This window comes from Equus przewalskii, chromosome 19 (assembly GCF_037783145.1).
Source record: "Equus przewalskii isolate Varuska chromosome 19, EquPr2, whole genome shotgun sequence".
NCBI lineage: Eukaryota > Metazoa > Chordata > Mammalia > Perissodactyla > Equidae > Equus > Equus przewalskii.
In genome coordinates, this window is record NC_091849.1 from 36,480,368 (window position 1) to 36,542,042 (window position 61,675).

At 48.3% G+C, this 61,675-nt stretch overlaps 1 protein-coding gene across 7 annotated transcripts; it reads left to right on the plus strand.

Moving 5' to 3' along the window:
- Positions 1-767: 767 nt before the first annotated feature.
- On the plus strand, positions 768-34,097 carry BRPF3 (bromodomain and PHD finger containing 3). 7 transcript variants are annotated; one of them, XR_011529699.1, is made up of 13 exons: positions 768-907; positions 3,903-5,382; positions 8,288-8,444; positions 10,737-10,868; positions 12,912-13,040; positions 13,314-13,626; positions 14,330-14,632; positions 16,281-16,787; positions 19,652-19,745; positions 23,434-23,531; positions 26,374-26,467; positions 30,154-30,308; positions 31,687-34,097. XR_011529699.1 is itself a non-coding variant. In XM_070584459.1 (13 exons), the coding sequence occupies exons 2-13, from the start codon at positions 3,929-3,931 to the stop codon at positions 31,868-31,870; spliced, it is 3,624 nt and encodes a 1,207-aa protein (XP_070440560.1). In that variant the 5' UTR covers positions 768-907; positions 3,903-3,928; the 3' UTR covers positions 31,871-34,097. The 7 variants fall into 7 exon arrangements, 5 of the variants coding, with proteins under 5 accessions (XP_070440560.1, XP_070440563.1, XP_070440561.1 ...); XM_070584459.1 differs by having other exon boundaries at positions 26,370-26,467; XM_070584462.1 differs by having other exon boundaries at positions 770-907; positions 3,924-5,382; positions 26,370-26,467.
- Positions 34,098-61,675: the final 27,578 nt, after the last annotated feature.

Sequence of the window (61,675 nt, forward strand, 5' to 3'; positions counted from 1 at the left end):
ACAACAGAGGCAGGTCTTTCCCGGCTGTCCTCACTGGGGGAGGGGACGGGCATCGCTAGACCTTTGTCCTCCGGACCTGAGCACCGGGGGCGGAGAGGGGGCAGCTTTCTGGGGGTAGGGCAGGCACCTGCACCCCAAGAAACTACAGACTGGTTTTGACTTCAATGACTGCCTTGGCTTAACCTTTGGAGGGGTCCTCTAGCTCGGGGAGGGGGTTTGTTGCCCCAAACCGTAGCCACCTCCCCCGCAGCGACAGGGGGAGGAGACGACCGACCACCCTGAAGAGTTGGGGCCCCCGTCTCCCCCAACTAGACCCGAACGTCCCCAGCTCTCCTGCGGGGCTCGCCCGGGATGAGCAGGGGCCGCGGCGGGCGCAGACCCCGTCTCGGCTCCGCGCCCCAGCCGCGTCCGCACCGCCACCGTGAGGCCGAGCAGGGGACGGTGCCCCGTGGCGGCGGCGGCTCCGCGCTCCTCTCCGCGCCGCCCCGGCCGCCGGCGCGCCGGGCACAGGCGGGGGGATTTTTTTCCCGTTTCCCCCTCTTTCGCGCTCTTGCTTCTGTTCGGCGGGAGAGCCCGCGGAGCCAGGGAGGGAGCGAGGGAAGGGGTGGAGGTGGCGGGGGGAGGCCGGAGGGGCGGATCCTGCCTGGGGGCTGATCCCTCCCTCCCCTCGGCCGGGCTCCGTGGCGGCAGCGGCGGCGGCGGCGGCTCCATTCCCCCTCCTCCCCCGGGAGCGGCGGCGGCGGCCGGGCCGGGGCCCCAGCGCGGGCCGGGAGGGGGCACGGCGGTGGCCGCAGAGGCCAGCGCGGGAGGAGGCCGCGCTCCGCTCCCCGGGCCGCGCGGACCTGCTCGACGGCCGGCCCGCCCGCGCCCAGGGGCCCCGATCGGTGGGGCCGGGCCGGCGGCTGAGGTAATGGGGGCGGCAGCGGGGCCGGACAGGGCGGGGGCGGGGGCAGCGGGGCCTACGGGGACCAGGGACTGCGTGCGGGGGGAAGGGAAGCGGGGGCTCCCCGAGCGGGGTGGGGGCGGCGCGAAAGCTCTCTCCTGGAGCGAGGGCGGCGGCAGAGAAGGAGAAGGCGGGTGAGGGGGGGGAGCTGAAAAGCGAGGACCCCCTCCCGCAGCCGCCATCTTGTTTTCCTCCCCCCGGCCCTGGAAGCGGAGCCGCCGAGCCCCGCCCCCGCCACGCGTTCCAATTGGTCAGGCCCGAGGAGAGTTCCACCCCCTGGAGGTCCCTTGGTACCCCGGTTCCTCCTGACGGGCAGGTGAGGCAGCCAATGGGCGCTCGCCTCTCTGCCCCGCTCGTTCTCTGGCGCTAGCTTTCTCTGTCTGAGGGTCGGACTCCGCGTCAGGCTGTCTCTGGCGCGCTCGCCCCCTCCCTTGTGGGGAGGTGATGTTATTTCCCTCCTTTCTCCTTCTCCGAAGGGTCAAGATTCTTCTGGAAGAGGTGCCCCTTTAAAGGGGCAGGAACCAGGGCTGGGGTCCTCCCTTGTCTCCTGAGTATCTCGTCGGGGGGAGTATCTTGAGGAGGGGGGATACAGTCTAATTTCAGAAACTCCTTCTTCGGGGACCTGGGTGGGGTGGGTGAGTGGGTGAGTGGGTGCTCAGGACGTGCCGAGGAGACCTCTGGGGGGTGTTGGAGTTATTTGGAGGCGTGTGTGTGGGAAGGGCTGTGTGGGATGAGAAACTCCCGCCAAAAAACTAGACTGTAAGCTCCTTGTGGGCGAAACTCATTTCCTTTTCCGCCGCAGCAGCCCTTTCCCCTCTAGAGTTTGCGCCCAGCGTCTGGAGGCTTCAGGAGGTCTCCACAGATAACGTGCTGTTTGGTGGAGAGTCACCCGGGCTGTGAGGAGGTAGCGGGTAGGGAGGAAGGACACACAGTGGCTTTAACAAAGGAGGGGCCACACCCTCTCTCTCAACTATTTGAAGTTAGTAGGTACTGAGGTGGATTGTCACAGCTCTGCGAGGGTCTCCCTGCCCTGGAGGGGGTGGGGGCGACAAAGCAGGTCTCTTGGCCTGGGCTGCCCCCAGGGAGTTGGCTTTTGTCAGGCATGTAGTGGCCAAGAGGCTCTGGAACCTGGACAGGATTGCTGTGATGATTCTGTTTCCTTCGGTTCCAAATGGGGTGTGTGCCCGCCTGGCACTGTTCCTCAGCCAAGTTGTTTGTTTGTTTGTTTCAGTCACACTTTGGCATTGGAAGGCCTTTTAACTAAGGATGTTAATAATATCTTATTAACAAATAGCAACCCTTAAGAGGTGGCTTTTATTAATTTCATTTTACTGAGGGAGGATGGAGACACAGAGAGATTGTGACTTTCTCCGGATCACCTGGGGCCGAGATTAGAACCTGGATTGCCCCAGAGCCTCTTTTTATACTGGACCCTGGCATCTCTGTGGTGTTCTTACCTCCTAGTGAGATGAGTTGAGCAGATCAGAAGATCCGGGTTGAACTGTAGCTTTGGCACTGACTAGCTTTGGTTTGAGTGACACCTTTCTGAGCTTCTGTTTCTTCATCTGTAAAATGGGAATGATATCTATTCTACCTCTCAAGCTAGTTATGCGAAATATTAAAAGTAAAAGGGCTTTGTAGTTTGTAAAAGTGTGCCAAGTTATCATCATCATCTCTGCTTTGTAAAGATGGTAGATCCCACAACCAAGGTGACAAACTCTTTTTCTCCTTGAAATCCTGTCTCTGTTCATGCCCTTCCAAGTTCCTGCCCACACCGTGGGGCACCAGATCGCTAAAGGTCTTTCCTGGTAGTGATGGCCTCAGTAACTGCCTACCATAGCTCCTTATGAGCTTGTCAGGGTTCCTTCCATCCAGAGAATGATGTGGGAAACTTGAGGGCTTTCTCTGCTGCACAAAGGTAGACTAGGTATAAGTATTTTGGGAGAGGGGGACTTTTGAGGTAAGGATGCTTTGAGATTTTACCTGAGATATTGCCCCAGTCGCCTTGGCCTTAGGTCCAATGAGGATCCCAGATAGGCAACTTACAACTTCACTGCCACTTGGGGTCACTCCCAGAGCTTCCAGGGTTTCTGTTTAGTGGTGTATTAGCCAGTGCATCCTGAATGCTGCCCTTTGCAGAGAAAACCCTGCATGCTGTAGTTTGAAGTCCTTAGACTGAAGGTGATAGACATTTCAGGCGCCTTCACCCTTTCACCCCTGGGCAAGGTCAGGGGATAGGATTTCTAATCATGGTGAGATGGGTTGCGAGAGGGCTCTAGACCTGTGAATTTTTGATCCTCTGATCGGGCCACTGTTCACGTACAGAGCTTGAAAGTGGATGCTGTTCTTGTTTTCTTCATTTCCACCCCCTTTTCCATCGTTAGCTGTCCCACAGCCTTATGCACATCATTAGAACGTTAGATCTCTCCCTGTGTTGCATTGTAATGATCTGTTTATTTTTCTGTCCCTTTGGTCAGATAGAGCTCCTAGAGGGCAGGGATCATGCGTGTTTGATTTCTTTCATTCAGCTTTAGGAGCTAGGCACCATTCCAGGTGCTGGGGATACAGCAATGAACAAGACAGGCAAAATTCCTCCCCTCATGGAGCTTCCATTCTAGTGGAAGGAAGCGAACATACATGATAAATAGTAAATTACATAGCACAGTAAAAAATGGTGAGTGTTATAGTGAAAAATAAAGCAGGATGAAAGATTGCTGGTGGGGGAAAGGGATTCGCAGTTTTAGATAGAATTGTTGGAGAAGGTCTCACTGAGAAGCAGTGTTTGTGGGAAGAACTTGAAGGAGGTGAAGAAGCAAGCCCTGTGGCTGTCTGAGGCGCAGGATGTTTAGAAAGAGGGAATAGCCAGTCCTCCCGGTGGCCACTTGCTCAGCTGGAAGGGTGAGTGAATGCATGCATGCCTGATCATCCAGCTCACAGTCTCCTGGCCTTCTTTCCTTAGGCCTGTCCCCTTGGTTCCCAGGTGCCATGAGGAAGCCTCGCCGGAAGTCGTCACGGCAGAATGCCGAGGGCCGGCGCTCCCCATCCCCTTACAGTCTGAAGTGCTCACCCACCCGGGAGACCCTAACATACGCCCAGGCCCAGCGGATCGTTGAGGTGGACATTGATGGACGCCTGCATCGTATCAGCATCTATGATCCACTCAAGATCATCACAGAAGATGAGCTGACTGCCCAGGATATCACTGAATGCAATAGTAACAAGGAAAACAGTGAGCAGCCTCAGTTTCCTGGCAAGTCTAAGAAACCCTCATCCAAGGGCAAGAAGAAGGAGTCCTGTTCCAAGCATGCGTCCGGCGCTTCCTTCCACCTCCCACAGCCCAGCTTCCGCATGGTGGACTCAGGCAGCCAGCCAGAAGCTCCGCCGCTGCCTGCTGCCTACTACCGCTACATTGAGAAGCCACCTGAAGACCTGGATGCAGAGGTAGAGTATGACATGGACGAGGAGGACCTTGCCTGGCTGGACATGGTGAATGAGAGGCGGCGAGTAGATGGGCACAGTTCGGTGTCAGCAGACACCTTCGAGCTGCTGGTGGACCGGCTTGAGAAGGAGTCATACTTGGAGAGTCGCAGCAGCGGGGCCCAACAGTCACTCATTGATGAAGACGCCTTTTGCTGTGTGTGCCTGGATGACGAATGCCACAACAGCAACGTCATTCTCTTCTGTGACATCTGCAACCTGGCTGTACACCAGGAGTGCTATGGCGTTCCCTACATCCCCGAGGGTCAGTGGTTATGCCGCTGTTGCCTGCAGTCTCCCTCCCGGCCTGTGGATTGTGTCCTCTGCCCCAATAAGGGTGGCGCCTTCAAACAGACCAGCGATGGGCACTGGGCCCATGTGGTATGTGCCATATGGATCCCTGAAGTCTGCTTTGCTAACACCGTGTTCCTGGAGCCCATCGAGGGCATTGATAATATCCCACCTGCCCGCTGGAAACTAACCTGCTATATCTGCAAGCAGAAGGGGCTGGGTGCTGCCATCCAGTGCCACAAAGTGAACTGCTACACGGCTTTCCATGTGACGTGTGCACAGCGGGCTGGGCTCTTCATGAAGATCGAGCCCATGCGTGAAACCAGCCTCAATGGCACCATCTTCACAGTGCGCAAGACTGCTTACTGTGAGGCCCACTCACCACCAAGTGCTGCCGCTGCTAGGAGGAAGGGCGACTCCCCTGGAAGCCTCGGTGAGGCTGGGGACGAGGAAGGGCTGAAGGAGGGCTGTGGGGAGGAGGAAGAGAAGGAAGAGGTGAAAGAGGAGGAGGAAGATGAAGGCCAAGGCGGGGTAGGTGGCCAGCTCAAAGGAGTGCCCAAGAAGAACAAGATGACTTTGAAGCAAAAGATCAAGAAGGAGCCAGAGGAAGTGGGCCGAGACACGCCCTCCACTCTCCCCATGGTCACTGTCCCACAGATACCCTCTTACAGGTGAGCCTGCCAAGGAGGGCTCCCCAGGGACTCACGGTTTCTTCCTGGGCTGGTGTTGGCCCTGAGCCAGGCCTCCTTCCCCAAGCATGGTTGGTGAATATCTGTTCTCTTCTGTGCCTTCAAATTTAGACTTCTCCTTTGGACCCTGGGCTGGCCTGGTCTGGTTTGTGGTTTTGATTGTGTCCTCAGAGCAATGTATTTCCTTTGGTTCAAGGTGAGACAAACACTTAATTTACTTAGAAACCCAGGTGACGGGATGTCTAAGGGACTATTTTTCAACAGGGGCACAAGTGGCATTTTGGACAGGATGATTCTTCATTATTAGGACTGTCCCATACATTTCTCAATGTTTAGCATCCCTAGTCTTTGTAAACGCCATTTCCATCCCCTCCCTTATTGCCTGGTCTTTGTGACAACCTCAAATGCCTCCGCACATTTCCAAAAACTGCTGTGGGGATAGAACTACTTCCAGTGGAGAACCACTGTTTCAAGGGGTCGGTATGGGAACATGCTGTCCAGAAAGCTCTGTCCTGAGAATGATGGAGACTTTGTGTGAGAGGGTGGTGGTGTGGGGAGGACATGCTATTCCTCCTCTTGAGAAGCTTTTAGATTTAGGAGAAAGAGCATCACTCAGTTCAGCTGTGTAACTCAGCCACTTTGGCCCCACTGAGTCTGTAGAGAGACCAGCACCTGTTTTAAACCATCAGCGAGGTAAGGAGCTGTTCGAGGGATGGGAGCTTGGTAGAGAAGCAAGAGACAGGGGAGATGTTCCAGCAGACTCATCTCAAGGGTGATTTTCCTTAAAAAGTATGCAGTGTTAGAGCAGGAAGGAATCTTGGAGATTATTCATCTAATGTAGTCCTTGCACCTTCTCCCACCCCCAGATGAAGAAACTGCGGCCACGGGAGGTAAAGTTGTTCACTCCTTTATTCATTCAACGAGATGTTTATTGAGCACTTACTATATGCCAAGTCCTGTTCTGAGGGCTACAACCAGGTGGAAAGCGACAGACTCTGGACCACAAGCTGGGGCTCATGACGCCTTTAGGTTCTGTTCCTGCTGTCTGTCTCTCTAGATGGAAAGGATAGTGAGAAAGGAGTACTGGAGGGTAGTGGGGAATGAGTTGTGTGAGGGGAACAGGCAACCAGACTTGTCAGTCTGAGAAGACACGAGAGCAGAGAAGATCAGGAGGAAGAGGCCTTGTTGCGAGCCATGGCTGGAGTTAGAATTCAGGTGACTGGTAAGGTGTCTTCTAGTCATAGAGCAATCTAAGCTACCCTCTTCCCTGAGGTGAGTGCTTAGTCCATGCTTAGTGAGTGAGGGTCCATGCTTAGTCCTCATCCTGTCCTGGGGCTAGATCTTTTGGTTGTCATATCTGTTCTTGTAGATGTCTTTTGCCGGGCCCAGCATAGCAAGCTGGCTAAGAACCAGACAGAGCTGCTTCTATTACTAACTACCTGTGTGACCCTTGGCAAGTTACTTAACTTCTTTAAGCCTTAGTTTATTTACTTGTAAATGAACTGACCTCATAAGGTTGCTGTGAGAAATAAATGAGATGATATAAGTAGAGCACTTAGCACAGTGCCTGGCAAATAGTAAGCGCTCAATAAACGGTGGCTGCTGCTGCTGCTATTTTATTATTATTATTCTTTACCTGCACAAATGCTGTTGGGACCCTCCACGGCCAAGAGGTTGTAGAGGGAGGGGGCTGCCTGCATCTGGGCAGGTGTGCTTGGCATGGGCATTGGTTGGGGATCTGTTCTTTGGGGGAAAGGCCTCGGCCTTGATTTTGTAAGCTTGGCTTTGGGGCAGGAATGTCTGACCGTGGGAAGGCACAAGGCCTTGGTGAGCAATGTTCAGCCCAACATGCCCATCCTTCTTAGGTTTCACCTTCTAGTTTAGCCACGCTTATCTTCCTTTCAGTGGAGTGAGATGAAGAGGAAAAGTGGAGGAAACACCACAGGAACACTGAGGCCTTGCTTACCCTGTGGATAGCCAACTTTGGGACACAGCATGGTGTGACAAAGAGATTATGGATTCAAATCCCATTCAGCTCCACCATCTTATTAGCTACATTAGTGACTTTGACAATTTATTCAGCCTCTGTTCCTAAGCTGCCTTTCCATCTTTTGTAGCATGGGAATAATGTTACCCACCTTGCGTATGGGCATTAGGATTCAGATTGTCGGTTCTCATTAATTGCTTTTTACCCCATTCCCTTCCCCTCACTTGTTATTGGCTTAAACCCTGACCTTAAGACTTCTCTTTTGGGGTAGGTTAGCCAGCTAAGTTTTCAGATTCTTCATCCCCTTATACCTTTAGATCCAATTTTTTTTCATTTGGTTCAAAATTAGAGATTTTTGGGCTACTGAGGTTTTTAATGAAAAGTCAGAGGTCAGACAACTCCAAGTGGTTGCGTTTGGGCTCGGAAAGCGATAGCCTGCTGCACTGCTACTAGTTTTCCTTCCAGCTTGGCTGTGGACTACTCCCTGGTCTAGTGGGACCCTCAGCCACAGGGGGCAGGAAATAGTGATCACATTGCCCATTGCTTACTCAGGTTCCTGTTCTCTTTTGCTGCCTTTATCAAGAGAAGGGTAGGGGGTGTTGGGGGTACAGGCCTGTTTCTCAGGAGTCCAGGACCGCAGGAAACAGGGTTTCTGGGAGAGGGTATTTTGGAGGATCAGGACTGCAGGCAGGAGATGGAAAATCAAGCGAAATATCTTATGCTGAATCTGAGCTGCTTAACTTCGCTGTCCTTTTCAAGTCTTTCTCTGAGGTGAGACCTTTGGCCACTTTATTCTGTCTCGCTCTGTAAGGTTCAGAAATGAACCAGGGTCTGGATAGGAGGCTATAATCTGGGCTGCACACTGACCCTGTCTTTCACTTCCCTGTGCCTCTACTCAAGGTTGAACAAGATCTGTAGTGGTCTCTCCTTTCAGAGGAAAAACCAGTTCATGCAGCGGCTTCACAACTACTGGCTGTTGAAGCGGCAGGCACGGAATGGTGTCCCCCTCATCCGACGCCTGCACTCCCACCTGCAGTCTCAAAGAAATGCTGAGCAGGTAGGTGAAGTGGTGATGTGAGGGTACTGGAGGGAGGTGAGTGAAGGAGAAGGAGTGGTGGTTGGAGCAGCCCTCCCTCAGCCCTCTGCGGAGCCTTTGCCTATAGGCGATCGCCCCTTTAGGTGGTCTGTCCCAAGAACAAGCTGCAGCACTGTAGAGCTCTTCAGACCAGACAGCAGCTCCTTCTGGATGGGAGAAGCCTGACTTCGGAGAAAATTCTAGGAGAGAGCGGAGAGCAAGGCCAACTTTCCATATATGTGGGGAATACCCTTTAGATATGGCAGAAAGGAAGAGTGGGCTGACTGAGAGCCAGGTGGCCATGGAGCATGAGTTAAGAAAAGGCCCACTTTCCTCCAGATACTGTATGCCAAAAAGGTTTCATAGGAAATTCACAAATTTGCCATCTAAGTTATAGCGCACAGCCTGCCCAATCGTGGTGGCCTTTTAGCCATTGGCAACTTGAGTTGCAGCATGGTTAGTGTTTTCTGAGATGGTGGAGGCCTCCTGAGACACTTTAAAAAAAAAGTCTTTAGTTCTCTCTCCCTCATCCCTTGCTCCATTACTTCCACCTTTAAACATTCCTACACCACTACTCTAGAGAGGAAGCAAACGTTTATGTGACTGGTGCCTGCTGTGTTCTGTCTGATTTCACTTGTGCCTTTTGTAACTAAAGTCCTGAAGAGCAAGTCTATTTCTGGTCCCTTCTTGAAACGGTCCACCCCCACTCCTCTGAAGTCTTCCCTAGAGCATCAGCGACCTCCTCCCAGCCCAGTAAGTCTTTCCTCAGATTCTCACCTTATGGACCTTTGGGCTGCATTTGATACCACGGATCACCTTGTCTTAGAGCTTCCCTCTGACACCATTTCCCACCTCTTCCACCTCACTGATTGCACCCTGTGCTGGTCCCACTTACTACTCATTAATGGTAACATTTCCAGGGGCTCTGTGGTCTGCTCATTCACTTGGAGAGCTTGTTCACTCTCCTACTTGTAAATAACTGTGTGGCAGTTGCTGCAGTTTTCTCATCTTGTCCTCATCCCTTTTTTCCTGCCCTCAGTCCATCTAGAGCAGAGGAACTATAGATGTTGGAAACTGAATTCATTATTTTTCTTTCTCTCTGGAAACATATTTCCCCATTATTGTCATGGAACCTTCTCCCTCCTGACCTCAGATGTTCCCCACCTTGGAATTATTATTGACCCTTTCTTCCATAACGAGCTTGATCATCTCCTAAACTGTTTTGAAGGATCTACCAGTATATGGCCCTTTGTCTCCATTCTACAGCTATCCTGCTCACCCATGCCCCCTTAATTTCAGCAATAGCTTTCTAGGTGGTCACCAGCCTGTAATTCTTTCTTTGCTCTACAAGTGGTAATGTCTTATACACCACTTCCCATCCTGTCACTTCCTTTTCCAGAATTTATTCCACATCTCCAGGCAGGCCACATCCAGGCTCTTTTGCCTGGCGTTTGAGACTTCTTGCCAGCTGGATCCTGGGTCTTCCTCAGCTTTTGTGGTTCTCTAGCTTCCTTGCTCTGGCCTGCCTATATTTTTCACCAAGCAAAGAATCAGTAATGCTCCTTTCACACTTCTGCCTTGTGGTCCCTTCAGTTCCAAAAGAGGCCTTCTTCACTGCTTTGTTCATCCATGTGCATCACTACATGTGAAGCCCTAGTAAGATTGCTTTCCCCAGGAAGCCTGCCCTGACCTAAGCCCAGCCCACTCAGATCCTCTATTTTATATCCTTTCAGTATTTTATATTCAGTTTTCCTGATTAGTTTTTGTCTTTGTGCTCCTATGCCCTTCTGTGTCAAACCTTGGGCCTCTTTCTTCCCCTTCTAGGGCAGGAATCTTGTTTTTGGTGGTGGTGTTTTAAAGTATGTTCAACTCAGTTATTACAAGCTGGTAGTAAGAACTTCACTTTGTTTTCTAGCCAAGTCAAAGCTCTAGGGTGACATTCTTTCCACCCTGAGGTGTCTATTAGTTTCCTTCTGAAATTCTTTCCAGCCCTAGGGGCACAGCTGCTCTCTGGTATCCCCAGGGGTAGGGAGAAGCAGTCTCAGATCTCAGCAATGGTTATTGTGCTGTAGTGCAGAAACATTGTCAAAAGGCTGGGGAATCACAGGAGGAAGGTGTGAGGTGGCGAGGGAGTGGGAGGACTCTCAGGGACCGTGAGTCAAGGAAAGGGACGAGGCTGTTACCTACCAAAGCCCTGTGAGGCCTGAACAGGGAGAGGACTTTGGGCAGGAAGGAGGCCCCCAGCTCCTCCTTCCTTTCCCTTCCCTCTTGCAGCGAGAGCAGGATGAGAAGACGAGTGCAGTGAAAGAAGAGCTGAAATACTGGCAGAAGCTCCGACACGACTTGGAGCGGGCACGGCTGCTGATTGAGCTGATTCGGAAAAGAGAGAAGCTCAAACGGGAGCAGGTGAGGAGGACCCCAGCCCCAAGGCTCTTGTTCAGGGTCTTTTTCTCCCACTGTCAGTGTGGCATCAGGAGACCCGGGAGCCCCTGCCTGGTGTCAGCTTTCTGCCCTTCCTGTTCAGTACTATGGGTTCCGAGGCCCGCCTGCTCTGCATTGGGTGTGGTACTGCTCATAGCTTCTAACTTTGGGGGTTCAGCTTCTGGTGGCCTCAAGCATAAGCCTAATTTCAGATGCCTGGGCCCATCCCTGGAGTTTCTGACTTAGGAAATCTCAGGGGGAGCCTAGCCTCGAGTATTTTGAAAAGCTTCTCAGGCCTTTCTGATGGACATCACCTCTGGCCTGGCAGCTTCTGAGGCTTCCCACTTGGCCTTTAAACACTTATGGTCTTAAGTCATTTAAATTTTCTAACCTCTGTTCAAGGAGATTCTAAGCCTCTGAGCATGGGAAATGTTGAGATAGGTAGTATAGGCTAGGCGTTAGAATTAGGAGCTATGGCACCAGACTGCCTGGGCTTAAATCCTGGCTCTGCCACTCATGTGACATTGAGTAAGTTGCTTAATCTCCTTATACCTCAGATTCCTCGATTGTAAAGTGGGGGTAATGATAGAACCTACCTCATATGGTTGTTGTGTGGATTAGATGACTTAGTATATATAACGGCCTTAGAACAGTGCCTGGCATATAGTAGGGGCTGTAGAAGTGTCAGCTGCTGTCATCATCATTGATACTCTTGTCTCTCTGAAGTGACTACTGCAGTGCTCTGCACATGGCAGGGAGTGAATACTATTAATTGAATGGATGATGAGCCAAAACTGTTCTCTCTGGTCCAGGAATAGCAGCTGTTAACTCGCATGCTTCAGAGGCCTGGGTTAAAGATGTTTCTTTCTCTTTTTCTCCAGACTCCACTTGACTGTTTAGCCCCAGCACGAGCCCTTCTCTCACAGGCCAGTAGCCTGAGTTTCCATCTCTGAAACGAGGCAGCTCTTGCCATCCTTTGCATGGGTGAACATGGGGGGCATCTCAGGACCTACTCCATGGATTCAGACTGTCTGTGCTATCCCAGGCCTGGTCCCACAGCTGAGCCTTTCTCTTGCCTCTGATTCAGAGAAACGAAAGGGAAAAGGAGCAGACAGGCCTGTTTTAATGTAGCCAAGAGGCAGGAACTTTTCATATTCTAATCCATGGCTTCCTAACCTTTTCACATTAGGGCAGACATAGAAAATGCATAACACTGTAAATATGTGAGGCTGCTTGCTGCCTGAGGTGGTGAGCCTGGGGCCCCGGTCACCCCGGCTGACCCACACACCCCAAGGGGCAATAGGATCAATTTCTTAGCACACTAGGTGGGAATTCTGAACCAAGACACATTTTAGATCATCGGTGTGCTCCTTGGACTAAGTCAGACCTGGGTTCAAATCCTGTCTCTGTTGTTTTCTAGCTAAGTGACATTGGGTTAGTGACTTCTCCTCATACTCTTTCCAGACCTCAGATTCTGTATTTGTAAAATGGGAATGATAATAGTTTCTCCTTCAGGGTTATTGTGATTAACTGAGGTACTATAAGTAGAGAGGCAATGTGGCATAGTAGTCAAGAGCATACACTATGGAACCCGAGTATCTGGGACTGAGTCCCAACTTTGCCTCTTACTGGCTGCATGATCTTGAGCCAGTCAGGTATTTAGTCTCTCTGTGCCTCAGTTTCCTCTCTGTAAAATACCTCATCTGTACCTACCTCATGTATTCATTTGTTTTATGTAAAATGCTTAGAATGTTAATTGGCACTTACTAAGGACTATAAAAGTGTTAACTATTGTAATTATTATTACTGTAAGTTTTGGTATGGTGCCTGATGCATAGGAAACCTTCACAAAGTGGTAGCTATTGGTATTATTCTAGGTTGAGGGTTGGGTGATAGCTCCTCATATACTGGTCAGCTTAATACCCTGTGAAAATTTGTTGCACATGATTAGTGAAAGTCAAGTTATCAAGAAAAAGTTCAGTGCCTCTTCACAGGGAGTGTCCTGGTCTCTCCCCACCTCCCCCACAGGTCAAGGTCCAGCAGGCTGCCATGGAGCTGGAGCTGATGCCGTTCAATGTTCTACTGAGGACAACACTGGACTTGCTGCAGGAGAAGGATCCTGCACACATCTTCGCCGAACCTGTCAACCTGAGTGAGGCAAGTTCCATCCCCCCCCCACCCCACCCCCACTTCGGGAGCAGCGAGCCCCTCATGAACTGAAACAGGGTCTGAGTAAGCCAGGAGGGGGGTTGGGGCCCAGAGTGTACAAAACTTGCAGGTGTCTGGCAAGGCCAGTTGACTTGCCCGTGGTGAGGGGTCAGCAGACCAGGATGGCCAAACCAGAAAATGGGGAGGCAAGAGTGCTGGTGAAGGGTGCGCTTGTTTGGCTAGTAAATGGTTGTTGTAATTGTACAGGTTTTATATGTTTAGGTTCCAGATTACCTGGAATTCATATCCAAGCCAATGGATTTTTCTACTATGAGGCGGAAGCTGGAGTCCCACCTGTACCGCACCTTGGAGGAGTTTGAGGAGGACTTTAACCTTATAGTTACCAACTGCATGAAGTATAATGCTAAAGACACAATTTTCCACCGAGCAGCTGTCCGCCTCCGGGACCTAGGAGGGGCCGTCCTGCGGCATGCCCGGCGGCAGGCAGAGAACATCGGCTATGACCCCGAGAGGGGCACCCACCTGCCCGAGTCACCCAAATTGGAGGACTTTTACCGCTTTTCCTGGGAAGACGGTGAGAAGCCTGAGTGGGTGTGGAGGAGAAGGCACAGGGACAGAGCCCAGAGAGCCAGGGATCAGGGTGGGCCTTGGGGCTACAGGGTAGACTCCAGAAGCAAAGCTAGGGGCAGGCGCAGGCTGGGATGTACCTGCTTGTGGCTGGAATAATTCCAAGGGTTAACTGAGCACTTCTTGAATGATAGGAAAGGGGAATCATGTACTAGCTGTCTGTTAGAAAAGCCAGAGCTTCACCAGAGGTCTTCCTCTCCTGGACCTCCTCTGTGTGGCATCGGAGCATGGGGCAGGGCGAGTGCAATGCTGATGTATTCTGGCTCATTCAGAAGAGTGCAGGTAGAGGACCAGAAAATCGGAATTGCCTCTGAGCCCCGCACTCTGCCTGCCCCTGCTCTCTGCTTCTTGATGGCAGCAACCAAACAGTCACTCAGGCCGGGGATTGCCAGCTGCCTTGTGCCTGCTCCACAGAGCCTGTAATCGTGGCTGTGAACTGCTTCCTGCAGATGTTTCCCGATTCTGACCTTGTCCCTGTGGCTGCCATCTGGGCAGCGGTGTTGCCAGGGCCAAGGTCCCATAGTGACGCTGCTGGACGCCACTGGCCCAGGCATTCCAGAATATTTTGCATCCAAAGGATTTGGCTCCTTCCCCTTGCCCTGGGCTGGGTACGTCCTTCAGCGCCTTCTGTCCTCCCTTCTCCCTGGCAGTGGACAACATCCTCATCCCAGAGAACCGGGCCCATTTGTCCCCGGAGGTGCAGCTGAAGGAGCTGCTGGAAAAACTGGACCTGGTGAGTGCCATGCGGTCCAGCGGGGCCCGGACCCGCCGCGTCCGCCTGCTGCGCAGGGAGATCAATGCCCTTCGGCAGAAGCTGGCGCAGCCGCCGCCATCACAGCCACCATCACTGAACAAGACTGTGTCCAATGGGGAGCTGCCAGCAGGGCCCCGGGGGGACTCGGCTGTGCCGGAGCCAGCCCCCCAGGAGGAGCCAGAAGACGATGGGGACAGAGGTGAGAGGCAGTTAAGGGCAGGCAGGGGCTGGGGGCCAGGGTGAGAGAGTAAGGGTTAAGCTGAAAGCCTGTAGTGGAAGCATCCTTCCTCAAGTTTAGGCCTGAGCATTGTAGGCAAACAAAAGCCCTAGAGGGGGGTCACGCTTCCATGTGTACCCAAGGATGATACTAAAAATATTTAATAGTCAGTAGAGACCAGAATTCATCAGTCAGAGTACATGTTGGCTGTTGTTTTGGAGTGGGCTCCTGGGGGCCACTGATGTGGATATTTAGCTGCTGGATTGTGGGGAGGTTCAGGGAGTTTCAGATGCTGGGGCCCAGCGGCTATTTACTAACCAGTAAAGTATTTCAATATTTTGCGCATAATATGGCCATATTGCACATACCAGTTAAATGTTAGCCTATTTTATACCATCATGTAGAGAGGCTCTTAGAGCAGGCTAGGTTGTGGTATGGGGGGATAGAAAAGAAAGAAGGACCCTAAAGATAGTCGGCTCTTGAACTACCTCATGGCTTTGACCCCAGCTTGCCAAGTCTACGGGCCCATCCTAAGCAGAAAGGCCAGACTGCAAAAGACAGCTGGGGAATTGATTCTCAGAGACACAGGGGCCTTAAAGCTGAGCTGCTTTCCATCCTTCCCCTTCACTGGGGACAGAATTGTCTTCCTCATACCAGCCCTTGCATCTGAGCCTACAGCTTGGGCGGACCTCTCATCCACACAGTCCAGGAGATTGAAAGTTATCTCCAGAGCGTAAGGGGCCAAATTGCAGGGAATGGCCCATTTTATTTTAGATTGACAGAGAATGGGGACATAGCTGAGAGGTCACATTTGGCGTTAGAGGGCCTCGTGTTCATGGTGACTCTTCCCTAATCCCCATGCAGCAGTCAGCATGCCACTGTATCCCCACTCCTGGGCTGTGGCTGTGCAGAGTCATGCCCAGCGGACCCGCTGTAACACTTCTCCTGGAGGGTTTCAAAGCAAAATTCCCAGGCCTCACCTCACAGAGATTCCCTGACTAGGAAAGACGGCTGTGGCTTGAAAGTCTCAATTTTTAAAAGTTTCAAGGCGGTAGTGAACAGACATGTTTGGGAACCACTGGTTTTACTTACTTGCTCTCATTTTTCCACATCTTTAAACCTGTTTTTTCTGCTTGTCCTACTTGCTTCACTTGGGTGATATGAAACAAAATACGTTGACAGAGGGAAAACAATTGAGTCTAATGAGAGTTGTAGACCCCTAACCTGTGAAGCTGAGACTTACCTAATTATTGATGAAGCAGGAGGCTTTCGGCTTTCTCGGCTGTAGAGCAATGGTTTGTCACCCTTACTTCATCAGACTCACCTGGTAAGCTTTAAAAAGAAATACCCCATCTTTAGAGATTTGGTTTTAATTGATCTGGGATTGGACCTTGGCATTGGAATTTTTAAGAAACATCTTAGGTGATTCTAGCATATAGCCAGGGTTTAGAACTACTAGTATAGATAAAACTTAATCCTACGTTCTCTTCACCTCAAACGTGAGACCTGGGATGTGTCTCAAGTCTTATAATAGCCATGCTTTGGGGTCTTGGTTATCAGTGTCATTATCTGGCTTGTAGGGGCAGACTTTTTCTAAAATGTTCAAGCAGGTTCTTTTTTTATCTAACAGATGACTCCAAACTGCCTCCCCCACCAACCCTGGAGCCCACTGGGCCTGCACCTTCCTTGTCTGAGCAAGAATTCCCCCCGGATCCCCCCACTCTGAAACCCATCAATGAGAGCAAACCTCTGAGCCGGTACTTAAAGCCCAGAAAGGTGGAGGAAGATGAGCTCTTGGAAAAATCACCTCTGCAGCTAGGGAGCGAGCCCTTGCAACGCCTACTCAGTGACAATGGTATCAACAGGGTGTCCCTCATGGCCCCTGACACCCCCACCAGTGCCCCACTCAGTGGTGTGGGCCGCCGCACCTCAGTCCTCTTCAAGAAGGCCAAGAATGGGGTTAAACTACAGAGGAGCCCAGATGGGGCCCTGGAGAATGGTGAGGACCATGGAGCAGTGGGCTCTCCCGCCTCTCCCGCCAGCATCGAGGATGAGCGGCACTCCCGGAAGCGGCCAAGGAGCAGGAGCGGTAGTGAGAGCGAAGGGGAAAAGTCCCCCCAGCAGGAGGAGGAGACAGGTGACCCTGCCTGTGACTTCTCTCGCTACTTGTCATCTGCTTTCCTGCTTTGCCTTGCCAACCAGCACTTCCCCTAGTCAGCTACCTCCCTAATGGTACCTGTGGATGCTAGTAGTAGCATTGAGGCCTCCAGAGCTCACAGTGGTCTGGAGAAATAGGCTTTGAGCAAGTATTTTGAGAGGGACTGTCTCTGGCCCTGGGAGGGGTACAAAGCTATGTATGATAAAATGATTCCTGCCTTCACTGTAGTTCATTCATTCATCAGATATTTATGTCAGGTGTTATTATAGGTACTGGGCAAAAAAATCAATGAAGAAAACTGACAAATCTCCTTTGAAGGGGAGATAGACTAAAAGTAAGTGAGTAAACTATATCTTAGAAGCTATGGAGAAAAATTAAGCAGGAAAGGGGGATAGCAGATGTTGGGGTGCTGTTTAGAGAGAGTGGCCAGGGAAGGCCTTCTGAGGAGATGACATTTGAGTAAAGACCTGAAGGAGTTGAAGGCGTGAGCTATTGGGATATACAGGGGAAGAAGGTTCCAAAAGGATAGATCAGCAAGTAGACGGGCCCTGGAGGTGGAAACTGCATGTTTGAGGAACAGCGAGGGAACCACTGTGGCTGTAGCAGAGTGAGCCAGGGGATTGTAGGAGGTGGGGTCCTAGAGGTAGGGAAGAGGGGCTTGATCACTAGAGTTCCTACCACATGTCGAGCACAAGCTGGTCACTGGGGGGATAATAAAATAAGTCAGACTCAGTTCCAGCTCCAGAAACGTTCACAGTCCACTTGGGAGACCAGATGGTCTCCCGAGGTACAAAGATGTCACAGTGCTGGATGGTATGTGGTTATGTGTCAGGTGACAGAACTGCTAGAGGTGTTCAGGGAATAAGAGCTGGAGAAGGTGGGAAGGCTTCATGAGGAGACGGTGCCTAAGCCTGCCCTGGGGGATGAGGGCAGAACAGAAAGGAGTAGAGGGAGCAAAGGGCTCAGGCCCAGGTGTGAAAACAAGGACAGGGTCCCTGTGAGGGAGAGTTTGGAGAGGAGCTTCCCCAAGCATCAGGAGCCAAGGCTGGATGGGTGAGGTGGGCCTGGATGTGCAGGGCCTCCATTGCCAGAGTAGTTTAGTGTTGGTGGGATATGGAAGGCCAGCTTGCTTGGTGGCGAGGGGCCTGCTTTTGGCTTTGCTTCTCATGTCCCGCTCCTCATGTCCCTCTCGTGTCCTTTTCTGTGATGGCTTTGGGCTGTATGGCCGGCACATGCTTTTCTGTCTTCCTCCCTAACACTTTGTTTCCAGCAATAGCTTCCTCTCCTGTCTGGCCCAAGCTTCCCTGTATTCAGACAGGAGATTGGTATGTAGAGTCAAGAGCTTCAGGCCTGGAATTAGGCCGACCTGAGTTCAAGTCTCATCTTTGTACCAGCCCTGTATCCTGGGGCAAATTAATTAACCTCTCTGAGCCTGTTCCATATTTCTAATAAGGGGCTAGTGATGCCTACCTCGTGGGGCTCTAAGGATTGGAAATAGCCTGTATAAAGCACTTGGCACATAGCTGTAGTTGGTAGCAGTTATTGTGGTCAGTCTCTCAACTATATTAGACGCAGCCAAACAGCACTGAGAACACTGTGCATTACAAATGAAAAATCCTGCTATTGGGAAATAGGGCTGGACATCAGGGTCTTCCAACCTGAGAGGGCCCACTGCTTGGGGATACTGCTAGAATCTGTTCCTCCTCCACCGTCCCGCTGCCTGGTGCCCAGGGATATTTCTGCACAACCTTAGTGGAGACTCACAAGAACAGGTGTCGGTCCATTACAGATGAAGCACCTGAGGCACAGCTGGCTTCGGTAATTTAAATTGACATGCAGAGCCAGGTTAGAGTCCAGATACCACAGCTCAGACACCTAGTGTTACAGGTGTGACTTGCCTCACAGTTTTCTGGTCAAGATATCTGTGACTTAGAGCTCCTGGCTCCACTGTCAGACTTGTAGGACTCTGGATTGTGGTTAGGAATTGGATAGATAGAGAGGAGAGTTGAAGCCTTCACAGCAGATGAGAGTCATGTCCCTCGGATGACCAGACAGCCTTCACTGGCTTCCAAAAGGCTCCCTTCTGTAAATAGATCTTCTCTCCATCATATTTAATAGCATCTTCCATAAGTAAGAAGGTATTCTCTTCACTTCACAAAAGGAGAGGCCAAGGCTTAAAGAGGAAAAAGGACCTGTATTTCAGAGCCCAATCTAGAATCCAAGGAATTCTGATTCCCCATCCCAGGAAGGTCTGGTCTGCTTTAGTTCTGCTGAAAAGTTCCCCCATCCTCAACTCTGAGGAGCCCTGCTGGATATCTCAGGGTGTGGTTGACAACAACCCTTATCCTGCCCAACCTCCCCGACACCATCCCTAAAGAATGAAGCTAGCTGTTGCCAGCTGTGTGACGGATAGGGTTTGTGAGTGTTTATCTGAAGAGGCAAGGTGGGTGGGCTCCCCAAGAGACAGAGGAGACTCCCTGATAATCGAGGCTTGAAATTAGAAGCAGATCCAGGGACTTGCGGGCCAGCTGGAGTGGAGAAATCTTGGTATTTCCCTTTGTAGCCAAATGACAGTAAGTGGAATGAGCTGTGTGCTATGTTTTCCTTACAGTAAAACCAGAAGGATGGGAAGGAAAATGCAGTGTCTGGTCATTGCTCCAGCAAACATTTCCCCCAAACCTTTATCAGATTCTACCACCCAGACCCATTTCCCACGGGGAAGGAACAGCCATCCTTTCCACCCCTCTTCATCGAGCCCTTCCGAGGTGGCTGCCTCACACTGCAGCATGTGTCCCAAGAAGGGGGGTTTCTGCACCCAGGCTCACTCTGTGTGTTTTTGGCAGGCGTGACCAACGGCTTTGGAAAACACCCCGAAAGCGGGTCCGACTCAGAATGTAGTTTGGGTCTCAGTGGTGGACTGGCATTTGAAGCTTGCAGGTAAGAACACTTGTCCCGCAGTCATGTTGGCAGCTCCACCACCCCTCCCTCTATTCTCCATTCAGCTATAGATCGAAACTACTCCTGCTTATCTCAGTTTTTTCTGCACCCCCCACCCCCAACCCCTGCCATTTCCTGAGGCCTCTGGTCTGTAACTCCAGTAGCTCCTAGGAAACAGCATGACCCTTGACCCTCAGGCCTGATCCTCCTGGTGGGGGAGGAGTGGCGCTGATGCTTTACAGGGTTTGTGGAGTGAATTTGGCTCTGAGGGTGGGGACAGCTGAATCCCTATTGCTTAGCGAAGTTAATATTTGAGCCAGTCCCCCACCCATTCACTGGCCCACTTAGATAACCCAGCTCCTTACAGACATACTTCTGCCCTTTGTCTTTTGTGGCATCATAGCAGTGGCCCCTTTAGAGGTGTGGTCTGGGAATAAGAAATGAGCAGATAGGAAATTTGGAGTTGTGTTTTATTAGACAAAGGCCCAGCTCTTCTCCTGTCTGGAGCTGGGAAGAGATGGGTTTCTTTTCCCATTCTTTTATCTGAAGGGAGGATTTCTAAGACCAGAACCTTAAAATTTCTTCCAAGTCCAAGAGTTTATTGAATCCCTGCTCTCTGTGCTGTGCTCTGCAAGACACAAGGAAGTGTGAGACTCTTGGAAATGGGAGACTCTTAGTGTCACAAAGGAAAAATGACCTGTCCTGAAGGCTGACCTCTTGGTCCCTCCACATGGCTGCTGAGTGGATCCTGGGTTTGTTACCAATTTCACCTGACTCCGCTGGGACTCCCACCCACACTCGGAGGAGCTCCAAGCGGGGGCTCATGCGTGGGCCTTGTACCCACAATCCATCCCTTTCTTGGGGGGTTCTTTCCTGTTTGGTGTTGCGGATTTGAAACGAAACCGAAGCTGAGCCATCCAGGGTAGGGGAGGAAAGGTCCCAGGGCACCACCAAAAAACTACGTGTCTGTGTTTCAAGTGCCTCCAAGACAGGATGGGTGTGTGTTCTGTTAGGTACTCACTCTACCCTGGCTGCTGGGCTCCTGGCTGGGCTACAGAAGGCCCCCAGCTATCCCTTGGGCCAAGCTTTCAGTGGTTCTTTTGAGATTTCCTTCCCTACTAAGCCTCAAAATTGCCCTAGCTTTCTCTCTCCATGTTGCAGCCTCCCAAGATACAGGGGGAGTAGATGGGAAAAAACACAGTTACCAGGCATAGAGAAGAGGCAGGGATTTCCAAATCGTATAAGATGCTTCTAGCCTGGTCCCAGCTTGGAGTTCCTGACTCCCTTCAAAGATATGGTCCCTGGAAACCCAGTTCAGTGGGGGTGGGTAGGAGTAGGGTTTTCAAACTGTCCCCTCCTAGCCCATGACTAAAGGTGGAAGGTGTGTTGGGCTTTTCCCTCCGTGAAGGGCGCTCTTCCCAGCTATGAGCCACAAGAAGCAGGCCGGGCCAGGCTCTGGTTAGCCTGCTGATTCAGGCTGTGAGTTTGCCTTTCTGCACAGTTCCAGTCCACTGCCACTGATTTCTCTGGGATCCTGCTCAGAGTAGAAACAGTGCCCTTGGGAGGCATTTTCTCTTTAACTCAGTGGAATTTCAGAGTTTAAAACAGGAGATTCAGGGGCTCCAACTGCAGGGGGTTTTTTCTCTTTCTTTTTTCCCACACTGTGGTGATAAGTATGTAAAAGAGGATCTTACTTATTAATTAGACTGGAATCATATAATCCCAGAATTAGAAAGAACCTTGAAAGAACTTCTGGTCACTAATTCCCCCACTTGCCCCTTGGTCTGTCTGTTCTGATCATTTTCTGAGTAGGCTGGGGCTGCACCCTCTTTCTGCGGGTCACTCATTCAGTTACTAGAATTGAGCACCTACTGTGAGCCAGGCGCTGTTCTAAGCACTGATGGGGTATCTGTTTTCATGGAGCTTATCTTCCAGAGGAGAGAGACGAATGGTAAACCAGTAGACAAAATAATTATAGACTGAGTTGTCTGCTAAGGTCTAGGTAAATTGGAGAGAGTCTGAAGTGGAGGCCATGATTGAGTCACTTGTGCTTTTTTTCTCTGAAACAGGCACACACAGACCTAGTTCTCGTGTTGCATCCTATTTTATTGAGCTCATCCTTCTTAGAGCTTGTCAGTTGATGGTACAACATTAGTAGTTTGTAATATTTAAAGTGAGACATTAAAATTTGCTGCCCTTCATATAATAATATTTATTATATAACTGCCATTTATTGAGTCCTTGGTGTGTGCTGTACTGAGTACTTTCTGTGTATTAATCCACTGAATCCTCACAGCAGCACATGAGGGCACAAGCCTCAGAGAGGTTAAGTAACTTGCTCAAGGTCCCAGAGCCGGTAAGGAGAAGAGCCACGTACTGAACCCAGATAGTCTGGCTCCAGAGTTTATCTTTTCACCACTTTGCTATGCCCTCTTCTGTTTATTTGAAAATGTCTCCCCAGATCCATGATGTGAACTTTAAGAGGTTTCCTAATAAAACTATTAGTCCCTTACATTTTTATAAGGCCTCAGAGCCTCTAAGCCCAGGGACAGATTTCTGTAGGGTGAGTGGGAACCAAATCCTAAAGGTGAACTTGTTGTTATTTGTTTTTTCCCAAACAGGTCCTAATTTTGAGTAGCAGGACAAAAGCTCCCGGCCTACTGGTTATGGAAGGATTCTGATTCATTGGGTTCTGGTTGTGCAAGCTTTTCTGTATAAGACTGTGATAAAGTCAGTTATGATTCAGTCAAACAGGAATACCCTGCTCTCCAACCAGTCCTTATCCCACCAGGGGTTTCTTAAGCATTTCTGCTGTCTGCAGATTGTTGACCTGTCTTTCACGCATTTTTTTTAGTTGAAAAAATTATATAGCAGTAATAGTTTTGAAAGCTTGAGTGAGAAAAAGCCCTAGCCACATCATGCCTACCCGGGGCCTCCCAACTGTAGTTGTACATTAGAATTGCACTGGGAGCTCTTGAAAAGTACTGATGCCTAGGTGGGTTCCAGTCATTCTATTACTGTGGTATTACGATTCTCATATTTTTTATTAGCTTCAAGTCTTTGTCTAATATATGTTTTTACCTCCTTGCAGTAGCATATAAAAAAAAATCGGTCTGCTTGTTAGTTAAAAATAAATCTATCTCTGTCTAAGAAAAACTTCACACACAGAAAGTGGAAGTGAGAAGTGGATTTTTTTCCAATTTAAAAATGTCTTTTCTAATTAAAGAAGTAAGACATGTTCTTTATAGAAAATTTGGGAAAGAGGCACATTTTTGTACCTCAAAAAGAAATTGGTTTCTAAAGAAGAAGCAGTGTGAACCACAGAGTAAAGAATTAGGGCAGATGTGAGGCGGGCCCTCCTCACAGCCGGGCTGCTCAGACTCTGGAAGGATTGACAGCTGCCTGGGGTGACCTTTCCTCTGGATGAAGTCCAGGGTCCCTGAGCAGAGAAGTGGGCATCTTTCCAGGTTGAGTCCTTCCATGTGGATGAAATGGTTCTTGAAGCTTTGGGGGAACTTTTTGGTCAGAAATGTATCATGGGTTCTTGTGAGTTTTTAGGCAAGATGAGAAACCATTGTTGAAGAGTTTTCGCAGCTCCAGTCCTATCAGAGATGAGAGAGCAGGAGTGGGTGTGTGAGTCATTGAAATTGCTCATTTCACCCCCTCTCCCTCCCTGCTCTGTGTGCAGTGGTCTGACGCCCCCCAAACGTAGCCGTGGGAAGCCAGCCCTGTCCCGAGTGCCCTTCTTGGAAGGTGTGAACGGAGACTCCGACTACAGTGGCTCAGGTGAGGAGCAGTATACAGGTGGATCCGGGGGGCCAGGCCTTCCAAAGAACCAGCTCTGTGGGCTGCAGCCAGACCCTGAGCTCCTCCAAATCCTCAGGCTCTGTGCAGGAAGATGGCCCTCCCTCCCAGGTCTTTCCTATTCTTTTTTTTTTTTTTAATTTCTCTTAAATTTGAATAGGTAATATATGCCCATAGTAATAAAAATCAAAAAGGTACAAAAGGGCTCATAATGAAAAGCCAGCATTCTCCTCCCTCGAACATCCACTGTTTGCAGTTTCTTTTGTGTCTTTTCAGATATAGTCCATACATATACAAGCCAGAACTCATGTGTGTATTTAAGAGAGTGAGTAGAGAAGCCTAATGTACACCTGTTCGTCTAAACCATGCCTTTTTTCAGTTAGTAATATATCTTGAAGATTCTATTGTTCTTTTTACTGGCTGCCTGATGCCCCATTATATAAGAGTGCCATCATTTATTTAGCCCTCTGCAGGTGGATGTTTAGATTATTTTCACTTGTTTGTTATAATCGGTGTTGCAGTGAGTAACCCTGTACGTAGATCGTTTTGTATCCCTGGGGAGTACATCTGTAGAAGTGGAGTTGCTGTATTGAAGGAAGTGTGCATTTGTGGTTTCGATAGATATTGCCAGTCTGCCCTCACTGGAGTAGGCAGTGACAGCCTGGATCACTGAGTCTCACACGTAACCCTGTAATTGCATGTGATCCAACACTTCCAGCCCTCTCCTTGTGAGGCATTCTACTCCAGCTGGTCTACACAGTAAGATACATGGGTCTTGTCTCCTTGGACCAAGGGAATAAAGGACAGGCCAGCGCCAAACGAGAGGGCTGGGTGGCACTCACGTGGAGCGGGTGCCAGGCGGGCTGTTCTCTGAGCGCCCCTCACCCAGCTCTCCCGTGGGAGTGTGCACTCTGGATGCCCTCACCTTGAAGCTTCCATCCAACACCCAGGCTTCGGGGCTTCTCTCCTCCTTTCCTTTTCCCAACTGCTTTATTTTCCCTTAGCATCCATTTCTTTCTCACACGTGTGTTGATGAATGCATGCCTGCGTGTATCATTACTGTCTGACTGTCAGTGCCCAGAAGGCAGGGCTCCTGTCTAGATGAATTTGTACAGTATCTAGTGCAAAACTGGGAGCAGATTGGCACATACTTTGTGCTTCTGGTAGTGACATTTTATTCTTATTTTAAAAACTACATACTTATTAAACTGATGCCAAAGGAAATTGACCTCCCACCGTTCCATCACCTTAACACTGTTGTCTTCATTTCTCTGTGTTGCCTTCTGTTTATTTCAGGCTCATTTTTAACAAAATGCTAACCCAAAATACATACTCTTTTATATTCTGCTTTTTTCAATATTATCTCATACTTTTTTCATCTTAACATAATCTTTATATATCTCATATTATGGGAACAATGTATCTTCCAGTCAATGCATTATAATCTACTTAACACTGCTACTGTTAGACATTTGGTTATTTCCAGCTCCTTACATTATATGTAATATAGTGAATGTTTTTGTTCAAAATCCTCGTATTTGTTTTAAAAGTTATTTTTCTTAGAATAAATTCCCAGGGAAGGAATTTACTGGAGCAGATGGTTCATACATTTTTTTTATGGCTCTTGAGACCTACCACCAAATTACATTCCAAAAGGATTGGACTGGTCTGCGATTGCCTCAGCAGCATACGATTGCACCAGTTTCCTCGCAGCTTGCCTCTCCAGTATTGGATTTTATCTTTTTGTTGTTACTGCTCTTGACTCAATAGGTAGAAAACAGTACGTCATTATTAGTGGAATATTTTTAAAAATTATAAATGTTCCTTAGAAACATAATTTCTACTCTGTGGGATTTGGGCCTTTTTGTTTGGTCGAATGTGGTCACCTCCCTCTTCCCAGTTTATAGAGGTGGGGAGGGGAAGGGAGATTCTTCTGTGTGTTCAGAAGCATTCTGAAGTCCCCGTTCATGTGTGCTAGTGCACTGGGTACAGAACAAAGTAAGCTGAAGAGATGCGGTACCTGCCGCAGGCGGGACACCCAGTGTAAGGTTCTGACAAAAGCAGGCATGTGAGGGACCTGCAGACCTGCTTGGCTCTGCTGAGGGCTGTGCGTCCGGGTGATCTGTCAGAAAAGAACCCATGTAGCAAGTGGTTTTACTGGGATGTTCATCCCAGGCATCTTTTTCCATGAAGCCTCCATCGTGAGGACTCTTCACTCAGGGAGGCCCAGAGAGCAGTCTGTGGCTTTGCCCAAGCCAGGTTATGGTCCTTCCCCTGGGGCCCTGTGATGAAGCAGTCATATTTTCCTAAGGAACACCGTCCCAGGGTTCTAGTCCAGAGGTCGGCAAACTCTAGCCTATTGTCTGTTTGGAGGACCCATGAGCTAAGAATGGTTTTTACATTTTCAAATCATTGAAAAGAAAATCAAAAGAAGAATGATATTTTGTAACACATGAAAATTACATGAAATTCAGATGTTAGCGTCCAAAAATAAAATTTTGTGGGGACACAGCCATGCTCATTCATTTACAGATTATCTCTGGCTGCTTTATGCTGCGATAGCAAAGTTGAATAATTGCAACAAAGACCGTGTGACCCAGAAAACCTAAAATATTTACTATTTGGCCCTTTATGGAACAAGTTTGCCAACCCCTGATCTAGTCTAAGAACTTTTAAGGAAAGGGCAGGGAAAAGGAAGGGTGGAGGGGATGTTGGACTTATTCCTGGGCTGCCCCAGTCAACTGGAGGCCACAGGCAGGCCTCCTGGGCACCATTCCAAGTCCCCTTTGGGCACTGTCTCCTCCCCTCCCGCACCCCCAGGCAGAAGCCTCCTGATGCCCTTTGAAGACCGTGGAGACCTGGAGCCCCTGGAGCTGGTGTGGGCCAAGTGCCGAGGCTATCCCTCCTACCCCGCCTTGGTGAGTCTGCCCCAGAGGCCACCCTCCTCCCTCCCCTGGGCGGTTCTGGCCCCTGCCTTGCCTTGGGGGCTTATCTGATTGGATCAAGCCAGCAGAGTGTGGAGTATGGTGGGAGTCAGGGTGCCTTTAGCTGCAGAAGGGAGGGAGGTGTTACCCCGGCCTGGGTGGGTCAGACCAGCAAGGCTCCCAGCTTGGGCACTCACAGTAGGCTGCAAGTGTGCAGACAGAGACCAGGGATCTCAGGGATCTAATAGCATTTGTTTGTTTGCTTCTGCATAAAGGTAACGTGTGCTCATTGCAGAGAATTTTAAAAGTTGCTAATAATGCTTAGATGTTTTATTAAACATCTGTGATGCTAAGTTCTTGAAATACTGAGGAAGGTATGGTTATTCTCATTTTGTAGGGAAAAAACTGAGGATCTATTCGTTACCCAGAGTTGCAGTTTGAGCCCAGGGCTCAAAACGTATGATGTCAAAGCCTGGGTTATGAGCCACCAAGTTCTAGATCACCCACAGTCTCGTCTATTCAGATGTTACCTCTTGGTGTATATCTACTCAGCCCCTTTTTGTTTAATGCATCAATATTCATATATATGAGACCATACTCTGTTTAACCTTCCTTTTACTTAGCAGCAGACCATGAACATGTGTGTCTTAAGCCATTAAACATTCTCCATCAACATCACTTTAATGATTGTCTTCAGTTGTATGCATGTTCCTTATTTTAATCATTCCTTAGTTGGTCATTTAAATTGTTTTGAATTTTTCACTATGATAAATAGCCATCAGTAAACATCATTGTAGCTTTACCTTTGTGCACATCCATGATTATTTCTTTACAGTGAGTTCTTAGGGGTGCTTTCTTGGGGCAGTCTGTGCAGAGTTCTGATACAAATTGCTAAGTTGCCCTTTAGAAAGTTAGTTCTGGTTTATACTCCAACAGCAGTAGCTAAAATTTCCATTTTTTCCATAGTAGCAGAGCTAAAAATTCCCTTTTACCACTTTGATTGTTATTTCTTAGAGCTCTTTCTCTTTTGGGGAGGTAACATCCACCTGGCCCTGGAAGATACTGATTCTAACCTTGAGGCATGTCAGAATCATCCGGGGGAATTCTTTAAACAATGTGGATACTGAGGCCCCATCTCAGAACTACCAAATTAGACTCTCTGAGACCAGACACAGGCATTAATATTTTTCAGAAAGCTTCTCAGATGATCTGTAGTGGGGTTGAGAACCACCGCACCAACCTCGTGCATGGGCACAGAGCTCTGGGCTTCTCCCAGCTCTTTCATGTCTGTGACTCTTTCAAATCTAACAGCAGTCTCTTAAGGTAAAGAGGGCAGGAGCTCTGATCCTTTTGGGACAAAAGGTGACTCCAAGAGGTGATACAGCTTGCTAGAGCCATGTTGGAACTCGTGTTACCTGCCTCACCCCGTCCTTAGTAGTGGCAGGTGGGGGGATCCACGCTGTGATCCAGCCACTGAGGAGCTTGGGCCTGGGGCTGCCTTCACAGGGCTCTGTGCCCTGTGTCAGTGAGACCTCAGCTTCGTCCTTGAAGAAGTGACTAAGGCTGTGCGGGTTTTGGTTTTGGTTTTTTAAAATCTCACAATGCAAAAAAGCCAGTCTAAAACTTGTCTTTTTCCCCTTTTTAATTATCTTCTTAATAATACATTTTCTTTCTTGATTAAAGAATTCAACCACCACCTGAAAACCCAACCACCTGAACAGACCTGTGTTTTTATTTTGGTTTGTGCTCTCCCAGTCGTTTTCCTGTGCATACTTAAATATGTACTTGCGTCCAGAGTGAATATAGTTTTTAATCTTTTTGGGGGCTCTTGTTTTTTAAAAAAAAATTTTTTGTTTTTCTGTAAAATTGATCAAACTGCATTATAGAAGTTTTGGAAAAATAGAGAAAAGCAACACAAAGCCTTCTAATATGTCAACTATAAGCATTTTGTATTGTTCCTTCTATTTATTGTTTGTGTATTATAGCTGTAATAATAGTGTATGTATACATTTATTGTATATGTTAAAGTTTATCACAAGCTTTATTTTCATGTTGTTTTTCATCTGCATAACATTTGAGTGAATGGACCATTATTTATTATTTTGGGACACGTTTGCCTCTGTCTTCTTTAAAAAGAGAGCATAGCTCTCCTTGAGTGGCAGACTTACCCACCTTGCTTCTGTCCTTGGAGGGGTGCGACATTTTTCACAGTCCGACCTACGTTCCAAGGCAGGAACCAGCAAGGCTTAGTCAAGAGGAAACATATCAGAGCAGCCCTACTGTCTTGTCCGATAATTGAGGGAGCTCAGGAGGGCTCGTATGGTGGTTCTCATTGGGATCCTTAGCTGCAGTCCCAGGAGCGACAGACAAGCTGGGAGATAGAGTTTTGACCAAATCACACAGCTGGGGGCAGGAGTGGTTCTTCCTTAGAGTAAAACTCTTAACCAGCACACCTGCTTTCAGCTGCTTATCTTGAGAAGGATGTAGGGAATTTGGCAGACACCCAAAGGTAAATAGTGAGAGCAGTTTATTATGAGAAGAGGCCCCCTAGGACAGGATATAGGAATTAAGATTGTTCCATCTCTGGAGAAAGCTGTTGCCTCAGTAAGTTTCCAAGTCTCTCTGGCTTTAGCACACAGAGATTATCAGCCAGCTGCTCTGGAAGCAGGGGTGTGTATGAGGTAGCGAGCCGCAGAGGCCCAAGCCTTGTCCAGGTGTCTGGTTTTAGTCCCAGCCGTGGCCTCAACAAGCAACATCCTCCTTCTGTGCTTGACGTTTTCCTAGTCAGCTAATACCTGTCAGCAGACTTCTCAGGATCAGCAAGAGGGTGAAATAAGATGGTGGTGTGTGAATCATTAGGAGCTTTGGTAACTTAGTGCTCCATAAAGCACTAAAGAATTATTGTGTTGATGCCACCAGGCATTTTGCTAAGCAGCTGCCCATGTGGAGCATGCAGCCCCAAAGATTAATTCCTCCAGTGGCCCCTGTTGCCAGCCACATCATTTTCCCCTCTCCAGTGACCCTCCAAGCTTAGTCTTCTAGCTTCTCTCTGATCTTAGCATGGCGTTGCCGCATATGTGTCTGGTGCATGGACCAGGGAGGATTATAGGCAGACAGGAGAGTGGTAGGTAACCAGGGGCTCTGTTAGGTAGAACTGAAGGGATGGACCTTCCTGCTGATGCAGAACCTTCTTCATAGCCATGGTGTCTGGAAAGGCCCCTGAGCGTTTGAATTGAATTGCAAAGGTTCCAAAGGGAAATTGACAGGGAAAAAAATGGCCTCCACTCCCCTTCCCCAAGGGACATTCGGAGGAAAGAGTTTGCCTGTCTGGCCTGACTTCAGAGAGACTCACTCAGTCCTGACACCCTCCGTGCTGGCTTCCTATTAATTCTGTTTCACTTCTGAGGCTTCACTGTTCATGGAGCAAGCTCCCTCATTGGAAGGACTGGTTGAGCAGGGCTGGAGGATTGGGACGATGAACTGGGGAAACAAGAGTTAAGATTTCCGTTTTGGGGTACTGAGGGTCATGGAAGAGGTCAGCCCCTCCAGCACTAGGTTGTGGGCAGGGCCAGGTGCCTGCATAGCTTTGGTGTGGGGTGGTTCAGCAATTAGTCCTGGGCAGGACACCCTGCTCACCCTGTTCACCCCCAGCTGAGTGCAATCTCCTTTCCTGCCTCCAGATCATCGATCCCAAGATGCCCCGGGAGGGCCTCCTGCACAATGGCGTCCCCATCCCTGTCCCCCCACTGGATGTGCTGAAGCTAGGAGAGCAGAGACAGGCCGAGGCTGGAGAGAAGCTCTTTCTTGTCCTCTTCTTTGACAATAAGCGCACATGGTGAGTGGGCGCTGCTGCCGGGGAGGGCCCATGCCAGGGTGCAGGCTGAGGGGCCCAACCGGGAGGCTGTGCACATGCTGATGTGCTAAAGAGGCACACAGCGGGGCTGTGGGCTCAGTCACCCTGCCTCCACCCAGGTGAGGGTGAGGCATTACCTGCCCGCAGCTGGCCTGTACGTGGCATGTTAATAGTAACTTAGTGTTACTACTAACACTGATGAGTAGTGTTCATCGTTAACTGAGAGGTGTTGCAGGTCAGATTCCCTGGGAAACACGCTGAGAGGGAGATTTGTATCAGGAGGCTTCTTGGGGAGAGCAGTGGGGGTGAGGGACGCAGCACTGGGCAGAGGAGGAAGTTGAACGGTAGCGCTTGCTACCGAGGCCTCAGTTGATCCACCTCATTAGAAATGTTAGGAATCGGGGCCTTGCCTTTGCACCCCCACGTCAACTAGTCCTTTAATGCCATCTGCCCCTGGAAGGAGGCGGCCTTGGGCCAGGCAGCCCCCATAGTGGAGAGTGAGTCCTGAAGAGGGACTCAGGTGAGAGCTGTAAGCTGCCAGCACTCCTCGTGGCTGCAGGAATGCGCATCTCAGTCCAGGGCAGGTGGTCTGGGCAGGGCAGGGTGCACTACGAGGGGCCTGCTGCTCCCTGTGTATGAACACCTTCATACGGGTTTCTCTTCACACCAGCAGGAGAGTTCTTTCTCCTCTGCTTCTGCAGAGTGAGGAGGAAGGACTAGCTCGTAAAAATAATGATGATAATAGCTGCGATTTATTGAGTGTTGACTCCATGTCCTTATGCAAATTGCTTTACATACATGATCTCATTTAATCCTCATTGAAATCTTCACTAATCCCCTCCCAATCCATTTTGCAGATGAGGAAGCTGAGGCTCAGAAAGCAAGACCCCATAGCCAGAACTGGGATACAAACTAAGATCTGGCTCTAAAGGTTGGGCTCTTAGCCACATGTTAGATCCACCCGGGGATCAGTAAAAAACAAACAAAAACAAAACCCAAAAAACGCCAGGTACAGGCCCCACTAGAGATCAGTTCATGGATTCCTGGCATCAGCCCCCACTTCCTAGCTATAGCTCACTGATTCCTCAAGGCAGGAAAAGGCTCAGCCTTCCGGATGGCTCAGCCAGTGTCAGAGGGCGCCCCATGGGCCTCTCTCTGTTCCTGAGACCTGACAACCCTCTAAGCAGAGTGAGCACCCTGGGGCCCAAGGAAGGGCCTGACTGCAAAACAGGTCTTGCCTGGGGTGTCCCAGTCTACCTCCCTCCACCTTGTCCCCTCCCTGTGGTTTTGCTGGTCCTGAGCAAGTGGGCCCAGAGGAGACCCATTGCAGCCCAGACCTCTTACTGTGCTTGTGTTTTAGGCAGTGGCTTCCGAGGGACAAAGTCCTGCCCCTGGGTGTGGAAGACACCGTGGACAAGCTCAAGATGCTGGAAGGCCGCAAGACCAGCATCCGCAAGTCAGTGCAGGTGGCCTATGACCGCGCAATGATCCACCTGAGCCGAGTCCGGGGACCCCACTCCTTTGTCACCTCCAGCTACCTGTAAGGGTGGGGCCTGGCCTGCTCTGCTTCCGTCCCATGGGGCGCAGAAAAACCTCTTACTGCCCCAGCCAGACGTATGGCCGGCAGCTTCCCCACTTCATGGCAGGCCAGGGACTGGGCTGTGTCCTCCCCAAGGGCAAGGCCCCAGTTTTGACCAACTGCGTGGTTCCCTTGGCAGGCCTGCCGTGTGCCAAAAACTCCCACCTGAGCTCCCTCAGGGGCTGGTCCACTGAAGAACCAATTAGAAGTAGAAACAGCTGTGAGGCTTGGGCCCAGCCAAGGAGGTGGGCCTGGCCCCGGAAGGCAAGAGGTCCCGGGCTCTTTCTCAAGGGTGTGCCTGGCCCCTCCACCCCACTCCCAGCTAACCACACCTCAGGGCGAGCGAGGCTCTGTCGGTGACCCCAGAGGTGCTGTGGCTACACTAGGGTCCCTGGTGGAATCTCACTGAGCTCACCCTCTCTCCTCTCCGTCACCCATTCTTACACCTCTTCCCTGTCCTGTCTTCTGCACCTCTGCCCGGCTCTGTTATTCCCATGTTCCTTTCCCTACTTTCTCTTGTGCCAAACTGACAGAAACCATCACCAAACTGGTTTTTTTTTTTTCTTTTTTATATCTCGTTCCCTTTGAGGTCAGCTGCTATGTTAGGTGGGTATCTCCGCCTGGTCCTCAAGGCCCAGGACAGAGGCCAGCCTACCACTCAGGTGACCCTCCCACCAGCACACATACCACCTATGCCCCCCACCCCCCCGACTCTCACTGCTGCGACACACAGCTGAGGCCAGGCTGTGATAGCTTGCCCACTTGGATTGAGGGGGTGCCCTTCCTGCCCTTTCCTTGTCTTGCCAAGAGGTGGGCTGAGGCTGGGCGGGCTCCTGTCAGCAGACCTGGCTGGTTGTGAGAGAGTCTGTCTGTCCACTGGGGTGTTGAGGGTTGTTGGGGTGGAGCTGTGCCCTTCGGCTAGGTCTGCCCCTCACCCATCCTGCTCCCTCTCTGTGGGCTTTTCCTTCTGTGCCACTGCAGCCTCTAGCCTCACTCTCCATCACCCTAGATGGCGTGGTACCCATAGTCCAGCATCTTCCTGTCCTTTGCTCTGCCCTGTCCAGCCTCTGCTGCTCCCGCTTCCGAACTCCAGGGAACGCAGTGCTTCTATTTCAAACCTTCTGTCCCCTTCCCTCTTTTCCTTCAACCCCCTCCCTCCTTCACCTTCTCAAAAACGGAAGGGAAAAAAAACTGTGAAAAGGGGAATGCTGACTGACAAACCAACACAACTTTCAGAGGCTTCGATGTCTGTTCTCTGGATGTTTCTTTTCACCTCTTAAGCACCAAAGTCGCAGGGCCAGGTTGCAGGCCACTGATCGCCATGTTGATTTTTAACCTGACGTTCTTTTTAATTGTTTTAAATTTTTCATAGGGGAGTTTTGGACAAAACGAAGTCACTGGGGAGATCACTGCCATTTTTACACACTCGACTTTTTAAAAATACAACCAGTCAACCACCACAACTTCTTATACATTTGGGACACGAGCCAGAGTTTAAAAGGGAACCAACAAAACTCTCTATAACATAAAGGATGGGGTTTTGGCTTTTGTACAATAATAAAAATACAATACAGCATATGGCTAGGGAAGGACATGGTGTATATAATTGTAAAATACTGTTCTAAATTATTCAGGCCTATAGTTTCATTACTGGAGTCCTCCATTGTGTGGCTGAGTATTTTAAATGCACACAGTGTGGTTTATTTAAGGAGCCAATGTGTCCCCCTCTCCCCAGGTAGTTGGTCGGCTGTGGACTCTGTGACCTTCGTCTCAACCTGTGTTGTAAGATCTCGGGGCTTTCTCTTTCTCTCTCAATTTCTGTGTCTATCTATTTCTTCCCCCCAAGACATTCTCTTTCTTAGTCTCTTTTTTTCGATCTCTGAACCTTTCAGTCTCTCTCTGAGTCTCATTTTTAAAACTGCTCTTTTAGAACAGGAAACGGCTCAGATCCTGCTGTGGCATGGGGCCTATGTGTCTCAGTCGCGTCTGCTGTGAAGCACACGATGCTCTATTTATTGTAGAAAGTGACTTTATTTGCTTTCTAGAATTGTTTATAACAGATGGTATAAGAGAGGTAATAAACAGAGAAAAATCTATGCTTGTAAAGAATACAAAAGTTAATTTTACCTACTATAATATGACTGTCTGAAACTTATTTTCTCTCTGAGAAATAAATGTTCTAATGGGCAGCAGTTGCTGTGCTGTGTTTGGTGTCATGAGTGGGGGCCTGCCCCTCTCTTTCTAATTTCTCCAGCCCACCCCCTCCTCCAAAGGCCCCGGGCCATTAGGAATGGGGTTGTCTAGCTGCTACAGGCTGCCATTTGGAGAGGGCTCTGTCTCTGCCTGCCTGTCTCTTGGACCCCTGGGAGGGGTGGGAAGATGGATTTGGACATTGTTTCCCTCCCAGACAGCACTGCCTTCTGGGAGCTGTGGGAAGTCCAGCCTACCTCCCATGCCTCTGCTTCCCCGTGGCTCTGTTCCTTTAGGAGCGTCTGCTCCTCCTTTAGTGGGAGGAGTGGCCTTTGGACATCTCCGGCGCCTGTTTACCAAGCTTGCGGAAATCAGAGCTCTGGGATGCTCAGGCCTCCTTTGTCATTGTTGCTGTCCCCATTCTGTAGGTAGGTAGCTGGGACACACCAAAAGGCGTAACATGTGCCTAACCCCTTTGAGAGCTGGAAGGGATCCTTGAGGCTACCTGGTTTCATTTTGCAGACAAGGAAACAGAAGCAGATTAGCAAGATTAAAAGACTTGTCCAAGGTCAGCCAGCCAAGAAGTGGTGGCAGAATCCTGGGACAAGTCTCCGGTCAAGGCTTTCTTGTGGGCTCCACAGCATTTCAAGGCTGTGCTGGCCTGTTCTGTACCTTCCTTCCCTCTCTCAGTGGCTGTGGCTTCAACATTTCTGAAAAGGGATATTGTAAAGAGCAGAGGCAGAGGAAGAGTTCCCAGGGACAAATTGCTTGGTGGTTGGGCCTAGGATAGCTCTTCCCTGTCCCGTTCTTCCTGGTCCTGCCTGGCTCCTGGGCTTGGCTGGGAGTTACGTGTCTCCGCAGTGTGGCTGGAGGACAAGGGACTCTCCTGATCCCCTCCTCCACAGGGCCTTTGAAATTTTTATGGAAGTCACTTAAGTGTAAAAGTTCTCAATTTGGTATAACATGGACGAAGTGCCTCCACGGTGCTGATGCGTGTTGGGGGTGCGAAGCTGCACAGCCCTGGACACTTACAGCCTGATTTATAAGACACGTCGCAGACAACTTTGAAGGAGGCAGGGGTGAGGCTCCAGAGGGGAAGAGATAGAGAGACATCGTGTTTGGGGGAATAACGAAAGCTTTCAGAAAAATGAGGTAACTAATTCAAGCCTTGAAAAATGGGGTTAAAAATCCCTATTAATGAATTTATATTTTGAATTACAAAGGCAATTTAGAGCGAAATTACAAGCTCACCCTATAAAACATTTTGAAAATGAAGTAAAGGAAAAATGACCAGATGAGTAGGATATTAGCAGGCAAGGATAAGGAGAGAATGCTTCATAAATAGATGAAGCAGCTTAAGCAAAGGCAGGGCTCAGGCGGTGTGGCGTGTATTCCAACTCCTGTGACTAACTGCCACCCCATTTGACTGGAAGCCATTGAGGTGGCAAAGCCGTGCGTCAGGATCAAGAGCCCTACAGCTCGCTCGTGTGACCTCGAGCGTAGTACTGGACCTCTCTGAGCTGCTCTGAGACTGACTTAATAGGGAATCCCAAAGTGGTAGGTGGCACCTATGGTGACAGCATCCATTGAAGGATTTGAATAGGGAAGAGCCTTGTTTGGAACTTGGCAACCAATTAGACATCAGAGTCAAAAAGCAGGGATATCAGTGCAGGGTCGCTGTGTGGCTGGAGGCGTCAGCAGTGGGTTTGAGGGAAAGGAGGAAGAATTTAGTTTGTGATGAGTTTGTGTTGCCTACACGATATCTGAGAAAAACCCTCAGCAAGTAGACGGGGCTGGGCCTGGAGTTCAAGAGGAAGGTAGGAGCAGATGTCAGAAATGGGGCACCGATGCCCACCAGGGCAGTTAGGAGAATAGCCAAGGAGAGTGGGCAGGACAGCCCCTTATATCTAGAGGCTGGGTTGGGAGAGAAATGATGGAGCCAGCGTCTTCAGAGAGGTCTGGTCCCCCGGGAGGGCCTCACACAGAGAGGGTCAAGCCCTAAGGATCGTCTGGGCCCACCAACTCATCTCACCAAGAGGCAGGTCAGATGTGCTCAGCATCACAGAGCGGGAAAAGGCAGTACTGGACCAGAACCCAGAACCTAGCACTTTCGACTCTGCAGGTGCACGTGTTCAGAGCCCTCAAGGTGAGTGGAACTGTCCTTAATGAATTTTATCAATGTTGTGATTAAAATTTATGGACTCAAGTCTAAAATGGTATTACAAAACTGGAGCATGTGAGGGCACTCTGACTAGGAATAGAAAAATCTCATTTTCCTAACAAGTTTAAAAATATCATTAAAAGCATTTGCCAAAGCTCTGGTCGCCTTGGCCACTTCCGTTAATGTGTAAGTCGCTGTGAACACTTGAGTGTGAATTTGCTTTTCAGACGGGCTCTCCAGACCTGGCTCGGCTGTGAGCTTTGACTCTGAGAGAAGAGGGGGTGAGTGGTAATACTGCCAGGCCGGGACGGGTGCTGAAGAGAGATAGAATGTGGGGCCCTGTCCACGCCTGGTCCGCAGGCCCTCCCACAGTCTCTGCAGGGCAACGCGTGTGAACGTCTGGTCCTGCCAGCTGCAGCCAGTCTGGCCTTTCCCGGAGCTGGGGTGTGGGAAGGAAGTCTTCACAGGAGGGAAACCGTTTTTCCGAAAGATGGTGGGGAAGAGGAGCTGGGGAGGTGTGTGTCTGCTGGGCCGGAGTGGAGGAGGGCTCTGCCTGGACCTTGGCACCCTTCTGCTTGCCCTTTCCCTTCCAGGGTGGCAGAGGGCACTAGGGGTGGAAAGAAAGGAAATATATATATATATTTTTTTATATATTGATATATGTATTCTATAGTATATTCTACATATTCTGTAGTATGTTAATATACATATATTAGTATTCTCTACAATTTTAATATTCTTGAGAGCCAGGACTCACAGGTTAAATGGAGTAGAAGAAGCTAATTGTCCCCAAATTTCAGAAGTGTGGTTGTGTTGTATTTCAAAGGACATGTGTGTCCTTTACTTGGCACCTGTAAGACTGGCTGGAAGTGATGGGTTTCAGTCCCCTCACTTCTGAAGTAGTGTCTGAGCGCCTTCCTTTTCCTTTCTGCTCTGTGTTGGCCCCTTTAGGGGGTCATAGAGGCAGTACTGAGGATGCAACGTTGATGGTTCCTGATGGGCAAGGTGCAGGATGCACGGGGGCCCCGGGGAGGGCCTCTTCCACCAGCTTCACAGTCCAGACGGACTCCCAGAGGATTTTATCTGAGCTAGTCATGAAAGATTATAAAATTTTGTCTTTGCTATCTAATTTGAGAATTATTTTTTAAGTGCAAAGGAGAAAGTAAGGCTATTCTAATCACCCAGAAATAACCATTTCCACCACTTTAATGTAATTTCCATAACCTCTTGTTTTTTCTAGGTAGAGCATGTATCTTAGTTTCTTGTACTGGGCAGCTGAGAAGTCAGCTGGTCTGAGAGGCTGTTAGCTGTTTGACATCACCGCAGAAGTTCTTGGCATGAGTGGACACAAGACCCAACACCTTCTCTCCCCAAATTTGGCTTTTCTTCACTTGCCGTGTATCGTGATTTGGCTTAAGCCAAGCATTGCCTGTTATTGTTTTTGGGTTTTTTCCCCTCATTTGTTTTGCTAAGATACTGGGAATCTCCAGCAGTTGAGGTTGAATGGGAGCTATATGTCTCTATCCCGAGAACTTCGCTATTAGGGGTACATTTCTGTAGGAGTAAGTCCTAGGCCAAATTCTGCCCCATATTCAAACATCTATGAGGAGGAGGCCCCCAAGGCCATATTTCTTCTCCAGCTTGAGAAGTTCCTGCTCTCTGCCCCCTGGTACAGCCACCAGCACCTGGCATGAAAGGTCATTCCAAGGTGGACACAGCGTTTCTGAGGGCTGAGTAGTCGGGTCAGGTGGCAGGAGCAATGGAGCTTTAGACCTGGAGTATTTTTGTTGTTTTTGATGTAACTTTACATACAGTAACTAAGGTACAAAAACTTCACGTTTAATCGCCATGAATTTTTTTTTTTTTTTTTAAAGATTTTATTTTTTCCTTTTTCTCCCCAAAGCCCCCCGGTACATAGTTGTATATTCTTCGTTGTGGGTCCTTCTAGTTGTGGCATGTGGGATGCTACCTCAGCGTGGTCTGATGAGCAGTGCCATGTCCGCGCCCAGGATTCGAACTAACGAAACACTGGGCCACCTGCAGCGGAGCGCGCGAACTTAACCACTCGGCCACGGGGCCAGCCCCCGCCATGAATTTTTACATGTGTATCCATCCATCCATGAATCCACCACCCAGATCAAAATACAGAACATTTCCAGTGCTCCAGAAACATGAAGTTCTCATGTTTCTTCCCAGTCAGTATCCCCCATCCAAGGGTAACTACAGTCCCGTCTTCTGTGGCCATAGATTGGTGTTGCCTGTTCTTGAACTTCATATAAATGGGATCAGACAGTATGCGCTCTTTTGTCTGGCTTATTTCGTTCAACACTACTTCTGAGCCCTGTCCCTGTTTTGCAGGTGGCTATAGTGTGTTTGGGGTCGTATTCCATTGTGCAAATACACCACAGTGTGTTTATCCTTTCTCCTGCTGGTGGGCACTGGGTTGTTTCCATCTGGAAGCTGTCATGAATAACACACTATGAACATTCTCGTACATGTCATTGGGTGCACACGAGTGCTCCCTTCTCTTCAGTAGATCCCCAGGAGTGGAATTGCTAGATCACAGGACATGTGCGTTTAGCTTTAGAAGGGTCTACCAGTTTTCCATTGTTTTCAAAACTTACCCTCCCACAGCAGTGTGTGAGAGTCTGGCCTCCGCATCCTCACCAGCATGGTACTGTCAGCCCATGGCTGGAGACCCTCTTGTTGAATGGCTTCCCCGATGCTCCATCATACAGCAAGGCTTCTCTCTTCCTTTACAACACCACCTTGCTCCCGAGGGAGAGTGATGGACTGCCAAGGTGCTTTTCACCTGGGGAGTCCCCCATTGAGGGGCTGGGTGAGGTGGGAGAGCTGAGCCTGTCCGGCTGTGCAGCACAGCCTTCTCTTAGCACCCACCTCCGTACCAGAGGCCACCTGGCTCCCTGCATCGGCTCTTTGGGGAATAAGGTGCTTCTTGGTTCAGAGTAACACAACCCTCCCTGGCCCCTCCTCCTCATCCCTGGCCACTGGGCTCTGGGGAACTGAGCCCAGCCGCAGGGGCCCCGCTCATACAAACCCAAGCTGCCAACTCTTGAGTCCTCAGACATCCTGGGTACAAGCAGGGCAGAAGGCACCCCCCGCACATTGTGTCCAAATCCTTCCTTCAGGCTGGTGCCTGAAATTCCATTCGCTCCCCGTGCCTTTACCTCTCAAAGCCATGATCCTTGGGACATACCGTGACCCTATTTTCTTTGAGTTATTTCTATGCCAGTGTGAATAAATAATGTGCGAGCAGGTTTTGATGAGGCAGGATAGCAAAGGACACTGGGTCCTTGAGGGGAGGATTAAAAAGGAGATGAAAAGGGCCTATTTACAGTTGGCTGACGTTGGGGACACAGATGCATATTTCAGAGTTATCGAGGATGACGCTCAGAAGACTCTGAAGCAACTTCAAAGGAATTGCTCAGAATACCGGCGGCGGGGTGAAGGTCTGAGATAAGAAGGCAGGGGCAAGGACAGAGATGGAGGGAGCCTTGTTGGGAAACAAAGCCCTGGAAACCAAAGATGGCAGAGCCAGAGTCCACCTGGGCAACCGTTTGAAGCCAGCCCTGTCCTGAGGCGCAGAGCCTGATCCGGGTCCAGGCCGAGCTGTGGGATGAGGACACAGGCTTCCCTGGGCTGGCCGGCGGGGCTTCTGCCCCCACTGGTGATTCTGGGCACACCCAGAAGGCTTTGGCGGCCGGAGCCGGGCCAGTCCTCCTCCCCTTGCCCGCTGTCCCTCCCCCTCCCGCCTTCTCACCCTCCCTTCTCTTTCTCCTTACCCTCTCTGTCTCCCTCGCTCAGTCTCTCTCTCCTCATATGTATATATTTTTTTAAGATTTTATTTTTTTCCTTTTTCTCCCCAAAGCCCCCCGGTACATAGTTGTATATTCTTGGCTGTGGGTCCTTCTAGTCGTGGCATGTGGGACGCTGCCTCAGCGTGGTTTGATGAGCAGTGCCATGTCCGCACCCAGGATTCGAACCAACGAAACACTGGGCCGCCTGCAGCGGAGCGCGCAAACCTAACCACTCAGCCACGGGGCCAGCCCCTCATATATATTTTTTTAATTTCAATTGATTTATGTGATCAAAAATTTTAAAAATTCAGGAAACTCTCCATCCTTGTCCCCAGCCTCCCAGTTCCCCTCCCAGAGGCAACCGGTTTTACCAGTGGCACGTGTACCTTTCCAAGGGGTGTGTGTGTGTGTGTGTGTGTGTGTCCATTATACATGGTAGCACACTATTCACATTGGTCTAGCCTTCATTTTTAAAAATTGTTTTTATTAAATATTGAATAAATACAAAATTAGTAGTTACACAATGTATATAAAATTTTTAAAGACCCACAATACAATAAGCCACCTGGTACCCACCACCTGCCCTAGACAAAGAAGCAGGGCTTTTAAAATCCTGTATGCAGCCACTCCCAACCCCACCTCCTAAATACTATCCTGAATGTTATACTTATAACACAACATTTTTTCTTATAGTCCTGCCACACGTTTATATCGCCATACAGTAAATATTGTGTAGTGTCTCATCTTTTTGGGTTTCAGGAGAAGGAAGTATATTGCATGCCGTCTTCTCCAACCTGCTGTTATCCCACCCACCATTATGGTCCTGAGATTCAGTCGTGCTGACATGTGTGGGTGTCTGTGATTGGTTCGTTCTCACCCTGGTACGCAATCCCATTGCATGAAGATACTGTGATTAATTTTTCATTGTACTATTTAAGGACATTTGGGTTCTTCTAATTTTTTGCTTTTAGGACAGCGCTGGTGTGAAGGCTTTTAATCGTTTCTCCTGGTGTGTGTGGAGGGGGCAGGGGCCACTTGGGTAAGAATGTCCCCAGGGCATTTGCAGCGTCCTAGGGAACGCACACTGTCAACTTCAGTGGATAATGCCAAGCTGTTTTCCGGAGTGGTCGTGTCCATCTGCACACCTACCAACGTGTTTGAGAGTTCCCCTTGCTCCACTTCCTCGCCAATACTTGGAATGATCAGTTTTTAAAAGGTTCCAGACTGCGATGTGTGAAATCATAACTCACCGTGGTTTTCATTTTCATTTCCCTGATTACACACATTGCAGTTTTTACTCAAAGTATATCTTGGTAATTGTTCCATCTCAGAGCGGTGAGGACTTCCTCCTCCTTTCTTGGGCTGGAGAATGTTCCGTTATAGGAAATTCGGATGGATTTCACCAGTTCCTTATTGACAGACGCTGAGTGAGCTCCAGTTTTTACGGCCAGTTCTGTGATGAGCAGCTTTGTAGATGGATGGTGAAGCTTGCCTGCACACAGGGGCATCTCTATGTCGATTTCTTGCAAGGGAACTTCTCGAGATGTGTAGGTGAAAACAGGAGACCGTTTTTGCTCCTCTTTGTCCCGTGCCTGCCTGTTTCCAGCAAATTCCCTGATTGCCCGAGTTCCCCAAGGTGGGAAGCGTATCTGCCCCGTCTTGTCTCACCATCTTTTCTCTCAGAGGATGATGTTCATCTTCTGCCCCATTCCCTGTGAACCAACCTGTTGGCCCATACATTGCCACTCCTGCCTCCACACGGATTCCTCAGGGATGGTCCCTACCCCGGCATCTCCTTCTTAAGACCATCCGGGGAAGGAAAAGAAACTGACCTCCACCCTTAGCGAGTGTACAGTCTCTACCTATACCAAAAACCACCAGGAAGACTAGATAGATCCCAGCCCAGCACCTGTTAGCTGTGCTGCCCCAGGTGAACCCCCACGTCCCTGACTCTCCCTTCTTTGTGAAATGGGGATAGTAACACTTCTCTGGGGATTGGGGCCGAGTGGGGCCGATGTTCATAAAGCACCTCACGTTCATGCGCTTGCAAGTCATAGCTTTCCTTGTTATTGAGGATACTTGTAATTCAAGAAAGTGATGATAGTGCTATGACAGATGCAAAATCAGGGTCTGAGGGCACCCGGAGGAAGGGGAAGGAAGCCCAGATTGGAGTGGCTTCCCAGGAGGAGACGGATGAGCTGTGCCTGCCAAGGCAGGCATCATTTAGGCAAGCAGAGAAATCGCTCTTGAGGGAGAGATCCTTGAAATCTGAAGCATGGAGGGTGAAGGTGGAAAGGGGTGGATGAGCTTGAGGACCAGTGAGTAATTTGGGGAGAGAGTAAAGGGCATGGGACCAAGCACGGGAGATGTGGCTAGAGTTCCATCTTGGAGGGCTGAGTGGGCCAAGTGAGGTTTTTCCCCCAGGAATCTGATTTGCACCAGAAGTTCAGATGCACGCTCGCTTGTGTTTGAGGATTGCTGTTTTTAGCAGAGTAAGGAGGTGCAGCCCGGGGCGAAGGGATGTGGGAGCTGGATCCAGTTACCAGAGAGCCCAGCAGCTAGCACACAGGGTTTTTCCTCTGGGAGGAAGCATTGCATTGCATTTGCTCGACACCTCTTTGTCCCCCCCACCAGCACACACTCTGCTTTGACTTGGTACCCTAAAGGCGGAGGGACTCCCATGGGCTGGGTGCCTGGGGCATTGCCTGTGAAAGGAAAAGGTGAACTCCATGTGCCCTGCAGGAAGGTCGGAAGCTGATCTGGAGAGTGGGAGGCCCTGGCTGGTTAAACAGCTACAGCAACTGTTTTCCATCGAAATGCTTTAAATGCTTCAGTCTCAATTTCCCAAAAGTCCAGGTGGGTTGGAGGGATTATCATAGTCCTACCCCTTTCACCCAGAAACTGAGCCTCAGAGAGCTTGAGCAACCTGTGCGAGGTCACGCACCTGGGAAGTGGTGGAGCTGGAATTCATGCCTATCTATCTGATTCTAGAGCCCACACACAGCGTTCTCTCTCCCTCTCCCCTTTCTTTCTCCCTCGCAGCCCCCACAGACATTGTATTTGCACGGTCTCAAAATTAAAAAGTTCACACAGGTATACAGTGATAGTCCTGTCCCTAGCCCTGAGTCCCAGGTTCTCTCCCAACGAGACGAGTTTCTTCTAACCAGTCTTAGAATATTCTATGCACATATAAACACATGTAGATATTTTCACTTGCTTTTTTAGACACAAAATGGTAGCATCCTATAGCACTGTTTCGCACCCAGTTTTTTTTTCTTCACTTCGTATTTCTTGGCAGTCGTTCAGTGTCAGTTCACAAAGAGCTTTAGAGCCCATCTCAATTTGGTGGGTGTTTAGGGGGCTCCCGAACTCATGCAGCTGTGAACCATTCTCCAGGGAACAGACTTGATGTCAGGTCATCTTGCAGGAACAGGAACGCCCGCTGGACGGTGCTCCAGGAGGGGCACTGCTGAGCACACTCGGCACCCTCCATGACCTTCTCCCCAAATCTGCTCATAGACGTAACTATAAAAATACATCTTCCTTCTATGATGGGAACTCCCCTAGGACGTTCTCCCCTAGACTTTGGCTATCTGGGTACATAGCCTGTCTTGTGAATACTTCTCTTGGGGAGGAGGCAGGCCAAATTTGGAACCTCTGTGCCCAGCACACAGTAGGTGGGCACTCAACACAGGTGAGCTGCACACACCTTTCCAGTGAATTACCCCCACCGTCATGGGCCATTTCCTCATCTGGTCCTCAAAACAACCCTGTGTGGGCCTGACAGAAACAATCATCCCCACTTCACAGGTGGGCCAGCCGAGGCTAGAGACACTCTGCCTTGTGCTTGGCCGGACTTGGCCTCAGCCTCCTAGGCTGAGGAGGAACAGAAACCCGGGCTTCTGGCTTGCACACAGTCTTCCTCCCCCCAGCCGAGCGGCCTCCCTGCCGCTGTTGAAACGCAGTTAGCGCAGGAAGAACTGTTGTCCCCACTTTACTCTGGCTGTCACTCCACACACAGAAAGACTAAGGCACGGGGCCTTCAAAGCCTGTTCTTATTTGCTTGTTTTTTTTTTCCAATAAAGATTAGAAAAATTAGCACGTCCAGTCAACACGGTTTGAGTCCTCACACACCCCAGGCGACTGTCTCTGCGCAAATTAGCTCATTTACTTCTCAGAGACCGAAGGGGCAGGTGCTACGATTGTCCTGTTGTCCAGAGGAGGTGAAATGAGCGGTAAGGAGCAGAGCCCTGGGTCTGAGCTCCTCCACACGCCGCCTCTCAATGACTCTCGCTAGAAGATACTAACAATGATCTTTATACTACTGCTCCAAGCCTCTGTTGGAAGGGGGGCCATCTCCTTGGTATTTCAGGGATGTTAGGAAAGTTCTTTACCCATAAAAAACAAAATCCCTTCCCACCAGCTTAGGGCTGCTCACGATTGCACAAGTCAAGCTGCGTGCCTGCGGCTGGCAGCTTTGATCCTCAATGAAACAAGATACGCCAGGTATTTCCCAACCTTTTGATGCTCAGGCCTGCTTTCCTTACCCCCTTTCTGTAGTTCTTATAAAAACAAAAGAGGTTTCCCTGAAATATGACATTAACTTGCACTATTAAGGCGTCTTTCCAAACTCTGCCGCTCACCTCTATCACTGTTTTATGAGTTCCCTGAGGGTCTTGGCTCCCACCTCACTGTCGTCTCTCCAGCTGGTCCTGCCATGATGTTCTGTGCTTTCACCACCCACTGGGCCACCCACTGGCCCTATCCGCCGACGTACTGGCCTTCCGGTTCCTTGACCTCCTCTCCTCCGATGATCTCGTTTTCCCTGACTCAGCTGCTCAGTCCCACGGTCGAGCCCAAGCCTCAACAAAGATCCCACATTCAAATCTCTTTCTTGCTTGTTCCTTCAAGGCTTCACCCCCAAGGGACCCCACAGTCCACTGACCTCCCCACCTTTTCACTGCCGCCTTCAAATCCCTCCTCCCCTCCTTTCCCACCCTCAACTCCATGATTATTGCAACTCCTTTCTTGTCTACACCCTTCCCTCCCACACCTTAAGCTTGCCAGATTGTACCCACTTAGCAAGATCCCAACCCAATTAAATGCAACTCTCCACCAGCACCATGTGACCCGCTATATATCCCATTTGTTTATTTTTCTTGCTTCTGTTGGCCCCTGATAGGAAGTCAGTCCCACGAGGCGGGGCCTGTGTCTCTACCCACTGCTCTATCCCAGCACTGGAAGAGTGTCTGGTGCACAGTGGGTACACATTTGGTGAATGTGTGTGTCTGTTGAAGGAATTTCAGAGCGTGGAGAAGGATCTGAGAATTCACTGACAGTCATATCTGGGGGTAAAGGGTGGAGGATGGAAGTCACATTGTGTCCAAGAGGGGATAGAGTAGGGTGGGGAGGCTGGGGTGAGGAGGACAAGCCCAGGGACTCCTCAAGTTTGCCCAAGGAGAAGGCCCCTCTTCCTTCCTAAGTGGCTCTTCTCGGTCTGGGAGGAGAACTTGAAAGAGTTCTTCATTCTTGAACCCAAATTACAGGGTCCTGATCCTTTACTAAACTGTTGCTTCCTGCCATTTTGGTTGCTTAAGGCTTCCAAGAAGACGTTTGGATGGCCATGATTAGCACGATGTCTAAGGCCAAAAACGACATGACCCCCAATTTTACAAGCACAGAGCTGAAGCCCAGAGAAGGAAGGACACGTGGGCGCTGGCGGCAGAGCCAGAACTCAAACCCAGGTCCCCCGCCCTGAGGTCCTGGGCTCTCTGCTACTGCCTGCAATGCCACCTCACTCTGCTGTCACATGAGGTCATTTTCCCTATGGTCCTTACCCTCAAAATAATCAGAGAAAATGTTCTGTCTAACCCACACGAAACACACAGATGGAAAACGCTGTGGACGAGATTGAAAGATCAGACAAGGCTCCAGCGAACCCACTCGATGGGTTTACTGTGTGACACATAGTCATAAGCTCTCTGGATGCATTCCCGCATCTAATCCCCACAACAGCTCCCTGGGGTAGGTACCATTATTACCCCCATTGATTCAGAAGGAAACTGAGACATAAGGAGGTCACATAACTACACACATGGTCAGGAAGTGATGGAGCCTAAATGCAAACCTTTGTGTGATTCAAGAGCCTGCGCTTGTAACCTTTGCTCTCGAAGGTCATAAAAGCCACACCAAAACGACTTTTCAATTTAAGCAAACTTATTCCCCTGTGGACAAAAGGAAGTCAACCCTCCTGAAACAGGACACAGTGTGGGCAAGGTAGGCACTGCTCCTTCAATTGGAGGCTGGCTGCATTTCAGCCCTACGTCTGGAGGGGAAGCGGCTGAGGACCGGAGAGGGAGCTGACACTTGCCGAGTCCCACTTTGTGCCAGGTGCTTTCCGAATATTAGCCCTGCTTTCTTCTCCCCACGGGCTAGGTCATGGATTCCCACAGCTGGTCGTTGGTAGAAATGGGATAGAACCACACACATTCTGCTCTATCAAAAGGCTTCCCAAGGCTGTGTTATACAGGACGGATTGACACCACAAATAAGGCATTTCTGGGTCATGAGCTTGGAGCTTGAAGTAATCTTGCTCGGTAAGTCCCTGCTGAGGCTTGACCATTACATTCTTTCCTTCCCCTTATCTCTTGAGAACCGAAAAGTATTGCACAGACCAGAGGTTCCATTGAGATGGGTGAAAGACTCTGAGCCAATAATCACCGAGTTTTGACTCCAAAAAAGGAAACAACTTGTTCTAATTTGCCAAGGCTTAAGTCAAATACATTTTTAACTGAATTGTCCACGAGATCCCAAGTTTGGCATTTTGTCATCTTAAAGATCAGTGAACTATGGGGGCTGGCCCCGTAGCCAAGTGGTTAAGTTTGTGCGCTCGGCTTCGGCAGCCCAGGGTTTCGCTGGTTCGGATCATGGCGCCACTCACTGGGCCACGCTGAGGCGGCATCTCACATGCCACAACTAGAAGGACCAACAACTAAAAAAATATACACCTATGTACCGGGGGGCTTTGGGGAGAAAAAGGAAAAATAAAATCTTAAAAAAAAAAATCGGTGAACTAATGTAAGATTCTAAATAGAGGCAGCCCAGTGTGAGAGAAAAAACCATGGCCTGGGAGTCAGGACTTCTGGTTCCTGGGCCTGGCTCTGACTTGGGCTTGCTGTGTGACCTAGAGCAATTTACCTCCCATCTCTGGACCTCAGCACTGTGAAAATAAAGGGCTTGGTTCTGACAAGCTCTCTGCCCCTTTCTGGACTTGAAGTTCTAGGATGGGAACACGGGCTCTGGACTCAGACACTGGAGTTTAGGCCACTGTTTCATCATTCACCAGCTGCCACGTGAACAAGTTGGGCAAGTTGCTTAACTACCCTGGGATTCAATCTCTTCATATGTAAAACAGTGATTGATAATACCTCTGTCATAGGATTGGGAAGAGTGAATGAGAAAATTCATATAACTTGCTTGGCATAGTGCCCAGCACCAACAGAAGATGTGCCCAACATTGGCTAGTTGCAACAATGATGAGGGTTCTGTTAAAAATCTATAAAGAACCAGATTATAAAAATCTGAACTTTCACCAATAAATATTTATTGAACATATACTCTTCATTTGTAGTGAACCCTTCCAGCTGGCTACCCAAACCATTCCCAGCCCCTTCTTTGGCATCTCCCAGCACAGAGACTGGAAATCCAGATATTCTCTTCCCCAGCCTCGCTCAAAGCTTGGGGTGGCCATGGGATCCATGTTTTGGCCATGAAACATAAGCTACTGCGTGGCTTCTAGGAAAGCTTTGTTCCCTGCTATAAGGGGCAGTCATTAGAGGAGAGCCCCCTGCCACTCCCACTCCTGTTTTTTCCCAACTTAGATATGAATATGTTATATGGAGCAGTGGCAGCAGTCTTGTGATCATGAGGCACAATCACAAGGAGGAAAAGCCAATAAGCTAAGCATATCGTAGCGTAAGGCTGGAAAGAGCCTGGGTCTTGGATGACACTCTTGAAGGGAGTCAGCAACCACAGCAGCTGCTGGCTGTCAGACTGCTTGCTATGTGAAAATATAAACCCTGTTTGTTTAAGTCACTGTCAGCTGGGCTTCCTGTTCCTTGTAGCTGAGCCCATTCTATCTCAAACATCGTTCAACAAATATTAAAGTTTCTATTAGTGCCAGGCACCATTCTAGGTATTAGGTTTACAAGGAGGAATAAGGCATCTTTAAGGTTTTACAACCTATTCAGGCAGACAGCCAAGTTTTTTTTTTTAATGCAATAAAAAGTAAGAGGTGGTACAATTGAAGTCTTTATATGTTAGCATGAAGGCGTTAAGGAAGGAGCAGACAATTCCTTCCAGACTGTAAATGCTTTCAGAACAGATACTGTCTTTCTCACCAATACGTCTCCAGCACCGCACCCAGCATGTAGTCAATGCTCAATAAATATTTGTAGAACGTGGTTAAGTGTTAGTGCTGCTCCCCTGCACAAAGGGCGACCTCACCTTTATGCATTTTGAAGTTAGATGTGCCTACGTGACTCGCTTTAACCCATAAAACGTGGGCAGAATTAACACACGTCAATTTCAGGTAGGAGCTGGCCTGACCTCTAGGCTCTCCCGCGGCCTGCTGCCGTGGCCAGTGAAAATTAACCCTGTTATTCCAAGCAACTGGTAGTCGAAAGTTGTTTATTACTAGAACATAAGCTAGCTGAACCTGACTAATACAATGGATGAATCATTAATTGAATGAATGAATAAATCATGGCAGTGCTGGGAATAGATTAAAGGGGTGGGGAGACCCAAGCAGGGAGTTTGAGGCAGACACTATTTGTTCCCTAACCAAGTAGAAACTGCCCCTTCACCCTTCTCTCCTTCCTACCGGCAGAGCCTGCATCCCATATAGAGATTGAAAATGCCTAGTGATGGCTTTCCCAGCCTCCCCTGCAACTAAGGCATGGATGTGTGACCAGTGCTGGCCAGTGGACCCTGAGGGAGAGTCTCTGAAGGGCTTTCTGGAAAGGGCTTTTCTCCCAATTAAAAAGAAGAGACTTTCCTCATTGTTTAAGCCACTCCACATTGAGTTTTCTGTCACTTGCAGCCAAACGCATCCCAACTGAAACAGCGTTGATAGATACCATGTTGCAGGAATCCACATGAGAGATGAGGAGGCCCTGAACACAGGTCTTAATGGAAGGAATAGAGCTGAGGAAAGCTACAAAGTAAAATCAATAGGACTTGGTGAGTGATGGGGTACAGGGATTGAGCTGTGTCCTGTGCAGAATAAAAAAGGTCTAAAAACCCTGTCACTGATGTCGAGGATCTTGGTGGGGGAGACACATACAGAATGAAAACACCAACTGTACAAGGCAGGCTACACCAATGGCCGACGTGCTCCCGAGGAGCTGTGAGGACGGAGGGCGAGCTAGGGAGCTGGGACAGCTTCGCAGAGAAGGTGGGACTTGAAGAACGGCTGGACTTGGGTTTGGATGGATAGAGAAGGGGGCGACAGTCTGAGCAGACCCTTCCTAATATATCTTAGACCAAATTTTATAGCCAGCACTTTACAAATAATCTTTCCCTTACAACTTTCATTTGTAACTTTTTTCGAACCATTTTCACATAACAGATGAAAGGTAATAGAGGGACAATCCAGTTCAATATCAAATACACTTTAAATGTAAACCCCATTTAAAATATGGCTACTTAATATGTCATTAGGTGAATATATTGTAGGTCATTTAACTATTCCCTACTCCCAGATGCTACAGGTTTCCAAAGCTTAAATGTTTAAAATAGCGCTGGATGAGCTCTTATGGCTAGAGTTTTTCCTATGCCTTAGATTATTTCCTTAGGCTAAGTTTCCAGAAATAGAATCACTAATTCAAAGAAATATTCAAAGTGGTCAACCTCAGTCAAGACACAACTGCTACGACTCTTGATCAATAGCCACATCGCTTTCCACAATGGTTCTATCACTGCATGTGAGAATTTTGCTTAACATTAAAAATGCAAGACGGGGGTCACCTGACTCAGGAAGAACTTAGCATGTTTCATGGCTATTTTCACCTTGGGAGTTTAGCTCTTAGCATCGTTCTTTTCATCCTGGTTTTCTTACAGTTAGGCTATGGTGCTCCTGTTCTGAGTTCATATGGGCTGAATACAGGGCTTAAGTTGTAGATATTGTTAATTAAGCTAGAAAGCAATATGTTTCCTCATCTTTTCTAAAAAACAAAATCACAACCCTTTCTCAAACAGCTAAACAAAGTAACCATTAAATAGCCAAGTAAATAATCCAACATCATGAATTGTTTTAAAAAACATAAACTCTTTGGTTTAAATAATACTTAAGTTTCTTGAGAAAAAATGCTTCTATTCTTTTCTCACTAATCCTGAATTATTTTCAATCACAGCCTAATCTCAACCTGGTCCTGGTCCTCTGATTAGAATGGGCCATTCTAACTGGAGTGGAATTAAAAAGTCCTTGCGTGCACCAGTCTCATGGCTGAGTGGTTAAGTTCATGTGCTCCACTTTGGTGGCCCAGGGTTCACTGGTTTGGATCCTGGGCATGGACTTACGCACTGTTCATCAAGCCATGCTATGGTGGCATTCCACATAGAAGAACTAGAATGACTTGCAACTAGGATATACAACTAGGTACTGGGGCTTTGAGGAGAAAAAGAGTAAGCTTGGCAAAAGATGTTAGCTCAGGACCAATATTCCTCACACAGACATGCAAAAGTCCTTGCAGGACTGACGTAAGGACCTGTCTGGCTTCCCAGACCAGGAATCCATTATCCTGGTCGTTGAGTTTACTTAACCCTCAGCCTTGAGCTCAGACCCCCGACAGGGGCTGAGATCTCTCTGGGTCCCAGATAAGCAGAGGAGCTGGCCATTGAATTGGACACCATCTCTCTCCTCTTGAGGGATAAGACAGCCGTGGGCATTGAGAGAGGAGAACATTCATAGCAGAGACTGGAAAAGGATGTTCAAAGGGATGGCACAGCTTACCTCCCAGTTTGGCCAAATACCAAATGTCTGCATCCTTGAAAACCATGAGCATATCTGAACAATGAATTGACAACCTTTTCCCCAACTAGAGGACTGATCAAAACTCAACATACTAAGTGTCATTTTACTTTGACTCTCATTTCCTCTTCTATAAACTCCAACTTTCAGTATTGTTGTGAAAACCAAATGAGATGATTATGTGAAGGTCTCCAAAAATAGATGAAGAAATTATTATTAGTTTTTTTGTTTTCATGAATAATGATGCAGCTAATGTTGTGGTTTATAGTTTACAGAAGTTCTTCTCAAACTCTAAGGTGCATGTGAATGACCTGGGAGTCTTGTTAAAATGCAGATCTTGGATTCAGTAGATCTACGGTATGAGATGCTGATGCTGCTGGTTCACCCACCACACTTGGAGTAACAAGAGTTTGCAGCAATTTGAAAATTTGGAATTTTTTAATAGTAGATTCCTGGCAGTCTTCAGGTCATCAATTTGGACAGTTGTTAGTGTATCCCCACATTATATGATCAAAACAGCCTGTGGCCTTTAATATTCCATAGGTGAGATCACTGAATGGCACAGATTCAGAAAGTAGAAGCTAGGGTCTTACCTTCTCGAAACTAGAAGGTGGAAACTTAGGACTTTCCTAAGTATGCTTGACATTTCAATAGATATTAGTTTAAAAAGATATGGTCACATAAATTTGGTGAACCTTGGGTTAAACAAAATTAAGCCAAGGTCTTTAATGAAGAGTTTTATAACTTATGACACTTTCTTTCTCATGTAAGTAACATGAAACCCAAATAGAAATTGTTTAAATAAGGACATTTTATTTTTCTCCCAATACAAGAAGTCTGGCAGGAGGGAAGTTCCTAGCTTGGTTAATTTGGTGGCTCATTAATATCATTAAGGACCCAAGTCCTTTCCATCTTCTTGCTCTGCCATATATGTCACATGGGCCTCATCCTCAAGCTAGCTATCCTCATGATCAGAAGATGAGTGTGGCAAAAGCAGCATCACATCCTTATGATGGCCAAAGGCAAAAAAATAGGCTGCTTCTTCTTTTAGTCTTTTTCTTTCAGATGTTATATTTTTCAGTTCTAAAATCTCCACTATGGTCTTTTTATAGTTTCTGTTTCTCTGCTGAGATTTCCTATCTTTTCACTCATTGTAAGTATATTTTCCTTTATGTTCTTGAACATATTTGTCATACTGCTTTAAAATCTTTGTCTGTTAATTCTAACATCTGGGTCATCTTGATGTTGGTCCCCATTGATTGCCTTTTGTGTTTCATAAGGGTCACATTTTCCTGTTTCTTCTAATGTCAAGTACCTTTGGATTGTATCCTGAACATGGTGAATGATATGTTGTAGAGACTCTGGATTCTTTCGTTCTTCTGAAGAGTATTTGTGTTTATTTGTTTTAGTTGGTAGGTCACTTGATTGAGCTCCCAAATTGCATACATTGTCTCCTCTCTGGTAGATGGAAGCTGAAATCTCAGTTTAGATGTTTTAGCCTTACCTATGCTGTCTGCACGTGTGGGGGTCCGAGATTTAAGCAGAGCCTATACACATAGTTTGGAGCTCTGCCTTGTGGCTCCTTCTCATTTCCAGGGTTTCTCTCCTCACTTTCCAGCTGTGTGGTCACCAGAACTCTGTCCTCTGCTTTTTCATACCAGTACAACTTTGGGCTTCTATTCTAGTTTTAACCACGCCATATGACCCTGACTAGGGCCTTCCCTCAGGTAAAAACCGACAAGAACCAACAAACAAACAAACTTATCCAGTGCTATCCCTTCTTTCAAGCGTCAACTCCTCTCCATTGTCTGTGTGCTCTCATCAATCTCTAGCGTCTTCATAGTTGCTTTTTATAATTTTGTCATGTGGGAAGTTTGTGGTCCAATAGGAGCTGCTCAGCCATTACCAGATGCAGAATCTTTGTTAGTCTCTTTTCAAAGAGCAAAGAAGATTTGCTCAGAATTCCCCAGCAGATTTCTTCTCTATCTCATTGGCCGAAATTGTGTTCATCTGTTCTTTCTTAATCCTCCTTGTTCTGGAACTTGCTTGCCCTGAAGGACATGGTTTCCTGAAGAGGGTAAACAGAATTAGGGCTTGATTAGCTGGGAAGAAGTGGGAATGGCTGTTAAGCTGGAAACCAACAGAACTTGCCACACAGGACTTTTCAGTGCCTTTAATAGGAAAGTTTGCATTGTGGATCTCCAAATTATCCCAATCTTACCTGCAATGTTTCTTCTTCTTCTTCCTTTAAATATTGCTTAACTTATTCATTTGATTCAGACATCCTTTATCCACAGGGTGTGCACCAGAACTGGTCCTGCAGGGCACACTCAGCTCACTGTGCCACACTGGAAGCAGGAAGGCTCTGAGCCACCCTTTGGTAACGACCCTCAGTATGCTTCACTGCTCTGGCAGCCTGACCAGCAGGCACCGGGTTTTATCAGTGTTTCCGACTCAGCAACTGTTCTGTGAACCACAGCAGTGATTTGAACCAAAACTTGAGGTCTGACCCTGGAATGGACACTGATGGTGGCCAAGTATGAGTTGTCTGAGTTTTTGAAAAACTGTTCCTGGAAGGTGGGCATCTCAGGAAAAATCCAAGGAAAATGAGTATTTCCTTGTAACAGCTAAACTCAGGGCCTAGGGCTTTGCTCTGCCAATTATTTAAGCAAAATGAACCCGAGGGAGTGGTGATTTTCAAGGAAAGATGGGTTTACTGCTTTGCAGGTTATCTAGAGCCTGGTGCTGGGGAACGCCTCCTTCTGAAATCATTGATTGTCTCCTGAAAATGGTTAAAAATATGTTTTAAAAACTATTGAAGAGGGGCCAGCCCGGTGGTGCAGCAGTTAAGTTCACACATTCTGCTTTGGTGGCCCGGGGTTCACTGGTTCGGATCCTGGGTGTGGACCTACGCACTGCTTGACAAGCCATGCTGTGTCAAGTGTCTCACCTATAAAATAGAGGAAGATGGGCACAGATGTTAGCTCAGGGTCCGTCTTCCTCAGCAAAAAGAGGAGGATTGGCAGCACATGTTAGCTCAGGGCTAGTCTTCCTCAAAAAAAAAAAAAAAATTGAAGAAATGATGTAAAAATACCAGTAAAGACTATTTTGAACAAGATCCCCATAATCCCACCACACAACGGTTGTCATTGTTACAGTCCCTTTCCATATGCCACATTTTTATGTACTATATTTCCTTGATTTTAAAATACCATCAATTTTAAGATTCAGCGTTGATTTAATAAAAGCTTTTCAGAAAAAAAACCCACCCAAGAACCTATTAAGAATGCCCATGATTGTGCCATATATCCTGATATCAGAAACATCAAAATATGAGGGGAAAAAACATGTGCCTGAGGAATATAGCAGAAACAAAATGGATCTATTTTCCATTGCTATGTCTCAGGAAGTGTTTTGAATTACAGTATTTGATTTTTGAATTGGAAACACGCTCACATGGTTCAACCTTCAGAAGGTAAAAAACTGTTGTCAGTGACTTTTCTCCGACAGTCCACCTCTCGGTCCCCTCCCCAGAGGCCCTGGGTTTTCGATCTCTTGCATGTGGTTCAGAGGTATGTCAACAAAAATAATCCATAACCAATCTATAAATGAAAATTTGGGTGAGTTTATTCTGAGCTTAAATCTGAGGATTATAACCTGGGGCCTTTCTTCCCGAAGGCAGAAAGGGCACCAAAGAAGTGGGGCGCACAGACTGGTTATATACCCCCAGAGAGGATGTTTCACATAGGATTGAAATGTCCCTTTTACAATAGTCACGAGACTGCTCTGTGGCACAGCGATTGATGGAAACAGCAGGTAGGTCTTCTGTCTCAGTGAATACAGCAGGGCGGCAGTCTGTTGTCTCCAGCTGAGTGGTCACAGGTGAGCTGGGTGGTCAAAGGTGAGTGCAGCAATCAGTTCCCAGCCTAAGGAAAGACGCTTATCCCTAAGGAAACGCCAATGTGGGGGAAAGTTGCACCTTTATCTCAAGGGACTTTGTTCTGGCCATAGAAAATGTCTAAGCAGATATACAATGCGTGCTCAACAGCCGCAGTCAGGCCCTTTTGGAAAAAAAAAAAAACAAAGTCAGGCTGAATTAGGTTTATACCAAATGTCTTCCTCAAATACTCCAATATATCCTATTGCTCGCCATTTTTATTTGTCAGGTATTTGATGCTTATAATAATTGATGCAGGGGAAGTCTTATATTCTTTGCCCTCTTTTTTGCACAAGTGGTAGCATTTTATAATCCCTTTTCTGAACCTTGCATTTTCACATAACAAACTATCGTCAAGATGGATCCACAGCGTGTCCAGACCATTCTGATTTCTTTGTTTTTCTAAGACTACATCGCAAGCATTTCTCCATCTTTCTATATAATCGCTATAATTATCCTTTCCGATGACGGCTCGGTTTTGTTGGGTGACTGGACCACAATTTAATAACGACTTCCTGTCGCGGAGCATTTAGGTCGTTTCCAGGGTTGCTACGCCAGAGAAGACACGTTGACCATTTACTCATTCAAGTATTTACTTGACAACCATGACTTGCGATGCTCCTGTGGCGTAAAGTGCCTCCTCTCAGGGGCTGACGGTCAAGCAGTGGGAGCAGCCGTGGAAAAAAGTAATTGTGCATAAGTGTTCCCATCCCCCCAAGGAGCCTCTGGGTCGGGTCTGGGCTCCGAGACGTGGGGAGAAGAGAGAGGAGAAAGGCGATGATGTCTCCACCTCCACACGCTGACCGGCTGGTGTAAATGGACCAGTTGCGCCACAGTTTATTCATCAGGCTTGCGAGCTTGGTTAATGTGCATCCGCCTCAGACACAGACCCAACCCCACGGCCCGGGGCCCCAGCTGCATGAATTCACAAAGGTGGTAAAGAAAGAAAGAATAACAACGCTTAACACTTACCATATGCAGGACAACCCCCTGTTTTCCCATTTTACAGATAAAACGTCTGAGGCACAGAGATGCTACCTGACTTGGAAACTTACCGGCGGGCGGTGGAATCAACCCAGCTGTGATTCGAACCCAGGCCGCCCCGCCCCCTACCAGCTACACAGGCCTGCCCTGGGAAAGGCAGCTGGGCTCAACCCTGGGGCCGTCCTGTCTCTGTTCTGTCGATGCCCACCCGATCCCTTTCCCTCCTTAAACCTCTACCGAGGGTAAACTCAAGGTGCTTTCCGTTTTCGTTTATCGTGTGTTTGTCTAGGTTGAGCATGGCTTTTTTTTTTTCTTCCTCTCCAGAGAATTGCCTGCCAGGAGCTTTGAGGTGGGGGCTCTCCTCTTCCACTGGGGGCAGGGGTGGAGAGCTTCTTCCTACCCACAGCCAGACGGTGCCAGGAGACCCAGAGCCAAGGGTGGCCCAGACGGTGGGACTCAGACATCGGGTCCTGGGGCTGCAGGGACTAGGCGGGATCCTCTTGGCTCAGACCTGCCCCCACCTTCCATTCTCTTTGCTCTGTCCCCCCACCGCACCCCCATCCCACAGACAACCCCCCTCCCCTGCTTCTCCCAGCCGCCTCCTGGGTTCACAGACAACTCTCCCCTCCCCCAGACAGCAAGGAGCCCGCACCTCGTCGCCCGGCTTGTTGGGAGCGCTGCCCTTGCTGCCTTCACCCCGGCTACAGAACACACGTGAGGAGACTGTCCAGTGATGCCCAGTCTCCTGCCCCATTTCTAATAATTGAACTTCTTCTCAGCTATTGGAACGAAAGCCCCTCTCACCTCAGAATTTTCCAAATGCCCCAACAAACCGCAACTTACAGCAAATGGGACCACCCACAGCAATTCTTCTTTGTTTACTGTAAGGGAGGTAACAGTGGGAACAGCACAGAACATCGGCAATGAAAAACGGGTTTCCCTCCCACGCTCGAACCCTGGTCCCCCTCCTCAGAAGTAACCATCGTAAGTGAAATTTTATGCCTGTATACATAGAGAATCTTTTCCTTCAAATGGTAGCATACTATGCTTACTGTTTGGATCCCTGTTTTTTCAATTTTAATTTTTTCTACTTACCAATATATCTTAGAGAATTCTCCATATAAGCACATCCAGATCTCCCTTCTTCTTTTCTATGGCCGCAGTGAATTACATTATTTGGCTATGCCATACTTCATTTAACTAGCTTTCTACTGTTAGATACTTAGGTTACTTCTAGATTTTTGCTATTATAGTTGGCGCCATATTTAACGATTCTGGGCATTTATTTTTGGGGGACGACTCTGAGTATTTCTGCAGGATAAATTCCTAGAAGTATTAATTTTTAAAGAAATGGTGCCAAATTGCCCACCAGAGTTCAGTTTTCCAGTGGAGACTGAACAAATAGCTTAGGCTTGAAGGTTAAATCATTACAAACCACCAAGACTCGGGCCAGCCCCGTGGCGCAGTGGTTAAGTTCGCACGTTCCACTTCAGCGCCCAGGGTTTGCCAGTTCAGATCCTGGGTGTGGACATGGCACCACTTGTCAAGCCATGCTGTGGCAGGCGTCCCACATATAAAGCAGAGGAAGATGGGCACGGATGTTAGCTCAGGGCCAGTCTTTCTCAGCAAAAAGAGGAGGATTGGCGGCAGTTAGCTCAGAGCTAATCTTCCTCAAAAAAAAAAAAAAAACCAACCAAGACTCTATTTTATGTGGAAGAGCGTCTTTATGACTTCAAGATGCAAAAACATAAATTGTAAAGGAGAAGAATAATACATTTTAAACTTCTGTACCATAGAGAAATCATAAAAATGTTAAAAGACAAGCCACAAACTGGGAGAGGATATTTGCAATTCATTCAGTTGCTCACATTAATATTATTTTTTTTTAAGGATTTTATTTTTCCATTTTCTCCCAAAGCCCCCCAGTACATAATTGTGTATTTTTAGTTGTGTGTCCTTGTAGTTGTGGCATGTGGGACGCCGCCTCAGTATGGCTTGTTGAGCAGTGCCATGTCCGCGCCCAGGATCCCAACCGTCAAAACCCTGGGCCACCGGGGCCCAGGGTTAGCAGAGCGTGCAAACTTAACCACTGGGCCAGCCCCTAACATTAATATTATTAATATTAGCTAGTGTTAGTACCAACATCTACATTTCATTAACAAAAGACAAACACTGCCCCCATCCCAATGGGAAAAAAGCTAAGAACAAGCAGTTCAGAGAAGAGGAAACTGGAACAACCAATGGATGGATGAAATGATGCCAAGCCTCCAAAATAATCAGGAAATTATCAATTAAATAACGATGAGAGCACTTCACACCCCTCAGATTGGCAACACAATTTTTATTCTGGTAATACAAATGAAAATAAAGCTATTAGATTTCTTACAAACTCTCAGTGGGAGTGTAAGCTGGCACAGCCACTCTAGAGAGTAATTTGGCAACACCTAGTCAAATTGAAGAAGTGTGCACTGCATTAACTATATTTTCTTCTTTTGTATACTCTTGATGCTCAGGCATTTGTGGCCTCCCTGACTGGGAGAGACTGCCCCTCCCAGGGCTAGCCAATTCTTAGAGATAGCAAAGGGCTTGGGGCACATCTTTCACATGCATACTAACAATCCAGCGCCCATACTCTGAACCACCTCCTCTATCTGGCTCCTACACTCCAGGAGGCAATATTCTGCTGCCCTAATTACCTAGGACCAGGTACCAGACAGCTAGAGACCCTCTCTATAGTCCAGAGCCTGCTGACATTGTTCTAACCAGACAGTCCCAGGCTGTTCCCCTGCCCTGCCTTGTCTTTCTTGCAGAAAACACAATAAAGTCTCCGGGCCATGCTTTCTCCTCATCCCTTCTGCCTCTTGACCAAACCTGGTGCTTCCCCATGTGGCCCTGCATGGCATGGCATGGCATGCCCCCTTGTCCCCAGAAATGTAACTTTAAAAAGTCTTCTTTCAATGGCATTAGCCTCTCCACATCATCACTCAGTCACCTCTATAAATTGAAATCCATGGGTACAATTGATACACCCACATTATGACCTGATAAATCTCCAAACGATGCAAAGGGAGACATATACAAAGGTGCTCACTGCAGCATTGTTGGTTATAGAGAAACAATGGAAACAGCCTGATGTCCATCAGGAAGGGAATGATGACTGTGTTGTCCCATAATCTCATAATAGGTTACCAAAAGCAGTAAAATGGAAAAGACGAGAGCAGTGAATCACAACACTAAATGAAAACAGCAAACTGCACAATAAATCAATGTATTTGCTTATGTGAAATTTAAAAATATTTATATAACCATACTATATATTGTTTATAAAACATATTCATGTAATAAAAATATAAAAACATGGAAGAGAAAGATTCTCTCCAATCTGTGACATGGTTTCTCATGGGGAGGAGAGTGGAGGTGAGAGTTCAAAGGAGGTCTCACCTCTATCTGTGATGTTTCATTTCTTTAAAACCAAACAAATATTTGACTGAGATGTGATGAAATGTGAAGATTTGTTCAATCTGTCTGGTAGGTCCATGGATGTTTGCTGTTCTATTTTCAATACTTTACTGTATGTGTGGGCTGTTTCATAATCAGAAGAAGATATGATTTGGGCCGCATGAGTGATCTCAAGGTCATATAAAAGGACAATAGGACAGGATGCCAGCAAGCTCTGTCCCCATCTCAACTGTGTGAAGTTTCCTCCTCTCTCCTTAAATCTTATTTTTAAAAATTGCCAACCTTTCAGAAAAGGTGTAAACCCTTGCAGCCCACAGAGGATGTACCTATGTGGTGATCAAGTACTCAAAACTCAAATTACATGCCTCGAAAGGTGAGCGCTGTATTAGAGGCCTCTTCAATTAATTAGCAGAACCCCACTTTATTTTTCAGGAGGAATAAGGAAGAGAAAAATATTCCATTTCTTCTAATAAAAGTAATAGTTGGCAAACAATTTCTAAAAGGTATAATAAAAATTTTCTGATTAAATTTTTCAGAATTTTCATGAATCAGAATTGTTTCACTTATGTTGACAAACTATACCTTGAGGTATTCCTTTTGTTGTTACTAAAAGCAAAGGGCATATTTTATTTGTTCTTCTCAAGATAATATTTCTACATTTTACTAGAAATATTTAATAGTCCTTGAGTTAGACATGAGGTTTTCAGCAGCAAATATCAAATGAACAGTGGCTTAAGCTGTAAAGACATTCAATTATCTGACACAGCAGGAAGGTGACAAATGGTTTGAGGGTTGGTGCATTCACGCAACAATCTCCTCAAGGACTCAGGCTCTTTCTTTCTTTCTCCTCTGGTGTCCTCAGTGTGGTAGCCAGTCTCCAAATTGGCCCTTAATAATTCCCACCTTCTGGTGTTCACACCCCTCCCACATTTCCCAGGGTCTGGGTGGCTAATAGAATATGGCAGAAGAAGTGGTATTGTTTCTGAGATTAGGTTATTAAAAAAAAACCATCTTGGGTTCATTCTCTCTCTCTCACTGTTTCTTACTCTCTCTCGCTCCCTTGCATGTCTCACTCTGGGAAAAACAAGCTGTCACCTTGTGAGCAGCCCAGTGGAGAGGCCTGTGTGGTGAGGCACTGAAGCTTCCTATCAATAGCCGCTTAAGAACTGGTGCCTACGGAGCCAGCCCTGATGGCCTAGTGCTTAAATTTCAGCATGCGCCGCTTTGACAGCCTGGGTTTGGTTCCCGGGCATGGAACCACGCCACTCGTCTGTCCATATCCTTGCTGTGGTGCTGGCTCACATAGAAGAACTAGAACCAGTTACAACTAGGATACACAACCATGCACTGGGGCTTTGGGGAGGAAAAAAAGAGAGAGAAAGATTGGCAACAGACGTTAGCTCAGGGCAACTCTTTCCCAGGAAAAAACAAAACAGAGAAGTGGTACCTGTAATAACCATGAGAGTGTGTTTGGAAGTGGATTTTTCCACCCCAATGACGCTTGAGATGACAGCAACCCTGGCTATCAGCTTGACTACAACCTCCAGAGAGACCCTGAGCCAGGACCATCCAGCTAAGCCATTTCTTGGTTTCTAATGCTCAGAAACTGTGTGAGATCATAAATGTTTGTTATTTTAAGGTATTAAGTTTTGAGGCAATTTGTGACACAGCAGCAGATAACTAATCCACTCAGTGTGATTGCCGTGTTTCTCTTGATGGATGCAAGATGGCTGCCATAGCTGCAAACACCATGGCCTCACAGGACAGCACCTCAGGCAGGAAGAAAGGGGCATGGAGTGAAAGGGACTCTCCTTATGTCCCTTTCTCCTTTTATCAAGAGGAAAGTCTTTCTTAGAAGCTACCCAGCAGATTTCCCCTTACTTCTCATTGGCCCAAACTGGGTCTCATGATGGCCTCTAGCTGCAAGGGAGGCTGGGAAATCAAGTATCTGGCCTTTCAGCTGCTTTAAAGGAATGTGGGAGAGGAGCAAGTGCACTGGGAATGGCTCATGTGTAGCAACAGCAGCAACCACCAGCCCTTCCCGCACTTTGAATTTGTCTGGCTGTTTTCACCCAGCATCATTTAACTTCAGACTCTGTGCTCACTGTCAACTGGAAGTTAGGCCTCAGTTAGATTCAGGTTAAACGTTATTGGCAAGATTATTCACGGGCGATGCCGTGACCTTCATACTC

What these genes read in the sequence shown, in the direction of transcription:
- BRPF3 (XM_070584459.1), top strand. Translation starts at nt 3,929, where the DNA reads ATGAGGAAGCCTCGCCGGAAGTCGTCACGGCAGAATGCCGAGGGCCGG. An exon ending in CCACAGATACCCTCTTACAG is followed by an intron (nt 5,383 to 8,287) that starts GTGAGCCTGCCA and finishes CCTCTACTCAAG; the next exon opens with GTTGAACAAGATCTGTAGTG. An exon ending in AGAAGCTCAAACGGGAGCAG is followed by an intron (nt 10,869 to 12,911) that starts GTGAGGAGGACC and finishes CCTCCCCCACAG; the next exon opens with GTCAAGGTCCAGCAGGCTGC.